This window comes from Syngnathus scovelli, chromosome 3 (genome assembly GCF_024217435.2).
Source record: "Syngnathus scovelli strain Florida chromosome 3, RoL_Ssco_1.2, whole genome shotgun sequence".
NCBI lineage: Eukaryota > Metazoa > Chordata > Actinopteri > Syngnathiformes > Syngnathidae > Syngnathus > Syngnathus scovelli.
In genome coordinates this window covers 13,085,975-13,155,518 of record NC_090849.1, presented here as the reverse complement: position 1 = coordinate 13,155,518, position 69,544 = coordinate 13,085,975, and the positions used below count along the sequence as shown (strand labels likewise).

The 69,544-nt window shown below is 38.8% G+C and overlaps 1 protein-coding gene across 2 annotated transcripts; it reads right to left on the bottom strand.

The window, feature by feature from the left end:
- Positions 1-15,639: 15,639 nt before the first annotated feature.
- galnt9 (polypeptide N-acetylgalactosaminyltransferase 9) lies at positions 15,640-67,861 on the bottom strand. 2 transcript variants are annotated; one of them, XM_049763976.2, is made up of 11 exons: positions 66,870-67,861; positions 59,606-59,786; positions 52,273-52,439; positions 48,296-48,470; positions 40,246-40,443; positions 34,469-34,586; positions 24,186-24,371; positions 23,119-23,256; positions 21,231-21,326; positions 17,877-18,044; positions 15,640-16,478 (listed from the first exon to the last, which is right to left on the bottom strand). In XM_049763976.2, exons 1-11 carry the CDS (start codon positions 67,108-67,110, stop codon positions 16,332-16,334), a joined length of 1,815 nt encoding a protein of 604 aa, XP_049619933.1. In that variant the 5' UTR covers positions 67,111-67,861; the 3' UTR covers positions 15,640-16,331. The 2 variants fall into 2 exon arrangements, with proteins under 2 accessions (XP_049619933.1, XP_049619934.1); XM_049763977.2 differs by lacking the exons at positions 59,606-59,786; positions 66,870-67,861 and adding an exon at positions 52,646-52,798.
- Positions 67,862-69,544: the final 1,683 nt, after the last annotated feature.

Sequence of the window (69,544 nt, the reverse complement as noted above, 5' to 3'; positions counted from 1 at the left end):
GAATTCTGATAAGATCTCTTGCATGACATACTTTGCAACTGGATGGAGATCAGCCTTTTTCCTAACTTTTTTTTTATCTACAAATAGAGAAAAAAAAGGCCTTTGGTAGTTCCACTATATTGTTGTGGAAACACTTTTCACAAAAAAAAAACACTCTCCACTTTACTCAGAACATTTGCAGTTGCTTTCCTCATCAGGTCAAAGAGCAGAGCTTCATCCACAACATTGCTGAGTGCCATTACTGACTCAGTTAGGCCTTCTCCAAAAATGAACTGTAAAAAAAAAGCCATTCAATCTTATTCTCGAGAATGCCTAAGGGGAAGAGGAAAAAAAAGAGCAACAAGGAAAACGCTATATTTTCTGTGAGTCATGAGGCCTTTTGGGATAGCACAGCATCTTTACAGCTGAATAAATTATGAGGTGTCTCTCACCAGAGATAGCGCTTTCAAAAAGAATGACTGGAGTGTGCTTGTTTCAGGTCTCCATCAATCAGATGTACATTCCCTTTTCACAGGATGCTGGGGGATATTTGGTGTATGGGGGTTGGCTTAGACAGGCACATTGCCAAGACAGGATGAAGATGATGGACATCATTCTATCTCTTGCCTCATTTGGCAAGAAGGAGATAGTAGGTTTGCCATAAAAAAACATGACACTTTCCTCATAGATGTGCCCTCATTTGATGCTCTCTTGGCTTTGAAACGCCACTTATGACTTCCACTTGAGTCAATGAAGACACAAAGTGGAACCATTTTAGTAAATGGCAGTTCATTCAGAAAAGAAACACGTTCAAAGTTGTCACCATGACGACAAATGCACTTTTATGAGATGTATCATGGTTATGAAATGTTATTTGATGTTCATTTCACTTTCAGAAATGAGTTGAGAAACTAATTTTGAATCAATGACACATGCTTCATTGTGACTCACCAAGATATTCTTTTAAATAAGTTGGGACATTTTAGTTGATAAATTATCTTACAACACCAACATTTTTTTGGGGTTTGGTCATGTGATGTTTTCAAGCTGACCCGTAATTGGTTCTGTGTCATTCTCAGTAAGTGACACAATGTGATTTTTAAAGGTATGTATTATGTGAAGGAAAAATAATGAACTGGTTACTAGCCAATCGCAAGGCACACATAGACAAACAAACATTCAGACCTATAATCAGACCAAAGGACAATTTAGAGTGTCCAATTAACCTACCATGCAAGCCTTTCAAATCAAACCCCAAACCATGTGAATGGGTGAGACATTGTAGAGCACTTTCGGCACCATTAGGCGTAAAAAAGGACTATATAAGTGCCTTTTACTATTTACTGATTTAAATCTGAAGATCCATCCGCCCCTATATAAGATTTGATGGTAAATAAAGTATTCCTCCATCTATGCATTTTTATGCTGCTTTTCCCGATTAAGGTCAACAGTGAGCTGCAGGCTCTCCAATTGACTTTGGATGGGAGGCAACATACACACTGAACTGGTGAGGCATATACACACAAGTATTCACACTCATATTTACCAATGGGCAATTTGCATCCCACTTAGTAACACGTGTGCAGTTGAAATATGAGAGGACACCGGTATATTGCCCTTGATTGAAAATTGACAAACAATATTAGTAATGTAGAGATGCCTACTTTCCTGCTGCCATGATTCAAATTTAAATTGAACTCTAAGGTTGAGCAAGTGCGTTTTGCCAAGTAGACAAATAAGAGAATCAATTTGAGTCAAGAGCACCTGGCGCCACAATTGTGCGAGCGTATCAAAGGCTAAACTTCTCGCTCTCATGCAAACAAACCATAAATCACTGCTGATGTAGAGAGGCCACCGCTGGCTTTATCACAAAGCTCCTATGAATCAATGCCTTTCACAAAGCCCTTTACCTTTGAATACAAACTTCAGTGTTCTGTTCTATCCATCTATTTAGCACCATATTTTACACTTCTGAGAATGGGTGTTCAAATCCGGGTTGGGTTTTTTTGTTGTTGTAATTTTACAAAACAACCTGCTGGGATACGCTCCAGCATGCCCAAGACACTTGTGAGGATAATAAACTGGATAAACTGGATGAATAGTCGATGACGGACAAATGACGAACCAGCAAAATTAAGTGACGTGCCCACTTCCGCAATCCAGCAACTGATTGTTCAGTTTGTTTTGAAGTGATATGACAAACAATGGTCCCGATCTTAGAAAATTATATTTTATAAACTGCAAGAGGCTTGAAAGTGGACCTTTTCTGTCACTCTTTTATTTGCCCCCACAACACGCACGTACGCAAGCACATGCACACACACCCACACGCACGCACGCACACACACGCGCACACACACACACACGTACACACACACACACACACACACACACACACACACACACACACACACACACACACACACACACACACACACCCACACGCACACACCCACACGCACACACCCACACGCACACACACACACGCACACACACACACACACACACACACACACACACACACACGCACACACACACACACGCACACACACACACACACACACACACACACACACACACACACACAGATATCAAGGGCATCAGCGGCTGCGTGCATTTGAGTAGGCAAGCCTGATTATTTGATAGATAAAAGAACACTCATTTGTATTCATCGTTGTGCGAAGAGGGCCAAGTGAGTCTATCGCTCTCAAGCAGAACAGATATTTGCAAATGACTGCAACTCTTAGGTCAAATCAATATCCTGTCTACAATATTACAGTAGAGTAGTGAGGCAAACGCATTTATAGTCTTAACGATACTTTCCTCTTCAACAACTCAATGAACGACAACAGTGTCAACGCTCCAAACATTGAAGAAAAACTAATTAACTTGCGTAGAGTATTTCCATGACTATTCTGATGTGAGACATCTGTTCACTTTTCATTTTAGTCAACGTACAAATGGTGTCAAACAGACACCGTACGACAAAAAACAGACAACTGGATTGCTATTCCTATATCCTCCATAATGTACATAGTATTTGTAAATTTTGCAATTAAACAATTCCTACAATAGCGCAACTTATTGCCGTTGCCTTTTTGCATATTTGTCATGAAAAATGTCTGTAAAATGCTTTCAACTTTTATTTATTTTTTCTTTTAACAGAAAAAAATGTCAATTGTTTGCTTGTTCAATGTAATGTGGATATTTGATAAATTTGTCTGTGTAGCAAAAACTTCTAAATACAATAGGATTTCATCCAAGGATCTGAATTTCATCTAATATGTGAAAACAATAAATCATATTGCATGGAGTGCCCCGGCCGAGTACTTAAAAGTTCAAGTTTTTTTTTTTTTTTAATAATCTGAAAGTGAATCTGCTTGACTTTTCTACAACATGTCTGTTAAACAACTAAGCGCTATTCCAATTTGTTAACACTATAGCTTCTAATGGCACTTAGTTCTGACCACACTGTATTGATTAAACTACTAATCATGGCAGTAAAGTCTGTGAATCTTCATTGAGTATACTGCAACTCTTGACTTGCCTCATCAAAATGATACAAGATTATTGTTGATATAAAGAGTCAAGAAAGCAAACAAACCAACTTGGAACAGAATGGCAGAAAGAAAGACAGTACGGAGAGGGAAATGACTAGCAGATGATCCAAACCATATAACGTGAAAGTCTCATTTACCATGCTTGTGAATTAGGGAAATCGCGTTACGTCTTGCTGAGCATTCCGGCCGACCGAGGGTATTTTTCATTCCATGCTACCGGCACACCTGATGACGGGAAATACTTACATAAATATGTTATTGCAGGTAAAAGAACATTGTTCAGCAGCACAAGCAACCCACAATACGTACAAAGATAAGTCTTGCCAACAATTTGTGATATTGGTAGAGACGATGAACTGTATAGACTGGCTGCTCACATGAAATAACAGGCAGCACTTATATGAAAGGTATAGGAGACCTTTTGTATACTTGTGTGAATAATGTGTGCAGCTGCAAAGGTCCCTTCATTCAGTCATCTCGCTGAGTCATCAACTGCTCAGCACAGACTGTCGGGACAATTAGAAAAATAGGGCCAAAGTTAGATGTGGCATCCAATTTGCAATGAGTGACGGGACGTGCAGATTTGTATACATATACCGGAACAATGAATAAATGCATGGTCATAAATTTGAAATACTTCTAGAACAAGCTGGATGTTAAATCAGTACTTACGTAACTTTGACGCAATGCAATGTAATGGAGGTGCAGATCAAATGTGTATTTATAGATTCCTGACCAATTAACGTTTTGGATCATCGACTTCCCTTCTTGTCACTTGCTGATTCATCCCAAGTGATGAGAGTCATCAAAGTAATTGTGGAGGTGGTTTGACCTTGAGATGAGTCAATGTTTCTTTGGGACTTCTCCACAGAGACCGGAAGGACTGAAGGGAACATATTCATTACCTCAGATCAAACGAGTGTTCTCAAACTGACCACATTAGTTATATTTGTACAATTGGATCCAATACAAGATATGAATTATCCCATTACAATAATAATAATAATGTCTGTTTTATTTAGATATGTAATAATACAACTTTTTAGTGTTGAACTGTTGTATATTTCATACGGTACTGGTCATCAGTAGTTCGACCGGGGGGGAGAACTGAAAATGTTACAACGATAAACGATTTTTTTTTCTTCATCGAGATTAAAAGATCTTTTGACTTTAGCAATGAGATTTGCCACCATGTATGAGACTCTCAAGGCACTTACATGTGTTGACAAATCAATTTTGACAGCGTCATTGACTCATTGGAGAGCCCATCACCGTATATTGGGCTTCATGAGTGGAAATCTCCTGTCCTTGTAAATCCATATTTCAAGTGGGTCTTTTGGTATTGTCTGTGAAGTGCAACTTTCTTTGTGAAGCGAGGCTGTCCGGGGTACGGAGGTCGGTGGCCAGGGAGCACAGTTAAGCTGAACAAAATCGTTAAGCACAGCAAACACTCCAAGTTATAAATGTTTTTCCAATGACTGCATTCTCACAAATCAGTTTTAAATTCATGAGTTCATTGTTGATCAGCAGCAGGGGCCTATTCCAGTCTGAAACAAGAAAATAACTCACAGCCTGGATACCGGAGCAACTGGACTTGATAAATAAAACAAAACATTCATCCATTTATTCTCAACACTGCTTGGCCTGTTCAGCATCAGCGGGGGTGCTGGAGCCCATCCCAGCTGACAAGGGGCAAACTACATCCTGAACCGGTCGCCAGCCAGCTGCAGGCATCATAAAACAAAACAACAACAATAAAACAACTGCAGAAATATCACAAGGACACCCACATTAGTAGAGAGCAAAGAAACACCACACAGCAGGGCCTGAGCCAAGATATCTGACTGTACGTCAAACGTCCAAACTTACCACTGTCTCCAAAAGCAAAATATTGAAAACAACCACTGAACATAGAGTTTCGAAAGCTCTCTAAGAAAAACGTTTGGGTTCAAATGTACCTTTTAATTTGGCTTGTTTGATAAAATAACACAAATGTCTGGATATCCTATTACGACCTCATGATATGGTTTGATAGATTCCATTCATCCGTGTTATTAAAGGCCTGGAGGGCAGCCAATGAACACGTCGTATTGTATGGTAAAGCAAAGCTTGTCTGAGAATTCAATTAGCCTCCTCCATTTTCTCACCACCTTCACATGACCTGCCTCAGCAGTTTCATGCTGGTGGAACAGTGATGCAAAGACTCTATCTTTATCTCTATCTTTGAGTTGAGCTGCCACTGCAACGTGCACGCTGATTGTTACAAAAAAAATTGTGAATCAGATAGGTAGTGGATGTTACTCCGTTACTTTTACTAGCTCTGCTCAGAGATTGACTTCTATTTAATGGCTGCCCAAAATTAGATTTAATCTCAAGCGAGACAGAAACGCTGTCACATTTGATTTCTCTCTCTCCAAGCATGTGATGGGGATAGCTAGAATTAGACTATTTCGATCGCATCTGCAGTAATGCACTCTCGTTCTCTTTGGCAGTCAGGTTGATGTAACAAAAGTTACAGCTTTATTGTACCAAGTTGCTGATTATTATTATAATATAATTGCATTCCATTTAGCTCATAATGGTAGAGGTGAAAAATAAAATACACTGTACGTTGACAAACATCACTGCATTACACATCATTTACAAAATTAAATTAATTAAATTAAGATTTATGTGACAATGTCACTGACAACTGTTTTTTTGTTTGCAATTCTTTTCTTTGTTTGCTTTGTTTGACAACAGACTTGGATGAGGTTGTATTGCTATGTTACTGTGCTATTATAAATAATAGCCTTCACAAGCCAGTAATAAAAGGTGCTCAGTTTCCTGCCTTTTTACAGCCTGCTGTCGGGCCTGTTTTCTTATTACACCACACACCAAAAATTGGGGACAAACAGTTCTTGCCATCTTTACAACCAAGATAATTGCTCATAGCTTGACTAGGCAGTATATTGGGTTGACATTTGTAGTTTTGACTGAACTGTACGTGAAAACTATTGGCTCGATTGTAATGTGTTCAAATATTCACTCCTAATCTTGTCCTTTAGGTGGTTAAAATGCAAAAAGTGACAGTTCTGCACACATCCAAGAATTCCTAATTGCTTCTAATGTGTTTTTGTTGTATTGAATGTCCTTTGTACTGTAACCGCAGTAAAAAAAATACAGAAACTCTAAAGTCACCACAAGGTCAGCGATGCTGAAAATGATATGATTGCTGTATTTTACCTGAGGTAATCTCATCAAAGCGATTTAGTAATTATCGTCTTCTACAGAGGTTACTTGGATGCTGTTCAATGAATGTTGTCTGGCAAAAGCACAACAGATCGCTCGGCCTCACACAAGGGTCCTTTGACAGTGACGCGAACAGCAAAGCGAATAATCCTTGACACTAAAATTGAACTGCATTTCATTACCGACTCAGGCAGTGCTACTCCTCCCTCATGTGGGAACACTTCACAGCAACTCGTCTGCCCTTAACATGTATTTATGAGCCTGTATCAAACAGTTCATTGTGAGCTTGTCACAGGTTCTGTTTTAGACTTAAAAATTACTCTGTTTTAAATTCAAAGCATGTATATCATTACTGTGTTTATTTTAATGACATTAGCAAGCACTCTGATCATGTATTTTGTAGGGACAGTGTTGTTGCCATGTAGACCTCGGGTGAGATGAAGAAGAGTGCCCTGGTTGAGGGTACATGCAGGTAGCAAATAATCTGAAGCATCGCAATGAGCAATGCATTTCCACAAAATGCTTTCACTAAAGTCAGGGAGCACAAAGAGAATAGAGCAAAGAAATGTTTAGCTTGATGTAACTTACCATCTATGAGCAATGATGGGAATGTGAAACTACAGACAAACCCCAAAGATGCAGGTTTCGATGTTAGGAGCCATGCAAGACAATCTTACGTGATGGGTGATGTTGGGGCCTGGAAGGGAAAAATGGCATTTGAATTCAGATAATTGATTTGAGACAGAAAACAAGTATATTCTGTTGTGAGCTTGGTCACAGAAAAGCTTCTAAGTAAAGCTACAGTTATCCCTTCCTGGGTCAGACCACTGACTAAACATTTAGTATTGAAACTATTGAAGTAATCCACATCAAGTTTTAGAAGACACTATGCTCTATTAGTTGCTTTGAATTATTATATAATGGGATTTATATGATTTAGGTGATTCAACCAATAATAATAATAATAATAAAGATGAAAATAATGCAAATCATCACTGCAATTTTCTAGGTTTCAGGGGCCATATTAGGATAGAAATATTAGGAACACTATCAAAACGTCAATTTTAAGCACAGAAATAGCAATATTAACTTTTATTTGTACCGCGAATAGAATTTTTTTTGTGTAGTACAACTTGGAAATAATATACATTACTGTATATCCGAAAGAAAATCCTCCTCTGGGAAAAAATGAGTACAATAAAAAAAGATCAAAAAGCAACACACACAATATTCGACTCAGTTGAATAATTATTGATGAATTTGTTGAGATCTGAATTGTGATTCTTTGGCTGCATTAATATGTAGTATGTGTCAAAGCTAAGAATAGAGATTGAAACAGATTTCATGTGCAGGGATATGAGCTACAGAACACTTGCGTGTAACTCTCTCTTTTCGCGTTGCTGTTTCCTGATAAACAATACATGCTTTATTCTGTCAATAATACATAGTGATGTTCAAAGGAGTGCACTGATAGCTGTACAAGATGATGGAATGTGAGAGTGAGTAGACTTGATATGTGTCTGAGCAGCTTGTAGATCTTATAATGAGATCTCCAGAGATGTGAGCACACCAGCTCCAAGACACAATTAGCTACAGAGTTGCTTTTATGCCCGATCACACAATACACAGAACCAAGGTGATACTGTACAGTATGTGCGCACGTGGTAGAGTTTTGCTGCATATTTGAGCAAAGTAATTAACTGTCTGTGCTCAACAATCCACTGATTGCTTTTCAGCATGTTATATTTCAGGCTTGATTTTGTATTGTATGACTAAATATATCCATGCCAAAATACTGAAGGCAGTCACAGCTTGTGCAGCTTTGTCTTGGCTCTGTGCACCGTAGCTTGTCAGATCACCTTCTTCTACCACATGGAGCTCCAGGCTGATTTGGAAACTCAGAGGAACCCGCCTCTCAGCAAGGTCTTTGCACCATTTGTTTGGACTGCAGCTGTCCCACATGGTCATTGTAGCCCAAATGAGGAAGAGACAGCTCCGGAGTAGAAAATAACTGCTGTAAAGCAGAGAAGTGTGAATATGCCTTTTGGCTAGGATGAATACAGAATCAGCACTCGTCTGTTCGCTAGGCTCACATAGAAAATGATAGTCGAAAAAGTTTGTCAGAAGAAACAGTGAGCTGTCAACATGATGAATGCCTTCTTATGACTTACTAAATATATAGCACCATTAAGATGGTCTGATGAAAACTTGTACTGAAAAGTGCTGACAAAGTAAAATGGGCATGTGGCCTGTCAGTTGTTCAAATGCAGCTTGTCATGGGTTGCTTTATTTCTTAATAGCCACACAATGTGCATCGACACAGTGGGATAGTATTGACATTTTTTTTCTTGAAGTCAATCATTTTGTCCAAGTCAAGTAGAGGTGCGCGGACAGAATCCAGTGAAAATCATGTTTGCTTTTCCATAGCATATATTTTGGTATCAGATTTCATCAATAGTAATTTATAATAGTAATTTGATATTTCAATTGGCTACCATCGATTTAAGAGAAAAAGGTTATGCAGCTAATTATATTGCAAACTATTTTTTATTGCAAATCTCATGATAAAAGGCACCCCAGAAGCCTCCCCGCTCCCCCTCTAAACCACCTGCACAGAAAATGTTAGAAGACAATGGACGTTTTTTAAAAATACTCGCATGCTTTCAAGGGAAAAATGGTAACTTTTTAGGAGACAGTATAAAATTGTTAGCAATATAATTTAATAAAGATTTTTCCAACCAGATCAGCTCTTCTTAGACAAGTCACACAAGGAAGTGTGACAGCTCTGATGAGGTGCTGAAGTGACAGCTGAAACTGTCAGCATTTTCTCTTCAGTGGGAAAAAAATGTCTGGAAAAAATGTCAAATAATAAAAACTCGCGTGCAAAATAGATTGTTCAAATCCGAGCAGCAACAATCGACTAAATGACATTACACAATCAGGGAGAGGAACACTGTCTACTTTACGTCAAACCAAACATGTGAAAACATTTCAGAAGTGCAAAAGGAATATTTTTTCAAAATGTACTCACAGATAAGCTCGCCATAACAAACTTATATTTATGAGTATTTTGTCTTCTTTTCAGCTTGTGACATTAAATATAAATTATAAAGCATATTTCCACAATGTTGTCAAAGTAATTTGAATTTGTAGCCCATCTGATCCCCATGAAATGTAGAGAAGAGCCCCAGATTCATTTTCATCCGTTTGTCTACCCAAACAATTACGGGGTTACACATTGGAAGAAAAATGTAATTCATAGTTCCATCACGAATGAGGCCTGCAATTTTGACTTGCAATCAGACTTGTAAACACTGTACACTTTCATTGTCAAAGCATTATACTCGAAGGCCAAGGCTGTTAGCATTTGCTTTATGAGAACACAGCGATAGAAAACAGGATTCTATTCAGCATTTTGTATACCTTTGTTTGTCAGCACTACAAAGTGGATGGGCGTGCTGTGGACTGAGGCAAAGGACCCTTCTGGCAGCAAATGGAGAGTTAAACTCAAGGCTATAAAACATGTTTCCTATGGTTCTTTAGCTACTTATTGTTAACAGGGCACTCAGCAGACTGTATTTAAAGTTTAAATCATTACACAGGTGGAGATTCAGTATCTACTGATAGAAATTTATGAAGAATTTACTCGATATTTATTGTATTTACATTATTTTTCCATCGTTATTCAATGTAAAATATCACGCAAATTAACAGTTTCTTTGCATGCTAAATACAAAGCTGATATACTTAATTCATGTAATAGCTATCATTGTAACAGTAATCTCCATCCATACATCCATCTATGCATCTATGCATCCATCTATGCATCTATGCATCCATCTATGCATCTATGCATTTATGCATTTATGCATTTATCCATCCATCCATCCATCCATCCATCCATCCATCCATCCATCCATCCATCCATCCATCCATCCATCCATCCATCCATCCATCCATCCATCCATCCATCCATCCATCCATCCATCCATCCATCCATCCATCCGTAACTCAGTGTACCACCGAACCCTTTTTGCACAGTATACTGAGTGACTAATCCATCAGTCACCTACTTTTCAAACAGACCACTAATCAGTCAGTCTTTGCTCTAATGTGGAAATGTGTACAATATATTTTCAATGTGGTGCAGGGAAGTACGTAGCTTTGGTGTAGCATCACAGTAGATTTGGTCCCTTTTGAAACACTTCACCAGATGCTACCCAGCCAGTCACCCCCAGCAGCGTTCTGAATAATGAAGTCACCTCTAACTCTTGGCAGTGGCCCAGGCGTAAAAAGAGTATTGTCAGCATCACAATGAGCGCTAACGTGGCTCTCTTGCTCATGAGACGGATGCGTTGTCCTTGTCCATGCGACCCTTTCCCCAGCCTCAACACTATTCCCCACCCTCCAGTCCCTTATTTCCGTACCATCCCATCACTCACTGTCACTTTGTCATCCACTCAGAGGGGAATAAAAACTGTTAACGCAAACCACTTCCCTCTTGGGCTCTCAGAGGAATTGTGTGATTCACAAGCTTACGACTGCATATCCTCATACATCTAGTATGAGACACAAGCGTGATACTTGAATTTCCTTTTTGTGTAGCAAGCATACATACACAAAAAATCCTTTGAATTTCCTTAATTCTGACATGTACATCGGTTTCGCATGAGTCTGGGTGTATTATATATTATTTGCATATTTTTGAGGAAAAGCGCAGACAATGACGTTTGTTTACAACTTGTTGATTGATTCACAACTAAAAGTTAAGTTGTTTTTTTCCAGTGTGCTCTCTAGGAATGCAATTGTAGAGGGACTACCACAATTGCATTCCTACGCTTCGCCTGTGCTCACCTTAGAATAGTAAATACATAATGAATGTCAGCATTTCAAGAAAGACCAGCAGATGAGAGAAGCTGACGATGTTGGCATAGCCGTAAGCGGTTGTAAAGTAGGCAATAAATCTTCTAAAAGGCAGCAGCGTCTCAGCGCAAACAAATGTCTTATGTTAAATCAGAGGTTAATATAAAGATATGTACACATTTTCAGGACTTGGGTGTGTGGACTATATAACATTGATGGATTATTTTCTCTATGCATATTATTGCGGGGACTTGAGTAAGGCTCTTTCATATGCAGTCGCCTTTGTGACTTAGTTTCCTAAACTTGGACAGTATGACAAAGTGAAATAGTAGCGTTTAGAGATAGATTGGCGGTCCAAATGTGTGGGTCACACTTCACACTCTGGGGGGACTGACAATGGGCCAAAAATGAAAAAAAAAAGAGACATTAGAAGCAAATGGCCACTTTTTTTTTAGAAAGATATATATGTAATATCAGTCTATCTTAATGTTAGAATAAATCTCAGGAATTTTATGACACACACTATCTAAAGCAAAATCGCAAGCACAATAACTTTCAGTTTTAGAGCAAGATACAAATGTTTGGAGGGACCACACTCACAGTGTTTGTTCTCTAAATGTCTTACTAACATATTAACGTACTCTGGGAAGCCTGCAGCAGTCTATTTAAATGATACAGAGATGATGAATTGCTTAGATGATGTGATTCAAGACAAAGCAACTAAGAGGCTGCACATTAAAATTGCGCATACAAATTGGAAAGCATGACAATCCACAGTGAACGGACGGCATTCTCATTAGAGAGCATTCCTGTGATTGGAGTGGACTGGTGAAATTGATTGAACACAAAGAAAATGTTGTCCTCAAGATAGACAGTCACTGAGGAAAGGCTGCTTTTGGGTATTGGTTTTATACATTTGTAAGAGACAATGCATGCAACTAGTGCAGGTTTTTCATATTTTCTTGTTTGTTAATTCCAAGATTCATTTCAAATGTGTCATTGCTACAGAGAACAAAAATCAAACCTTTTAATTTGAACCAATGAGCCAGTCTGTCATTTGCCAATGCCTGTGTATGTATGTACGTACGTGCATACATATATTACATATATACACCTCTGTCTGTCTGTCTGTCTGTCTGTCTGTCTGTCTGTCTGTCTGTCTGTCTGTCTGTCTGTCTGTCTGTCTGTCTGTCTGTCCGTCTATCTATCTGCCTATCTATCTGTCTATCTTCCAAAATATTGTGTGAATGCATTCGTGGGCTTTTCTCTGTCTCCTGTCTTTTGACATCACTGACACCAATCGTAGATAGCTAATTAATTTTCCATTTCATCCTTAACAAAGGAAAATCACTGGTTTCTCATTGAATATCTTAAAAAACAAATCATGTTTTCATGAATTATGTGGGAAATTTAGGAAAGCAGGGCAAATGCTGGCTAATTAAAGAAGAATGTATGGTATTTTTACTCTATGTCACTGGCGAACAGAGCTGCTGTATTTATGGCTCGTGGACAAAATGGGATAATCATAAAATAAAATGGGGTTGGGGCAAATGTGACAGGCCATGATTGCTGTGACGACTTGCCAAGCTGTTTGAATTGTCCAAAGAATTGCTACAGCAGTAGATGTTGAGCCTAGTCAGCGATACTAAGTAAGTGTGCAACAAAAACTAACAGTATACCCAATAATAGGATGCTACAGAACTTGGAGGCATTCATTAGTGGGACAAGAAGTATATTTCTATGCCGACATCTCACATTAAGCGCCAACAACTCCTTTAAATCCAAGCAATGTGCTTACAATACTTGCCGAGGCGAATACTAAAAGCTCTATTTTCAAGAACACGGGGCATAACTCAATTAAACGCAATGTTTTGCCAGAAGAGCACTTACTTGCCTGGCGGACCTGAGAGTGGGAGGTCTGTGCTGCAGTGGTTGAGCTCAGCCTATCTTAGCCAATCAAAGCAGCTCCTCTCCCTTTTAATTTGGGGACAGAGAGACATGCAATGTAACCTAATGCGCTCATATGTTTTCAGACCAATTGGCTCTTTTTGTGTTTCGGTATAAAAGATAGATTAGCAAAATGTACTGTTTGCATAAAATTTTTGTTATCCATTGCTCTTGCTCTGTTGCAGTGTTTAAATACACTGTAAATGCCATAAAAACATGCCGAGGGTGTATCTAAATACGGTACTTCTATAGTGCGACTTTCCACTTATTATGTGTGTGTTCTGAAATATAAATCCCCCTGATAGAGAGGGGATTACTGTATACGTACATGTGCCCTGTATTCAACGTTACCAGGGGAACAAACATGTTCTAACGCTGCCTGCCTGCTCCAATATTGCTCACATTTTACCTGTAGAAGGCAATTCCATCATAACATGAGGGACACGTACTGGAATTCAATTTAAACTGCAAGTCGCAAGTTAGAGCCCTTTGTGCATTTTTCAGCAGCTTCTTCCCAACTTTCCCATGAAGGACATTGTGGTACATACACTGTGAGAACACCGCAACGACACCACACACTATTTTTTGGGCGTACAGGGCTTCCGTGGCCGCTGTCACATACTGTAAAACAGGGGTCACCAACTCCGGTCCTCCATGTCATCTATCCACAGTAATTTAGATGTTTCCCTCCTACAACACATCAGGATCGTTGTCATGCAGAGCTTGCGGATGAGTTGATCATCTGAATCAGGCGTGTTGGACAAGGGATACATCTCAAACATTACGGATAGGAGCCCTTGAAGACTGGAGTTGCTGACCCCTGCTGTAAACGCAGCATCTCTGAAATGATTGTACTGTTAAAAAAGTATGAGTGAGCAAATGTTTGTTCAAATGGGAGCAAATGGGTTTGTTCAGGTAAAGGTGACCTTTTCTGTGAAGCATTGTATTAAGAGGGTGGCTGTTAAAAAGCCATTCAAGCAGCAAGCAGTTATTTCAAGGGGCTGGCGTCTGGGGAGAATCTTTTTTTCCATGCATTATTTATTTTTTTATTTAAATCCCAAACACTTTAGTATTTTAACCAGCGCTAACCTATCTCACTGGAGACTTTTGTATTGGGCTCAGAAAGGCAGGAAAATACAATTTTAGCATGTCAACTTTGGGAGGTCTGAACAATTCTTTATATTGCTTGCCCTTAGCTTGTCAGCTGTCTCAGCTGACATTTGGTGTGGAGGGGTACACAAACAATTCATAGTCTTCAAGTAATCTGCACTTCTCCGGATCTCAGAGAAATCCTACCTACCTGGAGAAAACCGACATAAACCCCAAGTAATAAGAGCAGATGCAAGATTTCAACCCCGATCATCAGGTTTACATGCATGTAAATTACAGCGTCATTGTTACAAGTTGTCCTTTGGAATGAAATCTCATTAATCAATATACACGCAGCTGAGTGAAGAAAATGTGAATGTGTTAGGAATTAGAGTGTGATTTTGGATATATGTTCAACTTGTACACAGTATATGAACATTTCTACACATATAATAAATGAGGCAGAATTAGTACCTCACAATGCCAAATATTGAGCCTCCTACAGTTCCCGGCCAAGAACAACAAATCTTTGCTGGAGCAAGCGTTCTACTCACCCAACCTGGCTCTGTGTCCCCCTTCTTTCCCAAGCTCAAGAAAAGGGGGAGCAGTTTTAAAGACACGGTCGACTTCAAGATGGCTGTCATAACAGAGCTGGAAGAATCGTTCCAGGAGTCCATGTAGGTGTCAGAGAAGGCTGGAAAATGGTGTTACGCTCCAGGGGGATTACTTTGAAGGAGAAAACTCATCATTTGTAATTGAAATATTTCCTACTCCTTTTTATCAATGTGTATTTGCTGTTTTTGTTGAGAGCTGTTTTATTCCTTTTGATTTTTGCTCTCTATGTGCATAAATGCATGCACACAAACACACACATTCACACACTTAAGACTATAAGTCTACCCCTATATAAATGCAAGAATAAAAAGTAATATTTAAAAGAAAAAATTCTGTTGTGTGAAGTGAGACATAATCATGAAAAATGATTTTAATATCCGATCAGTTTAAATCCTTCACTCTTACAGTATATTACTAGACTTTTTATTGTTTTATACATTGCTTTACATTATTAACTTCCAAATAGTTTTTACATGCTTTAGGGACTCACATTCCCTGGTCAGTTGAAGCAAATAATGATAAAAAAGGCACAATTGCACTTGCCCACAGTGAGCAAAACTATTAGAACAAAACAAGGTATTGTTGTAGTTTGTGCCACTCCAGATGAAAATACTGTCCCCTATTGAGAAAATAACAATCTCCTTTAAAGCCTATTATGTATATAGTAAACAGGCTGGCGCAATCTGGTTGATATAATTTTCAGAAACTCCAAATAATCATTTAATGTGATAAATTACAATTTACAACTCTGATATTATTTAAATGGCTCGGATGCTCTCATCAAAGCAACACACACGATGAAACGGATAGCTTTTTACAATAGAAATAAAATAATTTCGGGTCGCACCCGTGTGTCACTGTACACCTCTTTATACAGGTCAGAAATGAGAACATTCTTATAAGTGTAGTCAGAGAAGTCGAGGAGATGGAAAGCTCTGTGGCTTGAGGGAAGCCCAACAGCGTAGTGGTGTCATACCACATCTTCCAATTCCCGACTGTGACTTGAAAAGTAACCCCTGAAAAGTCTCAGAGGTTTTCCTCATGGCTTCAGTGTCTGGGATGCTTAATCCAGTTTCGTATGATCCACTTCTGACCTGAGCATCTCTGCACCACTAGACGAAGGCCAAAGTTGGCATCTTTAGACATTTCCACTTCTAAGCAACGACCTGTGTCCCTGCTGATGATTGGACCGTTCTGTAGGGGGGAAAAGTCAAATCAGACACGGTGGACTAAAAAACGTTATTAACCAGATTGTCGGTATGTTTTATAGACAAGGTCATTGTGCAAAAAGCCAGCATAGTATATTTGTCAATTGGTATTTTCCATAGGCATTGTGACAACTCAGATATGTACACAACTACCTTTATTCTGTATTTAATGGTTTGTCAAATAGTTTTCTTCAGATATGTTGCGTAAGATCATAACAAATACATTTTACTCTAATGGTGACATTCATGGGAATTTATGGATTCATACATTTCTAGGACATGGGAGCCACATCATGTCAAGATTTGTCAGCCGTGTACTGCTACCGGAATAGACCAAATTACAAAATGGCAACATGGCCTCTCGTTGTTTGTCACAGTGATGCAACCTGGTATTATTAGAGCCGCACACTACATTCATTCACAGTGCAGATACAGACCAACATTCACACTCACACCGAGGGGCATTTTGGAGAGCTCAGTCGTCCTACCATGCATGTTTTTTGGAATGTGGGAGGAAACCGGAGTACCCGGAGAAACCCCACACATGTACTGGGAGAACATGCAAACTCTACACAGGATGGCCGGAGCCGGAATCAAACCCTGAACTTCAGGACTGTGAGGTGAAGGTGCTAACCAGTGCTTCACTGTGCCGCCTGCACAATGTAATATCTCCAAAAAATATAGTCATCGAGATAACAGCCTGTCCAATATGCTCTCAATATGTCACCTGTGAGCGCTGAATCCTGATGCACAAAGAACAAGCGGAATATGATTATAAGTGAAATCTCTCTCCTATCAGACCCAAATGGAACGATGAAATGGAATTGGTAAAATAACTGCTGAGAGCGCAGGGTCATCAACTTCGGGACATATTTTAGTAGCTTTTTGTGGCATCCCAGCTAATAAAATAGGCACCACAGAAAATAATGAGCCTACCCCATGGCCTTATGATTTGGAATATTTGAGCTTTGTGAAAGGCTATTCAATCAGCTTGAGATTGTATGCATGTTTTTAATGAGCCACCTTTGGTCCAATTATACGCTGAACCAGGACCTAATGTGGTTCAAAATAGACCAAAGGCTTTTGCATTAACACAGTTTAAGGGAGGCTTGTTTACAATTTAGTGTAGTTTTTTCCATGTTCACTGTGGGGAAGTGTACTTCCTGGAAGTAAGACCAATTTAAAAAAATACCGTGATTGTGGTTAGGAATTTGTTGGAAACACTATAAATGATGAATACATTATTTACAATTGTTTTGACCTTATTTGCTGATAAAACTGATAAAACATAGTGTTGTCTCCTCCTTCTTGTCTTAGACTTTTTCAGATATCACCAGAAGTCCATCCACTAATCACTAATGGCATTACTTTTTTTGTTTTTTACCTGTGTGAAATCCCAAAGCCGCTGGGAAATCCTGGCAATGGCTTCACATTTTTTCAAACTTGCAATGCGTCCTCTGCCGTCATCAACAAGACATTTTGTGTCAGGCAGGAAGGTGGTCGACCCCAGTGGTCCGAGCTGTAGAACGCCATCAGTTGAGTAGCGAGCAAGCTGGAACCAAAAGGTAAGTGTGTTTCAGTGCAAAGTTTGAGGATGGTTAGGTCTGTCACTGGTGTGACAAAACACATTTGCGAGTATTGAGACATTTTTCTTGGATAAGATAAAGTGAGAAAAACATGAACAGACAGTAAGAAATTAAAGCAGCCGCTGGTGTTCTCAAACATCAGTTCTGTTTATGATGCATTGGTGGTCATAAAATATGTGCTTGTATTTTACATTTGAGAAGAATCCAAATAATTTACTTTACATGCTAATCAATGAGGCTTGCAGCTTCATGGAATGCATGTTGCTGCCCTATTCTCTGAGCTCTGATCTCCAAATACATGCTTTTTACTCTACGTTAACTTGTGGCGAGGAGCAGTTACCCTTTACTGTTGTTGATGTGGTGAAATAATTACGTGGGTATAAAGAACACCATACATTTGTTCTGAGGAATCTATAAGTCTGTATTTTGCAACACCAGTATGCAACTGTAGAGCACTGTGGCTGTGTTGCTGATTCTTGCATCATCAGTTGATCTTATCAAAAGTGCCATTCAAGTGAGGACCAACACCCCTCGGTGTTTTACAATAGTCAGAGACCGTTGGTTTCACTACTATTATATGGAGTATAGTTGAAGGAGCTCAGATAAATGCAAGATAGGATGATATACAGTACCACATGTTGGCGACATCACTGGAAAAAATCATGATCCCTCAGTGTTTAATACATCCTATAAAAGGGTCATTGATAATGCGGTGTTCGTATCATGCAAGGAAACAGTAGACATTGTGTTTATTATTTAGTGGTGTGAGCCCTCATGAAAAATGATATGGCAACAACACAAAGGCAAGCGAGCTCCCTCTCAAACGATAAAATATCAGTTATTGCAACTGTATTACAGGATTCACCTCGTTAATATTTGGAGTCTACTCGAAGAAGGTAGAGATGCAGCAGTGTGTGTAGGTGTTGCAGTATGCGAGGATGACATATTTACTGGCATTCAAACCAATCAAATTTTCTCCCCCGAAGGGTCAAATGGGACAGCTAGGGCATTTGTAAAGAACAACTTTAATGTCACTCCAGATTCATTGGAGGTGGTTATGGGCTATACACAAGGATGATGATGACTCAATAATCTAGGGACACATAATGCTGTGAGCCCGTGTCAATTTATCCGTGGGGGGTAGTCTCAAGGTCTGTCTTACGGATAGCTACAAATTCCTGATGGGATAGTAAATTGTTAGTGCCATGGCCGGGTGTATAAATAATGCCATATAATTCCCTTAATACAGCTTTACATTTCAGTTCGGCAGCCTTTTATACACCACTGCACTCAACACGAGACAATAACAAATAATTAAAGCGTGCCAATTAACCTGTGTCTCTGCAATGTGCGATGCTTCATTGCCTTTCTGAGATCAGAAAAGGTTTCGAGCTGTTTGGGGGTCAACTTAATCCGTTTCTTAATTAGCTCATTAAAAGCACAGCAGTGTTGTTGATGTAAGATAGTGTTGGTACATTATAATCTCCAGAACTGTACATTTTTGGTGTCTTGATGCTTGTGACGTTTGATGCCGTTTGTGAATATGCTCACGGAACCGAGTATTGTAAACATGAGCTAAAAGCGTGGACCTGCATTTGGTGTGTCCATGTGGAACTTTAAGATGAAATCACTGGAAGAGCAACCAAAAAAAAAAGTGCATTTCTGAGTGACTGTTGCTTTGGCAAGGCAGACTTCTGAGAAACATGCACAACTATGTTTCACGGCATCTCACGCTTATGACAACGCTTTCAATGGGAAGAGGCACCCAAGAAAAAGAAAATGCTTGAAAGGGATAATGAAAATTTATGTAGAGCAATTATTGTTTCACGACTAAAGGCAGTAAAGCTCAGGGAAATACAATAGAGAACTAAAAAAACCAGATCACTGTGCTCCTCAAAATTGAATTGTCCCCCACTGCTCATTGTTGTAATCTAATTACACTAAGGCAAGGTATCCCTCTCTACTTGATTATTTCCCCAGGGTTTTTGGGGGGATTGAGACATGAATAACATTTACATGGTTTGCAGGGCTTTGTCTTTTATTTCCTTGCACCAAAGGCGGAAACACATCCAGCATGCAAGTTATAGCAGCATTTCACAAAATGGTTTTGTTTCAATGAAGCATGCATGTTCTTTTTCTACACAATACTACTTTATATTCATGATTCTATTAGTTACATGGAAGTATTATCTCAAATCTTATAAAGCGTTATTACCTCAAACAAGCATTTTCAGTCTATATTTGTGAAAATATGTTAAAAAAAAAAATATATATATATATATATATATATATATACACACGTCCATAACATTAGAATTTCTCCAAAATGAAGCATTTTCAATGCAGAATTTCTGGCATTATTTTGGAGTGGGTCGCTGCAGAGTTTTGCACACTAATGGAACTGGAATATCTACGAATTATTGTGCACTACCCCTGCATGCCAACCTCAGGTATTGGTATATAAAGTGGTGTTTCGGTGTTGAGTCTGGCAGTTGAATGAGACTCTATTCAATGATCCAGAACTGTAGAAAAGACCCATGCATATGCAATTGCTTTACCATTGAAATGCATTTGAAATGCAAAATGTGTGCATTTCAGGTATTTCATTCCATTGCAATTCTTCTGGCAGTAATGTGTCTACACAAAATAGCGGAGCGAATGAAATTATTTTAAAATAAATGAAGGACTTTGAGATTTCAGAAAATGGATGGATGGATAATCATTCTGTGAGTTTAAAGGGGATCTGAGACATGCAATGACTAACTTAAAAAGACTCTGGTCTTTTAGGGTGAACAAAGTGACCTAAAATGTCATCACAAAGACATGTAGAGCAATACCAAAAAAGTTGCTCTTTAACTGCCACAACAAGCTACTGTCAGGAAGTAACTCAAATCTAATTATTTCTGTGAATATTTGTTGCGTGTTTCGGTATGTTCGTGTATTGTTGCGAGTCAAAAAATACAAATACAAATAAATGGACCGTTAAAACAATTCAATAGCGTTTCTATTCACTGAACACCAGTCATTGGAGTGCCAACATTGATGGAAGACTTAGGAAGAAACAATTTTAATGCAACTGTTTCTATCTTGTTGTTCTATTGACACGACAAAACATTGGAAATAAACACAGAATTCCTCGATGTGGTGCTGACCTGTGAGGACATGCCATGGCAAGGATAGAGGATTGCTTTATCATCGTCCTCAGAGCCTTGGTCCAGACAGTAGCCACTTGCTTTGCTGTTCCTTACCTGAGAGACACAATATGAAGTAAAATGGCTCATTCATTTAAAAGTTTAGCGTTACAAGCAAATAGCGTTAAAACCAAATACTAATATCTAGCTCATTCACTGGGTTTCTCTGGCTTCTCTCAGAATGGATGGTGCATTCTACTCAGACACAAAATCTATTTTTTCTGTCCTGGAATACAAGTAGCCTAAATGATCCTAATTCGACATCGTAATAATATGCTTCTTTTTTTTGTTTTTTTTTTTGTTTTTTTAACAGTTCCATACATTACAATAAATCAATACTTCAATTTATATTTCCAGTTAGAGTATGTCTAGAAATGATTATTTGTGAATATTATTGTGGGGGCAAAAGTAGTGGAGCAGATGAATCAAAAAAGTGAACAAGTCCAAATATATATTTGCAAACAATTAGCTAATAATAACTGCATCAAGCATGCAAATTTGTGCTACTTCGACGATTCACCAGAACCTTTTTCGGTTGTTTCTTTCAGTTTGCTTATTAGTAGGTAAACAAGGGTTAAGGGCTGTAGTCCTTAATGTGCAAGCAGAAATTCAATCTGAGGGAGGAACCAGGCTCAGGTAGGAAATGAGCTGTCACACACTCTAACTAACCCCGCCCCCCCCACCAGACCACATCCCATTTTCAGGCTACCATAAAACACACGCACCTACAACTTCCTGCAAACATCCTGTACTTCTGCCTTGCTCCCTGTTTCCGTGTCCTAGACCTGTCCTAGACCTCAACCTAAATCTGTATTCCCGACAGAGAGTACGCTACACCAGGGCTTATCTGTGTAGCCCCTGATGAAGCCCCTCCATTTTTTTCATTTGATAGTCTAAAAAATATTTATAAATTATTGTCACCGCATCCCAATCCATGCATCGCTAAATTCCCTGTACATGTCTGATTAAAATACTCATATACCGTGAAAAATAAATCAAATCAATTGCCTCTGATTATAAAGCAATCATTTTTCTTTGCATGTCCTCCCTATTAAATCCTTTGTGCATCTTTTATCCCCAAGCAATATCTCATTCTTTGTCAGGTCATGATGGGAAATTATCATGCAGTGACCACTCCCCATCTCTGCCTGTTAGCCACGCTCCCAGATGGTGCCGTGCATCAAGCATGAGCTTTTGTTCCGTGTGCTTTGAATGAATATGGTTTCATTTCCTGGTTTTGACACGTTTATCACAGGGAGTAGTCGAAAAGGTTCCGGCTCAATGGTTTGTTAGCATCGCAGAACACTGCACTGACAGATGAGACTCAATTCTATTGCGGCAGCTTTGTGACAACACGAGATTGTGAACATATGTGAAATACAGACAGATATGCGTTTTTTTTTTTCTGGATTGTAATATGCACCGCTTTTAATACACGCCGCACAATTGTGTACTGTGGGTTTGTATCCTGCTTTGTAATGCGAATTTGATTCAAATTAATTATGGGGAAAAAAATACATATAATCCTATACAGTCACTAGTGCCTGTACAAGCTATAATACATGTACTGACTTGGTCTTCTGTATGTAATTTTTAATGAGAGGGGATAGCCTGGAGCTGTCAGAATGTGTTTAACACCTTTCAAATACCAAGATATTAATTATCTCCATGGAGGTTTGCTATGGACAAACATTTATCAGTAATCAGCATCCCACACACAGTTTTCACTGACTAATTTTCCGTTGTATGAGGTAAAGTTAAAGGTCTTTGTGTCTAACACTGCTGTTAGAATTACAAATGATGAAACAGCGGTATTGTTTAATTAGCTGTCTTTAAGAATCTTTCTCACCTCGCCATATGTGATGGTGTTGTTGTAGATCCGCATCTCAGGGTAGACGTGTTCAAGGTACCAGCGAAAACTTCGACATTGCAGCCTTTTCCTCAAGGCCAAACGCTCAGAGACGTCTCCAAAATCAACCCCTGGGTTCTGTCAACACATGTACATAATCAAGGGTGACATTCTTTTCTTTTGGTGGGGTTCTTTATATGGTTTGCAAAGATAAATAAAACCACACTGTACATCCTCGAGTTGTGCAGAATATGAACTAGCCACAGTATATCTATGCTATCTGCTTAGGTTTGTTGAGTAATATAGCATATGTCACAGAATACAAAATCCATAGCAACTGCAATTATACAGTATCGCTTTTTTGGAGCCATGCAGCGACAATCACAAATGCATTCCATTTCAGGAAAGCCACAGTTGTGATTCATAAAGCCCCCCCTACAACTCCACAGTTGTGCTTGCAGTGGGCGACTTAGTCGATAACCACGATGTAAGATTGTGTGAAGAGGAAGGGAAGATGGGATAATCATAGTACTCAGTCTTTGTAGTGCACACTATGGAACAATGAGTAATAATGTTTCATGCCACTGTGTTTGTCATGCCACTGCAGAAGGGAAGTGGCGTCTTTACGTATTGGGCCTTTCTTTGTCTTGCTTAGCTACTATTAGTCTGTTATGAATGACTTTTCCAGCCAGTGCTCAGAGGTATTTGCTTATGTCCTTCACTAACTATCATCCCTCTGTGCAAGGCTAAATGGCACCAATTAGCATTCAATATGAACCTTTTTTAATAATGATAGTAGCAGTTTGTTTTTCCACAGGCAATCTCAAAAGACTATTGAAAGCAATTAAGCTAAATGATGTGTTTGAAAATAGAATGATTGGGCACAAGCTTCCTCTCATTTGTCTGTTTGGAGAGAGAATCTTTGCCTGCCTTCACTCTGGCACCCGTGTGAAGGTCACGTTGAATGAATACAGAACTTTAAAATTGTACTAACTTGCTGGCAGGAACCACCTCTGCATGTCCATGTGCAAGTATAGCAAAAGGTAAATGGAGACAGTAATGCTTACATTCATGGGAATGTTCCAAGCCATGTAGACGTGAGATTTGTATTCGTCCATCCACACTTCAGCTGCTCGCAGCGCATTGCGTTTGGCATAGTAATCAATGTCGTTGTTATAGGGCTTTTTGCTGCGCTCGATGTGGGCCACTCTTGCACACGGCAGGACTTCCATACTGCCACCGCATTGCCACACCTAGACAACAACAACAAATGTGTTTCCTGTAAATGGTGTAATGCATGTGAAAAATCATCAACATATTATTAACTGACTGAGAAAATAGTACTGTGCTAAGGTACAACCGGTCAGCTCTGAACATCAGCAAATATGGCTCCACATGGGCCGATGCCCTTCCTGCTGTCCCTGCACAACCACAAAGCTTAGTCCACTCCCATGCCATATCAGTACTAAGAAAGCAAAATGAAGTGAAACTTTTTGATTCCAATGATGTCAAACTCTTCTGTCATTTGATAGATGGTAACATTTTTACTTCACGCAGAACTGAGTCAACAATTACTCTCAGGGCTTTCTTATTATGCAAGAAAATTCCCATTCTCCTGCGAACTAGAATTCCCTAATATCAGAATACGACGTGCTTGGCACAGGAGCTGATAAAGTGAATAAATCCTGGCAATAATATGTCATCCTGGAACGTACCCGAGAGACTGATGGATAGGAAAATGAAGGATGTTGTGACACCCAGATCAACACACACAAGGTGAGAACACCGAGGTGGGCGGCCATCAGGGTAAACAACAATCATCTCTTAGGAGTACAGCACAAGATAAGAATTGTAAAAGGACGAAAGCAAATTAATGAACCAGATGGAAATCTGCCACGCTGTGGGAGAGTTTCTTGGTTGTCCTCATTACAATCCACTCACACTGTGCTGTCAGAATGTGAAACATGTTTTACGTTATGTTTGCACTGTACGTGAAATGAACTGTGGCATTACGTGCCTTGTGCGAGTTTGATTGCGGGTGTCCATTCGCATCACTTGCACCACATCTACCAGAGAAGATGTGGGGTTTTTTTTAAATTAAAATTGGAAATAAGAGATAAGACACCTCCTCTGTTTTATCAGCAGATATAGGCAACATATAGTACGCCTGTTGCCTGTGCCCAGTTGACCATCTTAAGCCTAAATGTGTCACAAATGTGATTTTAGGAGCCTGAGTGCACATTCATGCCTTATGGTTTATTCATACTCTGAACCTCTTTCTAGTCATTAGTTGACATGTGACACTGAATTTGGATAGTTTTCAGTGATGGTGTATTAACCTGACTTCTATGCAGGTCAAGGACATGCAACAACTATAACAAATGCACCAACACAAGTATGAGCAGAACCAATTATGGCACGTTCTTTGCACTGTGACAATTTTTTTTTTTGCAGCATGATAAGAAGTGTAGTGTTAATAGGCTTGTACCTACTGCAGATGTGCACATGCGCATGTGTGTGTGTGTCTTTGCGCTGTGTATGCGCAACTGTTAATGATTGAAAAAAAAGTGTGATTGTTGTTTTAAGCATTTTACCTGCCATCGGGAAAAAGAAACCAATATTTCTATTGTGCATTTCCAGAAATCATTCAAATAATAGCTAAACAGCCTTGTGAAACAACTAGTGATTTCCTTTGCTAAAAATTACTCTTCATGAAATGTGGTTGGATTGTGGCAATACTGATTAATACTGAAAAAAAAAAGTATTTTATTTCTTTTGAACACGCATGATAGATTTGATTGTGCACAAATTAACCACATTGACATGGCCTGCCATAAATCCGATCATCCGGTCTCATTAGGGTCATGGATGAGCGGGATTTTTGGGCAAGATGCGAGCCCATCCTGGTCTGGGTGGCAGCCAAGTTAGTGAATTCATTACCTTTGGTCAACTTTTTATTTTGACATTTTATACTGTAGAATAGGTGATTGTTAGGGCCAAAGAGTTAACAATATGTCACATTGAAATATGCGATGGTTTGCTTCTGGTTCTGGTGAGGAGCGGTAATAAAACCCTGAAAGTCAAAGTAGCATATCATTTGATCTGAAGGGCTATTAAATGAACCAAATGTTGCATAGCATTACATAATACAACAATAATTGTGTTAACACAGTGCCCTGATGGATAATATATTATTTGCTTGCCACCAGAGCCGGAAGGTAATAAAGTCATCTTTAAAAAGTGAAAATAACTCATATTCAAATAGTTGCAAGAAGTTTAACTCGATATTTATTCACTGATATGCTCAACAGGTTCACCATACACGTTTCAAATGTTTGGTTTAACGTTGCCTCCAAAATCTGTTCTGGTTACTAAAATGATGAGTAAACATTATTCTTCACGCTTTGATTTCAGGTATGATTTGATTTCTCTATAAAATAGAGAAAAAAATCTCTCTATTTTTAGAGCTTCTTTTTTTTTTGACAAATTGCTGAAAATCCAGAGATGGTGAAAACAGGAAAAGTCCTCTGCCGGGGACGTGTGAAACCTTAAATTGGTCTGAATTTTAGAAAGATGAAAAAGATATATTTTCCTGCCTCTTCTGACATCCCGCACACAGGTTGTCCTTTGGACTGCATCTTTGAAGTCCATTCTGTTTTGACCCCTCATAAAATCCCAAACTGTGTCATTAAATCTAAACGCCTAACACATGGGATTTTTATGTAGTGTAATGTAATTGCTGATTTAATTTAATCATCACTGCACTTGTGGTTGGTTGATTGAATTGAGGCTGTTTGAGTGATCAGTTCCTTGGGGCTACAGAAGCTATAAAAAGCAGCAATGCCATTAAAAGCAGTAAACACATTTCCACCTGGTCCATTCGTAGGACAGGAAATAGGAGGGCAGCACTGACCCACAGTTACAACCTAACTTCTAATATGTGTTTGAATGTATTGCCAACAATCTAGTCTCTTCATTTCTTGGCATTTCTTTTGGCTGAATTGTGTCCAGTACAGTCGACCCACACATACCTGTGGATTTGAACATTCGTAGATTGCAATAATAAATAACCCCCTTGGTATGATCAATCCTTTTTGATTCTGATATTGCCTTAAGAAATGCAGTAGCTCATTTCTAATCCAGATCATCGACGAGGCATGTTGATGGTTAATATGCTAAATCTTTTCACAGCGGTCCTGTACTTGCTGGAAGATAGTAATTGCATTCAGTTGCTGCCCTTGTCTTTTATATGATTGTTAATTTGCTGCAGGAGCAAAATCAGTGTCTACAAGTACCCTTCACATACCCTCTGCCTGCTGAGGTCATTGTACATTTTCAGCCACAGTCAAAGACATCTGACAGTGGTAATTATATGATCTAATCAAGCAATGCTTGGAGGGAGTACATTGAGTAATAAGAGACAGTATGGGGTGGATCGCTATAGCTGGGCTTCCTAAAAGTGACTCTATTGATGGTGATGATAATGCTTGCAGAGAGGACGTCTACTTGCACAGCACATTTAAGTGGGGGTATCTTGGCAGGGTTATAATGAATATTATATTAGTAAAAGGCGAGCTGACAAGGTCTCTCTAATTACTGCTGACCTGGGAGCTTTATCAGTGACAGTGATATATGGGAACATCAAACTACATGCATCGTCAGTGGTCTTAACCTGTAAATAAGAGATACTAGATAAATAAAAGACAAACAGATCATTCAAGATGTAAGTACTGAATATCCAGAGACTGGATCCGCAAGGAAATTGTCCAGTTCCAGTTTTATTGGTCCATGGAAAAGAAAATATTTGGGTTATTAAGACCAAATGATACGACTTTAGACTTTGAGACTGAGAACAGTCAAAGGAGAGTATTATAACTTTCATCATTCCCTTCAGGATATCAACTCCCTTAATCCACACATTTTCAACACTGTATGAGTTTCCTATTATACAATAAAACAATTTGTGAATATTTACACTGACCCTTTTACATTCAAGTTGGGAATTTATTTTTTAATATTTAATAACTTTTTATCTGGTTTGAAGAGAATTTGTTTTGTTATTTTGAAGTGTCCATTTCCTAATTAATGTTAAAAAAATATTCATTATATAAATAAGCTTTTCTCTGATTGGGTCTTAGTTCACCTTAATTTATGAAAAACCAGAATGTTGGCATATCTGATATGTAGGCATCTTGTGGCTCTTCATTGTGTTTGCTCTTTTGTAATTCAGCAGGCCGTTGGCAGAAATTAAGGCTGGCCAAAATGCATTCTGAGGCATTCACAGAGGGATAGCCCAGAGGATACATTTTCCACCTTCATGTAGTAATACCCAACAACTTTGCAGCTAGCCCCTTTTATTGTTTGTTTTTGAATTCAGGCTTGGGATCAGCAGCGGCTGGTTATAGGGGCACTTGTTGCGAATCGAACCTTCACTATCCGCATGAGTTAATTGTATGTACCATTACACAACCAACACTTTACATTAAACAATCCAGAAACATATCTCTGTACAATAATAGCTCAATATACAAATAGACCAGTTCGGTAGGACAGACACATTCCAAAATTCTAACTTAACATTGTTGATCTCACTGTCATAATCTCTGCACCGCTTTTTGTTACGTTTTCATACAACAATTATTTTCTGTCTGACTATCTAATTAGGTGCTCGATGATTGTTGAAATTAAGCCGGTCATTAAATACTGAAGAAACACTATCAAGTGATTCTAGCATGGGCAGCTTTTACAGGTTTATTACTGGCATTACCTTTCTGATACAAATGTGAGCTCAAACATACAATAACGAACATTGGTGTAACTAAAACTGAGTCCATTAAGCTTGAGAAGATTGATCTGGCCTCTAAATAATGCAGGATTTGAAAAAGACAAAGGCTGGATCAATATCTAATGTTACCGCCCCCACATCAGTGGAGGGCAGATGGTTCAACCAATGTTGCTGCTCAAACTGCATGGTGAGAAAAAGAATCAATTGAGGATCATGAATAAGATACTTGAAAGATGATCTGAAACCTCAACTGGATATAATTAAGGCCTCTGTCCACATAAAGCTTGAAATAATAAAACCATTAACTGGTCTTTCATTCTCAATGTCTTGAGACCATATTCAATAAGAGACTTGACAATTGGGGGGACAGTATTGCAGCAACTTACCGTAATTTCCGGACTATAAGTCGCGGTTTTTTTCATAGTTTGGATGGGGGGGCGACTTATACTCAGGAGCGACTTATATATGTTTTTTTTTCACAAATTTTTACTTGATCATTAAGACATCACTTACAAGTATAGTTGACCACTTCCCATGTTATTTTTAGTATAGTTGATCACTTCACATGCTTTTATTTCTTTATCTTGAACATATTCAAAACATAAAAAATAGAGAAAACATCAAATAAAGCAATTAACACTTTAAAGCACCATATCCAAGTCCACTGTCTGCTGTATGTACACTTGCTCCATTTTTGCTCCTCTTATATTTATTATTATTATTTATTATTATTTGTTTATTTATCATTTATTCAATACTCTTATTTATTCATTGTTAGTGCCTTCTTGGTTTTTTTTGTGTTGCTTGTATGCATATGTGTACTATCTCACCGAGGGATAGAGGAAATGTAATTTCAATCTCTTTGTGTGTCTTAGTATATAAAAAAAATATATCGACGATAAAGCAGACTTTGACTTTGATAAAACAACCAAAAAAAATTATATTTTCAGACGAAACTGGATGAGGGCGCTCTAAATTTTACCGTTGGCCGTGACTCATCAACTGGGTGGGCTTAAGAAAAATGGCACCAAAAAGAAACTCATATTTTGCAGGTTACAAACTTCAAGTTGTAAAATATGCAGCTGAAAACAGTAATCGAGCAGCAGAAAGAAAGTTTGGAGAACCGTGATGTACCAATGGATTACTATTTCAAGTGACGTCAGTAGCGCGGCGCGCCGGTTGTTTACATACAAACGTGCCCACACAAGGACTACCGGCATCATTAGCGGTGATCATTTCTAAGTGACACGGAGGACAAAGAGTTTGAAGGAATTAAGGATTTGGAGTGACATAGAAGGTTTGAAAAACTATTATGGCTTTTACGCACGCCCGGTCTCTACTGAGTCGGGGGCCGACGATCGGCCGAGTGGCTGTCCGCGAACGGTGCGCGGGGCTCGGACATGGCCATTACGCACGCCCGGTCAGTCTGGAAGTCCACGCCGCCACACGCTTGGAAGTTTGTTTTGTTTAATAAAGAGCCGTTTACCAAACCTACGTCTATCCTTGTACTTTGTTAACGCTACAATATAGTTATATAGTAGATCTGTGGAATAAAGACGAGGCTGACGTCAGGGCGCACGCGCGGCGATGTTGACAAAGGACGAGGAATTTGATCGATGGATTTAATGGAATTAAAGTGCACGGATGGTTTGATAATATTATTGGCTTGTATTATAGTTATTTAAAATATAGTTTATCTATCGTTATATGAGCCTGTGGAATATTTTGAAGCGCAAGCGCCCTCAGCCGTGCGCACCCATTGTTGACAAAGAACGATCGATGGATTTAATGAATTGGAGTGACACCGATGGTTTTATAAACATGTTATTCATGTAATAGTTGTCCTTAATCACTCTATATGTTACGTCAGGCCCGTTCTCAGCTCTTTGTTTGTGTTTGTCACGTTAGCATACCTATCGTTTAGCCTGTTGTTGCTATTTAATGAATTGGAGTGACACCGATGGTTTTATAAACATGTTATTCATGTAATAGTTGTCCTTAATCACTCTATATGTTACGTCAGGCCCGTTCTCAGCTCTTTGTTTGTGTTTGTCACGTTAGCATACCTATCGTTTAGCCTGTTGTTGCTATTTAATGAATTGGAGTGACACCGATGGTTTTATAAACATGTTATTCATGTAATAGTTGTCCTTAATCACTCTATATGTTACGTCAGGCCCGTTCTCAGCTCTTTGTTTGAGTTTGTCACGTTAGCATACCTATCGTTTAGCCTGTTGTTGCTATTTAATGAATTGGAGTGACACTGATGGTTTTATAAACATGTTATTCATGTAATAGTTGTCCTTAATCACTCTATATGTTACGTCAGGCCCGTTCTCAGCTCTTTGTTTGTGTTTGTCACGTTAACATACCTATCGTTTAGCCTGTTGTTGCTATCGTTTAGCCTGTTGTTGCTCGTTCATGACTGTTTTTGGTGTGGGATTTTGTCGAATAAATTGCCCCCAAAATGCGACTTATACTCCGGAGCGACTTATATATGTTTTTTTTCACTTTTTGGGGCATTTTATGGCTGGTGCGACTTATACTCCGGAGCGACTTATAGTCCGGAAAATACGGTATGTATAAAAAGGTCAAATGTACTCAGCTTGCTCATACAATTACAGGATAAATGTATGGCATGCATCCAATTATTTGTCTCAGAGTTGCTTGCTTCTTGATGAAATGTAATTGACAAATTTGTTCACAGTCAAAGATTTGTTATCATCTTTTTTTAATTTGCCCCCTGGTGGAAGTGACTCACATATGGTCAGTGCCCGCTATCATTTGCTTCTTGATGTGCTCAGGCATGCTGGTGATTTAGAAGCTGCCAAAGTGGGTGGTGTCCACAGATGGCCGGGGTTTATTGCTACCTCAGAGCGACACTCTTGTCCTTCACAAGGTCACTGCTCTTGCTGCAGGAAGCTACAAATGGTACGAGTTCAAGGCCAGAGCTACTGTATATAGTCAGCAGTTCTGACTGAGCACGACTAAAACATTGAATTTCATTATTCAAACATGAATAAACCTTATATTGTTCTTTAAAAGATAAATCTTACAACACAATGATCTATCTATCCAATGCCCGTCTATCTATCTATCTATCTATCTATCTATCTATCTATCTATCTATCTATCTATCTATCTATCTATCTATCTATCTATCTATCTATCTATCTATCTATCTATCTATCTATCTATCTATCTATCTATCTATCTATCTATCCACAAAGAGGACAGTGCTGTCTCTCAGCCTTTTTTTTTTTTTTTTTTTTTTTTAAAGGGCAAGCAACAAAGCTGCATCTCACAATGAATTACGAATACCTTGTAACATTGATGTATAGACCCTGTCTTTCATCACCCCCCCTGTCATCACAGTGTTTGTGCAGACTTGGTTATTGTGAGCTACTCCGGCTAATTGCTTAACTTGTTGTTGTCAATCAAACCTACCCCAAATGGCACCTCTTCTCAGTTGTCACCGCAATGACTTTCCGGAGACATCCTGGTTCTTGAGACAAAGCCATGTTTATTCTATGAGCTGCCATTTGAACGGCTGAATCAAATTGTTGCCTGTAGCGGTATTCAAGCGTGCACATGTGCCTATATACAGTACATGCATAATTTCAGGAATGGATGTTTCATTTTCTCACAGGACACACAAGAGGAAGAGGTAATTGCATTTGGTTGGCTACATCAATCAAAAGTGGCCAACAAATGTGCAAATTCATAGTTTGTGTTTGAAAAAAAAAACACAGTGGCATATCAGACCGTTCAATAAGATTAGTCTAACTTAATTTAGCAGGTGTAGCTGAATTGATCGCCCTTCTAATTTATATGCATAGTTAGTCAGGTACATAAAAGTGCCTCTACTGAATGAGAAATATGGTCACTGTAAGGGTTGCTGGTGGTTAGCAAATCATGCACCACATTGAGTTATAACTGTGATAATAGCACACTACCAATTAAACATGTGAAGCTGGTAGATTATGCTGTCAGTTGTTGATGGTATTGATGTAAAGGAACCTCCACTCTATTTGGAATAGTGATGAGCTCTGTAATGGTAATCAGCCACCATAAACATCACTGGGTTCACTGGAGCTGACTAAAGAGAGGACTAATCAGCAAAGCATACACCAGCTCAATTTTTTTATTTTTTTTTCAAAGACGACTGCTGCATAAGAGGCCATGTGGATGACACCTTAAGATCTGAATGCAAGGGATGTAAAAGGTAAGAGTATTATCGCTTCCATATGACACGCTTAGGTGAGCATTAAGAACCATAGTGGCTTGAGAGAATTTTTATGATTTTAATCATCAAACCAGCGAAATAATTCTTCAAGTCCTTAAATTCAACTCTAAGCAGCAGCAAAAGAGCCTTTGGGGTGGCTGTAAATTTGCATAAAATTTATTTCCCATGTGCACTTCAAGTTCAGAAATTTTAACTCTACATATTTTAATCATGGTCTCTGTTGATGCCTTTGGGTTTTTCTATCTTATGCCGTAGCCCACAGCTGAGATGCCAGGGAAATTGCTTTAGAAAGTTGAGGTAAATATATGTAGATTTTATAGCCATAATTAATTATATAAATATACAATGTAAACTATTATATTTGTAGTCAGGGATTAAAAGAAACATTTTTTATCTTTGATTCTGTCAAAATCTGCCTCATATATTCTTTTTATTTACGTATTTAGGTTTGTTCAACGTCCTTGCTACAGTTTTTGATTTATTAAAATCCTTCTATATGATGATGATTATTGTTGTGATCATAAAAACATTTGAGAAAACAGATAAAGTTGTAAGCTAATGTTGCTAATTTTCTGTTGAAGTTTATCTGATCACTTTTCTACGTCTATGCACTGCAGAGGTGCTTTTCTGATTTGATGTGTTGATATTCTTGTGACGACCCCAATTTCAATCCAGTTAGGACATTAAGTAAAAAATTAAAAACAGATTATAATTATTTTCAACTGATTTTCAGTTCACACAACAAAGAAAACACATGTATTGATTTTTGCAAGTATTCACAATTTTTTAATTTAATGCCTGCAGCACATCACAGGAGCATGTTTCCTCTTCACTCGAGTGTTTGGGAAATTAGGACGCTAATTGCTGAAGCTCTTTTCCATTCCTGCTTGATGTCCCTGAAAAAGGCATTGCTTGGATGGCAACATTTGTTGCCATAAAACCTGTAACTACCTTTAAGCATCGGTGCAATTGTAAGCTGAGAAATGTTGTTCTTAAATGGTTGGACTATTTGCTCAAACATTTGTACACAAAGTGGCTAACCATGCTCGATCATTGCTTGTGAAGAACTGAACATATCCACATATTCACATATATAAAAAGGATTCAAATTCAATGTGCACATCCCAGCTTTACTGGTGCATGTATGCAGGTCTGCCCTCACTCTCCACTTTTATTCAAAATTAAACAATCATTACCTCGCAACCTATGTTTTTGTTTTAGACCTTGTATTTATTTCAAATGATTGTCTTGTTTTTCTTCAAAACCTCCTCCACAATTGAATGAATTAACAGTCGGTTTTGGTGCGAATCGGACATTACCCTCATGCCAAGCTCGATATTTTCTCCTCCATAGACCTCCATGCCAGGATCTAGCAGTCCGATCTCTCCAAAGTATTCACGATTTACCACAAAAGAGCAGCCAATCATTGCTGGGGTTCTGAAAGACAGAGACAATATAATTATACTAAAATGATCAGACAGGGTGTCCTAGTTCCCGATGCACTTCCCTTCAAAAGAACTGGAACAGCGATGTTGATTTTTTTGGGGCTTTTACAGTCATCTTTAAAATAGATGACCATTTAATTTGAATCAAACAGTTTGCAATTACAGCATGTGACTAATAGGTGTGTTTCCTTACCCAGAGGCACCCTTTGCAATACATTATTCAATCAATAAATACCACTAAATATGCAAGATCAGTTTCAGTTCAAAAAAGAGCTGACTAGAGGGTAAAACAAGCAATTGTGAAGTTATACAACTTGAAGTAAGATTGAACAGGGGTTACCAACCTTTTGAATATGAGAGCTACTTCTTGAGTACTGATCAATGCGATTAGGTTTTTTACACAATTCCGAAATAACAGATGCGCCTAAATTACCTTGAATAATGCCATTATACTGCAAGTTAATATTAATAAATGATATTCATGTACATCACAACGCAGTTTGTTAATTATTTCTCATTTTAAGTAAAAAGTTATATCAATATACAACTATGAAACATTGTAAAAAAAAAAAAAAATATATATATATATATATATATATATATATATAGTTTTAAACGTACTAGCACAACCTGACCAACCATGTTCATCATGTATAGCAAATGTATTCTTCACAAAAGTGGGGTAACCCACTCAGCAACAGTCCCTAGGCGAATTTTATACCACTATTATCTGCCAGCTCCCATCTTAAGTGCTTTGGGACAAGGACCCATAAAAAACACTCTTTTCATACAAGATACTCAACAGTTATGATTTTTTTTTTCTCCAAAGAGGGCTTGCTATAGTCTTCTTTCTGGAAAGATGGCCTGAATAGGTTCATCGTATTCTAAGTGCACACACGGATACACGCACGCACGCATGCACGCACGCATGCACACATTTAGAGGACTATGATGTGGCATTTCTGCTCAGTGCAAGACTTCAAATATTATCAATAAACCACTTCTGTATACGTGGAAAAGAGTTGAGAGGGTCCCTTCAACCTTCCTGTGCTGCATCTAAATCGAGTTGTGACACACAGCCACTCATTCACTGTTTATAGCTCAAAGTACAAATATACTCAAATAGCCAAAAATGTGTTTCTAATTGTTCTTTTACTTTTATTTCTTCAACAGTTGGCTGCAGTTTGAAATTCCCATATAAGCCATCAAATCATTGGTCCATCCAATAACAATTTATGTTTAGTTTATTTAATTATCTATTTTATACTTCTTTTCAATTATTTATTTAATTTCTACAAATGATAGTCACAGCACAGCTCATCTCAGTGGCTATCTGTCGCTCGCACAGTTCTCTTCAGCTCGATAGAGTGACTATGGATTCGAGAACTTTTGGGACTGCTCTTGGAGGGGCTGTGCTTGTTACAGGGATGCATGTGTCAGCTAGACAAGAATAATTTGATGTGATGGGCACACTTGATAGCGTATTTAGGTTGCAGCCAATTTACTAGCCACATGTATTACCCATCACCCCTACATGACCTGCTGATACCAAAGAGCCTGTTAAGATGGATAACAGATTCACTATTGTAGCGAGTCCAACCTCAGCTCAGTCTTCACTCACGATATTAATCTGAACATTTTTAACCACAGTAATGTGATTACCTGGGCACCCAATATTGGAGTGAAACTTGGAGAGCTGACGAACAACAGAGTTGGACACCAAGGACAAGGTTAAAACACTTGCTACTCTGGTATAGTTACACAAATTGGCTCTAACAAAATGAGAAAGACAAAATTTGTGGTTTCGAAGAACAACACAGCTATAACTTGTGCTCTATGGGTCCTTTCAAATAAACAAGAGCAAATACCATGTTTCAATATATCCCCATTTTTGTTTTTATTGAAAACCACTTATTTTTTTTTAGCAAGGTGTGAGCTCTTTAACATTGTGCACTGTGCAGGCCCCTTCAAGAAAGAAGTGGATTTATTGATATTATTCACTTGAATGGACCCGGGAACATGCGTACGTCTCGCACAAACCTTTACCACAGGCTTAACGTCTTTCATTCACTGGCACTGGAAACTATAAATCTGATTTAGTATTCTAGTAAAACGCAATATATGTCCTGTATATATTGTATTTTTTTACTTGCCCCATCGCTTAAAGAAATGCTACATCTGTTAGCCAATCAGTTGACAACAATAGCCCTCCTTGGCCTGTGGTCCATAACCATTTTGGAGAAGGTTATGAGAAACAGCTTGATTGTAACTGCATGGCTTTGAAAAAGTGCAACATAAAAGCAACCTCACTGGGTGGAACAAGACTAATTTGAACCGGTACAGTGGAAAAATGGCCATATGAAATACTTATTAAAAGAAATTATGCTTTGGACCATGTATAATGGCGTTTTAACTTTTTTTTTTCTGTAATTAAAGTGCTTTTAACTTACATATAGTAGTGTATCTATTGAACTTAAAATATACATCTAGAAAATACTGCAATGTCTCTCAGCTGACTTTAGTTGTTTGTCTCACATTTTATTATTACGATCAGAGCTACTGAGACGTAACCGATGCCCAAACAGCGCAACAGTATTTACACAGTGCACGGATGAAAAATCTTTAATGTCTGTTCTCCAGCTGTTCCGGTGCTCCCTCTCCCATCCTATGATCACATGATACATTCTAAAAAATTCTGAAATAATATTGCTCAGCAAAAACAACAAATGTTACCAACAACAACACATGTAAGCCAACTGTGGATTTGCATTTATTCACCTACAGAAAGAAAGTAAATTTCTGGCTGCCTGTTCACATATATACATTGTGAACATCTGCGTGTTAATTAATATACATAAAATAATTCAGACTCACACAATAACCCATGATTAATAGAAGGAAATAAATTAAGAGGTCTGAACCTCTGGGACCTCCTAGTCTGCTCCAGTCATGGTAGGGGCCAAATGTCTTACACATAATCAACAGAATAAGTGCAAGCCTGCAGTTTTTGTACTTTTGTGTAACCACTTTCTGTCTGTGGTGTTACTAACAGCCAGAAATGACACTGAGAATGAGCTTTTACTGGCCACCCAGCTTCTTTTTTTGATGGGAAGAACCTTACAGAATAAGAGGGTGAATGATTTCCAATAAGAATCCACAGAGCTTTACCCTCGGGGCAATCTGTCCTCAAGCAGCAAACTGCCAATTGAGAAACATGGACCACCTTTGTCACGCCCACAGCTTGTGTCTTATATGACTCGGGTACAAATATTGAAGTAAAACAACATTGTAATAACATCCCCAGATGTCCTCACGGTGGGCCAACTGTGCCTACAAGATTCTTCTGCCTCCCCACTTGAGGATCTCAAAAACTAAACAATTTTGCTATTTAACTTTTATTTTATTTTACGATAGTAGCATTTTTTTGTGTTGGGAAAGTTCATAGTTGTGAGGAATGTTTATCACTAATAGTTTGAAATTATAAATAAGCAAGGGTGTGATTTTGTTTGATTGATTGCCAGTCTTATCTGCAACAGCCGATCTCTGCCTCTCTGAAAATAAACGCGCAGGATTGTAGCTATGCGCCGAATACCCCGATGGCATGCATGAGTTTTACACAGTTTTCAAAGTGAATCTATGATTTTGTTTTGTATAGCATTTTGTAATGTGATGCAATGTAACATGTCTGTCACAGGAGCCATTACATCTTCCATTTGGGTCACCTCCAGGATTTGTTTATTTAGGAACACTTCTTGTTGAATTTGGGGCACTTGCGAGGCTCGTATTTATAATTAATTTATTAGGTAATTGATTGTCAGCTTCCATTACAAATGTAATTATTCAATATATTGATTTAATCTGCTCTAGGTTTGACTCTTTCATTACTTAGGTTTCTTAAATTAACAGGTTCACTCGTTTTCCTTTTTTTTTGCATTTCTGTTGTGTTATCTTACAGATTGAACACTTTGATTAATTAACTGCAGTATTTTCTTCCTCAGACATATTTTACTAAGTGAAGTGTGCTTTAGTAACATACAATTCATCGGAACTGCTTGTTCAACAGCTTACCCTAAAAAGATTAACATTAATATTGTATGAACTTTAACACGGTTGAAGTAACACTGATTGCTGTTAAATAGTTAATTTGTGGAAATAATAGCAATAATATAAAGAGAATGATGATCTGCTTCATACAGAAAGATGCTCACAAATAACTGTATTTGCATTATTAACAGTGCCACTGTTTAATAACAGAACTTAGATACTTGTATAATGTATCTGAAAAACAGCATGTTCCATTTGTTTACATGCCTATTAATGATTGAAAACATCCAGCATCTCTGGGTTCGAGGATGCATACACCTCTGCTGAGGCTCCATGTGGTTAATGGTTCTGTCATGCTGCCATGGAAACCAAGTCATGCCATATTGTTATGGAAGGGAGTTGGATGCATGTCTATAAATCACAAGGTTGACCTAGATATTTTCATACTCTTCATAAGAATTAAATGAAGATCACAACACTTTAAACAAGAATGAATGTAGTATATATGAAAAATCAATGATGAGGCCACCGTTTTCATTCTTTAACACTCCCTTGAGGTTTTATTGTCACATTTACCTTTGATCGTGACACAATTATGGTGGTAATGATTTTTTGAAAAGTGATTTTTTTTAAAAAGTGAACTTCTCACATTTAATTTGCAGTATCCTTGGTTTCAACACTTGTATTTTAGTTACAACAGCCACTGCTGCTTACACAATTTAAAGAAGAAAAAACATGTGCTCTTATTTTTTTATCTAAAAGATGTTCTTTAAAACTACAAATATTCACTTCTGAAAGGAAGGTTTTCCTCAAACATTCTTTCCAAGCAAGAAGAAACAGAAGCTACTGATTTTCAGAAGACGTGCAGGAGTCGGCATAGGCCAAGAAAAAACAAAACAAACAAACAAACAAACAAACAAACAAACAAACAAACAAACAAACAAAGTGGTGCATGCAGCAAATTCAAACATAGTCATAGTGCGTGTGCACTTGCCATAAAAACTGGCGTATCTTGATTTTTGTGCCAGAACAAGTCAAGTTTACTGTGTTTTGGAATTTGGGTACACCTTTCTAGGTGCTCTGGTGGACTGAGAGCATTTTCCATTACACACGCTGGATAAAAGCAGGTCTAAGTTGCCGCGCAAGTGGTGTAATGCGATTTTGATGGATTTGATTGAGCTGCAGGCAGACTGAAAATCATAATTTTTTTTAAAGTAACTATTTTCGCAGATTTTATTGTATTGCAATTTTAAAAAATGACATAGATGCTGTTTTTCTCTCTTTTTTTTTTTTTTACAAAGACCACATGCTCAATTAAAGGATTATACTGCAATGTGATCCAAGCTGATTCTTGGATGCCACCCAAACACATTAATGATGAAGAATTGCTGTGGCCTTGAGATTGTCCATACAACTAAATGTGTTTATCATGGTAATGAGACAGCTTTCAATGAGGTTATTTATTTGTGTGTTTGGGTGGCACATCAGTCAAAAGAGGACCCAAGTTTGATGGCTACCCATATGAATAAGTCCCAACCTCCAGTTATCCATATTTTATCAAACATCCTCATCTATTATGGATGTTGTTCACTTGCTGACGTGCTCACCTGATAGGGGCCGTCTCATCGCCCTTGTCCAGCCACTCCTGCGGAGGGATGATGTACATACACCACAACCCCCAGTTGTAGCCGTGAGCGGCATTGGCATACTGCTGCACCTCGAAGGTGTTGTATTTAATGTTGTCTATAGCAGGCAGAATGATCCGAGTGTGATCCTCTTTCATTCGGGTTAAAATAGGTTCAGCCCTATAGAAGGAAAAGGGGAAAGAAAAGAATCACAGATCAATTCCTAAATCAACATCGCTTTTTTCAAGACACTTCAGAATTAGAGGTTCATTCAAACACAGAACTTTTTTTACGTCAGAAGAATGGGAAGGTTTTTCCAAACATTTGATCTTGATTGCATGTATTCTAATTAGTTAGGCTACATATCATTTCTGATGGGAATTTATTCAGCACTCCCAAACAAAACAAAAAAAAGATACATTATCATTTGGGCTATAATTTGCCTTTGTTTTAAAAGTTTTAGTAATATTATGGTTGTTTCTATTATTTTTTTGTCAATAGCATCCGTTATGTTACTCAAATTTTCTTTGTTCTTTGATTTTTTTATTGATAAAAATGAGGAAGAAGAGGTGTGCCCATTTTATTCTTGTACATCTGTGAGTGAAATAACTGATATCTGTGATAAATTACAGTCTATATCAACAAGTCATCAGCAGTAATGCTGAATCCACAAAATGATGCTAAGAGCATTTACACAGGCAGTTGCAGATGTCATCTCATATTTCATTCTCTGCTGACATTAATTCTGCTCAGTTCACAGCAATGATACACACTGCCAAAACAGTGTTATTTTACATCCCAAACAACTGTCAAATTCATTCCCCCTGACTGTTGTTAATGCAAATGTCTAGTAAAATGAATTTTCGACAGGTCAACAAATAAAACTAGATTTTGACTAGCCTGGCCATGAAAAAAAATGACAAAATTATTCCACCTTGAGACTTCATAAGAGGTAAGAGGATGGTCTATTGAAGCAAAATATAAAGAGTAAAGAGAAGCTGAGTTTGCTTCTCGCAAAACAAATTGCTCTTTTTTTCCCAAATATGGCCTTACTTAAAACCCCATTACACAATTCATCCGAGTTTTTTTTTTTTTCTTCCGCTTAACACAATTATTGTGAAAGAAGAAAAAAAGATTAAAAAAAAAAAAGATAAAATAAATGAAGGCTCTTCACAGGTCAACTTTGGGCACATTTCAAATTTCAACTTCAATAGACTTTGTAGAACATTTTAAACACCGAGTCCTAAATTACAAAGAGTAGCAAAATAGCACTCCTGAAAGTCACAAATAAAGCTGAAATGTGGGCAGATATACATTTAAGTGAATCAATTTGTTTGCTTCCCAAGCCTTGAATGAGATAATGACGTTCATCCATATTGCAGATGTTACCCTCATTGATGCATATTTTGCAGCACTGAAGGTAATGAATGAAGCCGCTTATACATTTCAGTAAGAATTCATATAATGTTGACAGATTATATTTGATGAGGCTCCGGGCTCATCATTTTGGGTAATTTGTGCTTGAGCCTTGGCTGAAAAACACTAGTCTTTCTTTACGTTATAGAGTAACAGAGAAATCACTGCGTGGTACATTAGTACACTTTGATGCTCAGCGACAATACCCGCCATATCTTCAAAGCTAGTCTTAATGCACTCAGCTTGTCATGTGATATACTTCTAAATTTATAAAAGAAGGCTGCAATTATACCGTGATAAATGTGTCTCCGTAGGATACTCCCACACTTGTGGTTTCTCTGCATCTTTCCGCCCACTGCCTCAGTTCACCCTGGTTCTTGTGCTCTCTCGCCTCATCTACTTCTCTTCAGTGGGACCCATTTGTCTTGCCAAAGCAAAACTGCTACATGACGGTGAGGCTTACAGTACTGATGGGGCAGAGCGGTAGAATGCATAATTACATATGCTGGGATGATACGAAAAAACTACTTTAAATACAAAACTTGGTAGTAGTTGAAAACACCGCCAGCTATTGAAACCGGCTCAACTCCCCCTTTACAAATGATGGGCATTTATTATCATTCATCCACCACTCCATTCTATTCCCTGGTTTTTGCGAAGCTGTGTGCTCCCTGAGTCGGAAAAACCTGTGGGAGAGAGCGATGTGAAGATATAAAAAGTTGCAAGGAGTGGAGAACAAGCCAGAGAAGATGGTTCAAGAACTGTAGTGTGTATTATTCTCTATCATCAGAACAGATATAAAAACAATTGTTGATGTATGGCTTTGGAATACATGCAATTATGACAAATGGTAACAAATATGTTATTTATTTCGTCTTACCAACAATTGCCACATATAATAAACTGAATACTAAAATACCTTCCACTAAGTAGAAACTGACTGGATTAAATAAAATTATTGGAGACCGTTATGTCAAGAACTTTGAAACTTTGTAGGAGGGAATGGATAAACCTACTAAAACAAGGAATTCAGCAAAGATTAAGACCATTTTGGACAACATTTGGTGCACCACAGTCTACACACATATACATGACAAGTAATCAAAGTTACAATTGTAATTATGTTTATTGTTGACAGATTTTTCTCCTTCTTCTCAAAAACAGAAAGAGGCCCTGTGCCAATTTGAGAATGCAGCAACCGTTTAAAATAATCTAAATCACGTTACTGACTTGTTGTTACGGGCTTAGAAGTGCACGTCTATTCATTTTCTCGTGTGCTTGTGAACCTAAAACAGCCCCTGAGCAAAGAAGCAATTTCCCCACCACAAGAAGCCATGAAGATGGAACGTAAGATAGGCTCTGGAAATGAGGACGCGCAGTTTGAACAGATGAGTATGCATGTGTTATTCCCTTCCCTTTATCTACTGTCCCATCTGTTCAACAATGAGAGGCTTATTCATCCACATCAGGAAAAATCACACAGAGACCCATAATACAAAAAGCGAATGTGATGACGAGCCAGAGATTGTGAAAATACGCCACCTGTGGTTATTTTTCTTCTAACCATTCAATTCCATTTCATACGGCACATCATACTGATGTACTAGACCTACCTACTGTCTCTTCAAGGCAAATTATATTACAAGGATAAGCATGCTAATATCTTGTCAGCAAAGATCTACGGCCCACCGACCTTTTCCATACATTAATGTGAAAACCCGGCTGTCCATTTTATTTCAAACCTATATTATTCATTCTCTCAGATATTTTCCATCATTTATTCTTATCAGGATCATGGAGGAGCTCGAAACCTATCCTTGCTCACTGGGCAAGAGGCCTTGTGAATTCTGGGCTGGTCACTCGTCAATAGACAAACAGTCACACTCACATTCATGCCTATGTGTAAGTAATATGGTCTTAAATGAATATGCGTTTACAATGGAACACACAAATGAATTTGTACAGAGAGAAAACGCAAGCTCTACACGGGGGGAGTCGAGTCAGCCGACATCCAAATGCAGAACCTCTTGAGTCTGACGCAAATGCGCTAACCATACAATGCAACATATTGACTCATTCTGAAATCGGGAAATATCAGAAATTAATGTGGTTCGAATTATTCCTTGAGATTTATAGGGCCCTTAGTGCCTAGTACAAGAACCCTTTGAAATTCTAACGTGGGCTAAATGCATCAGAACATGTAACCAGCCTTGCAAGAAGAGATCCAATTTCATCATTTGGGTCTTTCGCTCATGACCTAAATAATTTATTTGATTGGTATTCGAGAATAATCCACACGGTATACTGTACATACAGCAGACAAATGCATGTGCTACGAACATGCAAGTACCCCAAAGTGGCCAGGGTTGCGACTTGCGAGGGCCCTTTATAGCTGCTCGCAGCTCTAGTTTATTATTCTCATTATTGTGGGTTGATGACACGTGAAAGGCTTTCAGCAGTGTTACATTTAATTTCATTTTTTTCCTAATCTTGCTGAAGTTGCGGCTGATATAATAATCAAGAATCACAATTTTTGCCATTTTTGCATCTTCACAAAATAAATATGGATGTCTGTATTTTATACAATACTATAGCACTGCCTTGCTAGTGGAGAGGGACATGCACCAGTCTTTTGTGCAGAAAGATAAGAAATACATTACAGTCACCACACAATAGCATTCACCCAGCAGGGAACAAATGCCACATAGCTAATGATTAATCATTAATAACATGATGTCTGACCTGTGCAGAGGTTTGAATAAATGATAAATAATTTCAGTGTGTCTCTTCTGCAGTAATGGGGTTCAGGAGTGACAAACACAAGGTCCAAATTACAACACACTCCTGTTTCCTGCCATTAATCCAGTTTATTTGTCAAATGAAGTTTGAAGTATGTGTGGCTCAGTCGTGTCAAGGGGCCGGATTGATAAAATGTCGGTGTTTACTTTAATAATTATTTTTTTATTCCCTTTTGATTTAACAAATGTGAAAAGTGTCATAAAGAGTTCTCATATTACAGTTGGCGCCTTGTCAAAATAGCATAATTTTCGTAGAGATTTTAGTCTATAAAGTCTATTTGGTCCTATTCTGAAAACAAAGTAATAACAACACATTATTAGCTTGTTTATTTTGTATTTTTAAAGCAGTCACTCAAGCTTTGAGGAACAAACCCATGACCTTCAGGTTGGGAGGTGGCTGCTATGCAACTCCTGCTGTGAAGTAGTAAATTGCAGGTGTATCTGAAAAGAGACCTCAAATCATTTGGGCCTGGGGGGCACGAGTATTCCGCCTGACACCAGCAATTTAGCAACACAAAATAGGAGCAGAACTGCTCAGCTGGTCATTTGGCGGTCTCCCCATCTAAAGGTTTGTTCCGCAACCCTCTTTAAAAACAAACTAATAGTCAAATTCTCCTTGTGAAATGTAGTTATAATTACTGGTTAAAAATATTTAACTCTAAAAAAATATATATATATATGTAAAAAATCTTTCTAAACACCACCCCACATTTGTTTCAGTGTAAAATGTACTTTATTTAGTCTCTTCCAAGTGTTAGTTTATTACAGTGTTAGTGTATTACAGTGTTAAGAGTGGGACTACAAAATTCACAGTGTACATGATGCTACATTCCTTTTAGTTAACGATTGCACGTTATTTACAGCAATATAAACAATTATTATCCCTGTAAAGTATGTAGTGCTTATAAAAGATATAACAACCTGGTCAAACTTTCTACTTCTCATTGACCATAAAGGTTACATTATACACTCAATACAGTCATGTCATCTGAAACACAAATGTCAATGGGCAGCATTTCTACTGCAAATATCCAGAAAACCACAGGGAATGCCATGCTAATGAATCCAAACACTGGAACTGCATGTTGGCAGCATTTTTGTTGGCTCGCTATGCACAGGCAACACGCACAAGGTCATTGATGGAGACTCACAACATAGAGGAAGCATCCATCTTACTAATCACTGGATGTGTCATGGTGAATAATCATATTATGATAAATAGCTGACGCCTTCCATTGTAACAAATAGGTTGTGTAGATAGAGGGCGAATCTTTGGGAATAAAGGAGGTGCAAAAAGTGCTTGCACAAAGACAGTAGATTATGTAAATTCACATATTTACATGCACACACAAAGTGGCACGAGCCTATTTCATGAAAAAAAACATCAGGTTTGGTGAATCCTCTCAACCACTACCCAGCTACTTCTGTTTTTTTTTAAAAAAAAGAAAAAAAAAAGAAAAAAATCACAGGATTTCTTTTTTCATACACTTTCTTAAAAGAAAATTGTAATTGAGATTTATGCACGTGCCCAGCATGAGATTACAAGTCGACGTAGTGGTAAAAAAGGCAAATCTATCTTAGAAACAAGAGCAGATGCAAAACAGATGAAGATAACCAGGCTATTATTTAAATAAGCATTTTTTACACAGGGTCATGTTTTTGTTGGTTGCTTTAAATCGTACTGAAGCTATAGAACTGTAGTGCTGCAGTTCCATCATGTAAAGCAGAGGTTTTCAAATGGTTTTGTCCAAGGGACCACCATTATAACCAAGAAGCAACTCTGGGACCACTGCTTTAGCGTAATATTATTTTATTTTCCACCGGAGAATAGACATAAAGGGTGTCAGAAAGACACTGTCCTTGTTGGTAAATGCTTACATTGATTCTGTTGATTATGCTCAGCATCAAGAGTCAAAGAAGACATTTCTATCAGATACCACAAAGCTTAGCACTGTAATAGGACACATGCCTTTACAAACATCAGTTTAGTAAATAAAAGAATGGATACATGTGCTGAGGTGTGTGAAATCCACCACGATCTGCTGATTTAATTTACGTAATCGTAACCTTCTCTAGAATGAACATCAACATTTCATCTGGAGCTTCATGGTACCTTCTGTTTGCACCCTCTACGAAAATACTAAAAGAAAGAAAACTCTACCCATGCACACAGTTAAGACTGAATTTAAGATGGGTGCAGAAATAGGGCCCAGGGTGATCAGTGTCAAATTCAATCCCAATTTCCCTGTTTCTTGTGTTAAAAGCGCCATCACTGTCAGTGGCTTGTGAAGCATACTTGCTGCCTAGAGTCTGATGGCCCTTAAAAAGTTAGTTGACGAGGGAGCCGAGATCCACATGGAATTTTTTTTCACAGGTATTTTCAGTACATAGTTGCTATCTGTTAGACTTTATGCCCTCTTCTGTCATATGAATGTCCAGGGAGGATGGTGGTTAATATAACCTCTGGTCACTGTCCAACAAGTATTTTAAACATTGCATAAAATGAGAATTTTGTGAATGAAGGGACTCAGAGTTCAGTTCCCACTGCGGATAAAAATACAGCCGCTGTTAGTTGAAATAGGCTCCACCTGACAGGCAGCCGGAGTTGCTATTTTCAGCATAGCAAGTATACGGAGTTATATTAATTTACCTTGACAATCTAATACAGATTGATTCAGTATTTTAAATATGTTGTGTGTGTTGTATGTTTAAAAAGGTACAAATCATCATCGAGCGTTACATTAAAGTGGGATTAATTAAGATATAAAACACTGCCAGTTTCTCATGATCGGTCAGGCCAGCCGAAGTTCCATAGTGAATGAACCACTTTGATTTGACAACCCTAGCACACTTACGTATGTATGTCAAAGCCAAAAGGTAAGCTGAGCTGCTGTGTAAGAATATATTGGTGCGTGTTACCAGCATTGGCTTTTGATTACATTTATTCGTGTTATACTAATGTTTGGCTAGATTGTTGACGAGAGGTTGGGTGATAATTATGTTTTGCAATTCATGTGCCGCTCTTCTACTCGAGGTGTATTTTGGCATCTCGGCAGCCTGGCATCTTGGCAAATGAACTTTTTCCAGGCTCGAGTCTGAGCTAATTCTCGTCATGTACAGCCCTTTCACACAAGTGCAAGTATATTCATCCTCAAGAGGAGGAATTATTGATGTTGATTATTGAAATGTCATTGTTGTGGAACACGAGAATGTTTCAGAACTAGACAGTGAATGAAGATTGTGACTGATATAATTTCATATCACTTCTATACAAAACACTTTTTTAGCATAGGCAAGAAGCTAGGATCACTGAACACATCATATTGTGAAACTACAAAATACAAAATGATATGCACTAAGTGCAGTGCATCTTTTATGAGTCGTTTGATGGAAAAGAAAAGATGTAAATTCAGAGGCAAATTGTGTCTGTCTGGCTTTAAGAGGTTGGCCACTGGGGGTATTGTAGATAATGAAAGGACATCCTAACAAATAGAACGCATCAATTTACAATACCTGTATTAAATTGAGGTTGTACATTCAATAAATAGAGTTTTCCAGGTCCATTTAGTCTATCTACAATATGCCAAGTATATCGAAAGGCATCACCATACTCCGCAGAGTGTATTGTAGACTATTTGGTATATCTTCCGTTCTTATCATTCCATGATGCGTTTCATTCAAAGTGCCTTTTTTAGCCAATTCTAACCAAAACTCACTGGAGAATTGAAAACCTATACTGCTATACTGTACACGAGTGAGAATAGGATGTAAGAGTCAGGCAGACCTTTGACCCGCTTGTGTTGATCATGACCTCTTACCAGCCAATGTTGAACTCGACGTGGGCATCAAAGAAGCCAACAACAGGAGCCGTGGCTGCGTTCCAGCCGTGTATTCTGGCTCGGATCAGACCTTCCCGTTTGTTGTTCCTCACTATCTTGACCAGGCCAGGGTAACGTTTGTTCACATACTGATCCAAGTTGAATTTCAGCTCCACTGTAAAAGGGCAAATTAGACAGTTCATTAAAATGAAATGTAAGAAGAAGAAAAAAAAAATCTACAACATAGGGTTGTTGAACATTTAAAACACCAACCATTCTCAGGTAGCTTTATTGGCAAGCTCGAGTCAAGAATTATTGTTGAACTGAACTATTGAACTACAGTAATCCCTCGCTACATCATGGTTCACCTTTCATAGCCTCGCCGCTTCACATGTTTTTTCACAGTGTATTGTGTTATGGCTTCAGAAGAAAGAGAGAAAATAGAGCAGAGTCAGGCTGCAGCAGCACAGTCAGAGACGCAATGAAATACGCGTGATTTGTCCTACTATATAGTACGTACTTCGTCTTGATGATTTAAATTATTTCACTGTAGCTATTTGTAAGAAAGCGTTTATTTTGTTAAACAAATGCTTGGGCCTCAAAACAAGTTTTGTTGTTTAGTTTCAATTTATGCCTGTATAATAATGGTGAAAGAAACTACTACTTCAGGGAATTTGCCTATCATGAGTTCTTTTCGGAACGTCACCCCAGCGAAAAATGAGGGATTACGCTATTGTTGAATTGAATTATTGTCCTTCTTTTCTGTTTTTACCTTTCTTTATAAAAAAAGAAAGAATGAAAGATGTAAATGCATTTCTTCTTTAAACATTTGTTCACATTGCATGTCTTGTTGAAAGTATGTAGTGAAACAACCACGTAAAAAAACAATCATACATTTTCTGAACCGCTTCTCTTCACTAGGGTTGCAGAAATGCTGGAGCCTATCTCAGCTGTCTTTGCCAGGTAAACATTCAGCGGTTTAGAAAATATTCATTGTGTTCTCTTATTGCTGAGTGTCCCACTTTAAGTGAGACAAATTAACAATGCATGATGCGCACAAAATCCGACTATCATTTACGGCTAGCAGACTCCCATCCATCCAATTTGATAAAGATTGTCTTCATTAGGGTAAATATCTCAGCTGCCATATATATATATATATATATATATATATATATATATATATATATATATATATATATATATATATATATATATATATACATATATATATATATAAATGGAACAATCGAGGGACGCATATTTCCCCCAGAAGGAGGAAACTGATCATGGTAGATTACAAAGAATATAGAAAAATTATAACTGCAAAAAGTAACCGTAAATAAAGCAAGAGAAGAATGCTGGCAGAAACTCGCTGACCATGGCAATGCGTAGGATAAAACTTGATCTAATTTCTTACTGCTGAACATGGCTGAAGTCTAACATTAAATAGATTAAAAATATATATACTGCAAACGAGCATTTAGTCCGCGAGTTGTTTGTCCAATAATGAGAGATTAGTTCAAATGAATTCGATTTTCTGATGTTCTTGCTCAGAATTTGAGTTGACTAATGCCAGCGCTGACTAAATGCATGTAGGTCCCATGGGAAACAAATGTAATGCCACAGCAGCCACACACCACGAACGCAACTCCTCATTGTGACATCAATATTTGGCGCAATCAGCACACAGATGTATCTTGGTGCCACAGTTGAGAATCTATTCCACGAATAAAGAAGTTGATCAGGAAAGGCCAGCGGCTCAGTGCAATCACAGAAGACTCTTTCCCTCTGTATTAATCCTCTTATGGTCAACCGGAGTGTCCACAAACAGTGACACCACTTTGATTGAGATTTAGAGGGGTTTAAAAGTGAGAGCGTAGCTTTTATTGTCAATTTGATCTGGATCTCAGAACATAACCTGCTCCCAACCAAGTTATGAATTTAGCATGTTATCATGGTGATCATGTCAGGTTAAAAAAGAGCTACCTTCAGAACACTGACAATCCCGTTTTTAGAGACAACACAGCTCAGTAAGCCATTAATCTCGCCTTGTAGGACACCCCTTTGGCCTGAACTGGCACAAAAACAAACAAAATTGGCCCTGGCAGTCCGCATGACTCTTGACTGCCAGGTCGCTCCACAGCTGATGTTGACTGGTTCTGTTTGCCGTCTGCATTGTACATGATTAATGGGCTGCTTCCTTCAAATTTGGGGCCACTCTCTTGGGTTAAGGAAGAATATAAGTATTAAATACCACCGTATCGGCCCCAAAAGATGATTATTTCCTGTCTGCCAGATGGTTAGTCCAGCCTTGCACAAAACTAAACCATTGCGTTTTTATGGACCTCTCCAACAGGGCATTCGGGAGGATTTTCTGTCGGGGAAGAAATATCCGGTACATGCTTAACTAACATCCAAATTTAGCAAAATAGGTGAAAACACTTTCTTCCAGCACAAATAAATGATTTAAATTTTGTTCACAGATAAGTATAAAGAATAAAGCAGAATACGTTTGATTTCAAACCATCATGTTCTCAATCGTTATTGTAGCGGAGACAGAAAGCTTGCTAACCTATTTATTGCATTTGGTCACGAGGTTCCACATACAGTGGATAAAGAAATAAGATCCATTTGCTGTGGAAATTGTGTTAATTGAAAAAGACAAACAAGAAGTCTGTTTTAGGTTTTGATAAAGTAAATGCATTAAGTAAAGTAGACTTAACAATACGTATAATGAAAATAATGAGTCGAGTTTGGACTATTAAAAAAAAATCTTTAGTTACATATTGCAAGTGAAAACAACAGCAACGATCAATATGTATTGCAAGGTTTTTGTTCTGAATTCTGTTGCGGTTTTTTGCTTTTGTGCTTTGTTTGAGTCCCACTAGTGAAGATGGAGGATGTTCTGTGTGTGTGCCTTTTCATTGAACTTGTGTTTTTAGAATTCTTTATACTCTGCCAACCTGAAGGAGACCGAGTGTGTTGAGTGAAGAGGGCCAAGTGTATTCTGGTGCATTGTTCTTCCTACACCAAACACTAAACCCTTTGTGATGTGGAGTAGAGCATCATGACCTGATGCGAGCATCGCACAGCATAAGGCTTTGTTCTCATCACCATGGAGACAGCACTATTAAATAGATTGGAACGGGATGAGAGTCGTCCCATCAACTTTGATTTTTTTTCTTTCTTCTAGCACTTGTATACAGACTGAATCCATTCCCTGGGGTTCTCCATTATGTTTCTCTGGAATGGTATAAATATTGATAGCACAAACTGTACATTGTCAGATCTCAATTCGTACATTTTCTACACTGCTCGTGTGTTCACGGACAAAGGGAAGATGATCAGCTGCTTTTTTTTTTTTATTTCCCATTTGGTTAATTATTGCAGGCAGACATTCTTAGATCCAAAGCAGTCCTCAATAACGTGCTTATTGTTTTTCTCCCCCATCCACAATAGCTTCTACAGTTGGTAACCTCTTCTCTTTCTGTGTCACAGTTGGGTGTGGTGGAGTCAGGGCCAAGTGCTGGGACAAAGCTTTAAACACAGGTTTTTCTTTGCAAACAAACAAAACAACAAGGAAGCCAAAATAGCAGAAACATTCCAAAAGTCAAAAATAAAATGAAAACTTGAGAGGGCAAGAAAACAAGCACATGGGGACTGATGCACTACAATAGACAATGACCAGAGAAAGACTCAGACCTAAAGAAACTGAATACTCAGATTAAGATAACAAAAATGTAGGTTGAATATTAACTGAGCAGATAAGAGGTGACAAACGTGAAAAATGAAATAACGTTTTTACCAAGATTGAACCCTGTATTCCAACTTTATCTTTTTGAGTCACATATTCCACAGTCTCCCAAATCGTTCTAGTCATCTTAGTTCACATTTAAAAAGAGAACAAGAAAAAAAAAAAAAAAACATGAAACAGAGTTTGACCCGTATTAGTCTGTTGCCATTCTACTGCTTACCGCTGTCGCTGTTGTCATCCACTAAGATGATTTCCTTGAGTAGGTGAGCTGGCGTGTGGTTGACCACACTGTGAACGGAGCGTAGTATGACTGACAGAGCCTCGTTCACAAAGATAAACACCACAGAGATCTGAGGAAGGTCCTCTGGATACGTCAGCTGCTTGCACCTGTAATGATAATTTCAACATTATTACAAATTGTATTCTGCAAGTGGTTTAATGTTTGTAGGGTGGCATGTGGAAGAGTGGCAAGGAGTGCACAAATCTCAAAATGTGTTTAGAAAAAAAAAAAAGATGAGACATCTTGAAATAATCAGAATTAATAAATAAAAAACAAACTGAATGTCACCAACCACTAATGGAAATAAACTCACCATGAAAGGAAACAAAACATGACTCAAAGAAATGTGACTCAGGATGACAACAACAGAAACAATCAAATGACCGAGACAGAGAGAAACGAGGGAACTAAATACAAGCAGACAGATGTGAATTTGAGGAACACCTGGGCAAGACACAAGTGGTAGAGGGAGCCGATTGGTGGACTCGGGTCTGAGCTCATAAGAGCAGCTGGAAATAAAAACCTGATGAGGAAGGCGAGGCTGAAAAAAAGGCCCTCAAGGAAAACATGAGAAAACTAAATCCACTCAAACCAATGTCAACAAAAACACAGGTAATCTCAGCAAATTAATTGAAGACTAAAGCTATGAAGGCAACGCGAGACAATTTCATTTATAAAGCACATTTCATTTGCAAGTCAACTCAATCAAGCAGAGACATCTACAAGTGTAGCAGTTATATGCAGATATTCAAAAGCAAAGCAGAAAACAGTAGCGCACAAAAATTATTATCTGAATCTAAATCTGAATGTTTCTGTAATGGCCATAACAGTGTGTCTATAAATAAATACAATGATTAAAATAAGGAGATTATGATAAATAATTCAGTAATTTACTATTGGTCATAAAATGTTATAAATGTGCTAATTGAACAGACATTTGTAGAAGAGTAAGTGGTCAATACTGTGCATGTGAATTACTTCTTTTGGAATGACACAGATATTGTATTGGACATCATTAGATGTAAAATACCTCATTTTTGGCCACATTTTATGGTAGCCCTTGCCATTATCACAGCAGTCTCATTGCTTGTGTTTAGTTCTGTACAGGCAATTAGTCCTACTTTTATAGTCATCTGGAGTTTTGAGCCGATTTGGACCAATTATTAAAATTAATTGAATATTTTACCATCCAACCCTTCAAACAACAAAGACAAGTATTTTATTCAAGTTAAAGCTACCAAATCATTTCTAGCTGAGTACAATTTATTCAGGTATGCACTTAGACTTTGAAGTCTGATATAAAAGTGTTGACATGCCATAAGCCTTTTGATGAGTTTCTTACATACTGTGAACTGACACCAACAGCGCAACAAAGCCGGCATCTTTCCACACTGCTCCAATTAGGCCCCTCTCACAACAGTTTTATTTGCTGCAGACTACACTTTTTCCTTTACCGAATCATTATGCAAAGATAATCAAGTTGTTATTGCAAGTGGTGTGGCAGAGTGTTATTAAAAAAAAAAAAACAAAAAAAAAAAACACTTGTACTCGACTTTAGAACATTTAGAGGAATAAAGTAAAGTGTAAACAAACCTATGAGTGGAACACTCGGAGCTCTAGAATCATTTTCATCAACTTCAAGGTAGATTATATGCTGAAGTGACATTTTGCATTTAGCAATTGAAACCATTCATGCAAGAGCATCTAACATATTGTTTTGTCAGAATTGATCAGTCTCATACCTCAGTGTCGTTATCATCATGAATTAGATGTGACAGTAAGTTTTAAGTGGAATCTTAAAAATAATGACTTGGCAGGTAATATGAATCACAAACTTGAGTCACAAATTGTTACAGACAAGAATGTTTAACGTTTTATCTCCTGAGACAAAATAGACACTTGCTGCTTAAATTAAATTGGCTGTGATGGATAGTATTTGTGTAATCATACTAGTTCAGCATGTAAAAGTTGACTGTCTAAATTTAGTTCCTTCACCACTGCTGTGATTGTGTTCTCTTCGTAGACAGCATGTTTGCCATCGTAACTCTGCAGGTGCTCTGTTGAACTGGGACACGAGTGTGACGACAAGCAACTGAAGGACGGGAGAGGAAAGGCAACCCGCCAGGTGGATCCCAGCATGGTTCTGAGTCTACAGCCTTCTCCTCTTTGCCAGTGTGTGTCTGTTGTCAACATATAATGATGCAAACATTTATATTTGATACCTGACACCAAACCACTGATTCGAGGTCATGGAAATCACAAGAGTTTGCTTTCTCTCCCTTGCCAACGGCTTAAGTAGGGTGCTTCCTTGTCGCCAAGTCAGCAAAGCTCATTTCTCAGATGTCTGTGGAAGATTATCCTGACCATTTATCATGTGGTGTGTTGAGAGAGATGTTTCTTCCCCAATCTGCTTGGAAAATGCCCAGGGCTAACAATCGTAAATATACTGAGACATGAAACGGAACGAGAAAAAATTGAACGAACTGCATTATTATTCTACTACTTCTATCAGATCTTTTTTTTTTTTTTTTTTTGTCATGTTATATATGCTGCCTCTCACAAGCCAGCCCCACATCGTTAGTACAGACACCTGATTTGTGTGATGTACTGTGGTGATCGATTGAAGTACACCGCAGATTATAAGAGCAGAAAAAAATGAGGCTTGCATTCTAAAAATCTGTTAAAACCCTGCTTTTATGAATGCGATAAAATGCAATATTTTTGCTAAAATACCACTTCCACCTCACTCCATATCAAGCATGTCAAGATCCGGTCCATATATCCCTTTCGCAACACACCGCTTTCAAATACTCAGCGGATCATATGAGCTGGGCATGCTTGCCGTGCCTATCAACAGAGATGGCAAATCCAGGTCCAGAAAGTAAAAACCGGGTCACAGTTTGGCTTTAGCCACAGGTGCTTCTAGTCAACCGACAGGTAAACAAGCTCATTTGAGGAGAAGCATCTGTTAACCCATTGTAGTGTTAAAGAGCATGTACATCTTATTGAAAAAGATACACTTAGATTTAGGAGCAAAATGAAGAATTCTGTTTCGGACTACTGCTCACGAGGTATGTGCCCTGCAAATATGCAGGCAATACTAGATATTTCCAGCTTCCAGGAATCATGTACATGTTACAACATAGGCCTACGTATAGTGTTGTAAAAACAAGGTCGTTAAATGAACAATGGATCATTTAAATTGGCACAAATAGCATGCAACTGTGTTGTCTGTGGCTTTTGCCTGCTCACACCATCATTACTCCAATCATTAACATGTGATGCATGAAAAAAATATATTTTGGAGTGGCCATTTATTGTTATCACTCTGAGACCAGTGAAATAATTTCATTAAAATACATTCATTACATTGGTACAAAATCAAGGGGGTTATTTTTTGTTGCGTTTACGCGTCCAGCCATCAAAGAAGCTACGTTGAAAATATTCTGGATTGCAGCATTTGGCTCCACTTGGAGCAATGCCTTCAACTTCTCTTCTTAAGAAACATGCTCCTAATGTTTTTTTTCAGTCATGTTTTCATGCATATATGTTCTACAGTAGCAATTCTACCTGTCCCCTCTCACAGATTTCTCTATGGTCTGCCTTAATCAACCCTGCCAAGTATCTATATAAATACAATGACAAATCTGGCAGTGTGTTTGTATTGGGATCTTTTCGCATCACATTTTGACTTTCGAGAGCCTGGTGCCACATTGCAGACGTGCAAGCAGCAAGCCAAAAAAATATACACACACATTTCCCTTCTGTTCACTGACCTGTTGAGAGGCATTGGTTTAAGAATGCATGTAAATGTCAGACTTTCCCACAGATTCATCTTTTCTGGTTGACATGAAGAGGTGAAGCTCGATTTCATTCGTGAAACCATATGATGACATTGATCCATTTCCTTAGTTATTGGATCCAACTGTAGGACATCGGTCAACCTTTTCATTTGTACCTGTCTGCATTGGTAGGGAAGTCTTGTAAAGCAGCAAGAGTGAGTGATTGAAGCATCTATTTGAAATGGGCCTTAGCTCAATGGCCAGCACTCATAATTTGACCAAGAACAAGCTTTGACAGAAACAGAACGCCAGATTAAGATGTATTTCCAACATACCGCCCTCGTCTCCACCTGCGCCAGCTTGCAGTCCCAGCTGCTGGCTTTGGCTTTTCCCCCAAGGCTAGTTGTACATGCTGTGGATTTCAACATTGAACTAAATCATTGCTCTACCATGATGGTGGCATTCCAATCCATAAATATCGCCTCAGAGTAAAACAGATTAGTTTACTTCACCCTCTATTAAATCCTCTCAGAAGATATTCACTATCACTGGAAAGAGTAAAGGCTGGATGACAGGAGATTCAAATACGAATCAATTCCAGATCTTTATACAGGATTCGCTTCGCCTGTTTCCTTAGTATCGGCCATTTCCTTGAATGGTTATCAGCCTCCCACACAAAGACAACTTCATGTCCAAGAATTGTGTGGGTGGCCGACCAAATGTGTATTAGAATTATTGAATGTTTTCAATATGTATCAAATCAAGTCAGATATGTAAAGATGTAACAGTAATATATATATATATATATACATACATATATATATATATATATATATATATATATATATATATATATATATATATATATAATTTTTTTTATTTTTATTTTTTATTTTTTTTTTAAATAACAGAAATGTATGTTTCTCTCTGTAACTCCATCATTATTTTTGTTCCATTAACGGTAGTAATGCTACCATCATGTCAGCTTTTATTGTTTTTCTTCCAACGGACCAAAAAGCCATTATCAGACCAAGGCCACGGCCCAAGGACAGCAAACAGAACTTTACTCCCTGTTGGTGTCTCGTCCAGAGGGTGAAGAACAAAATGAGAAAAAGAGGCACATGGTCCGTCATTTGGGCATTAGATCATTTTCTGAAAGTAAATCACAATTTTTATTCAGCCAGGGATCCATCAACTCTATTAAAAAAATAAGACTAATTTAACATGGTCACCTCTCACCCATGTCTATCCATCCAATGTCTATACTGCTTGTCCATATTGGGGCTAACTCAGACAACAGGCAAGGTGCAGCTCAGACTCCTCATCAAATAAACACATGGATAGAAAAATCCATTTGCGCTTATATTGTCACCCTTGGACAATTTGGAGTCTTTAATGAGCATGTTTTTGAAATGTGGGAAGAAGCTCGAGTACCCAGATAAAACTCACACACGCACATGAAGAACATGCAACCTCCATACAAAGCAGCAAGCAGCAGACCTGCTGACTTGCTGTACACTGTGCTGCCACAGAATGACTGAGTTCTAAAGAACAAAATTCGCCACCACACACACACAAAAGATAATTACCATCATTTGTAGAATTTATCTAGAGAATGGTTGTGAAAGAAAGAAATCTATTAACAATCAAGAAATCAGAGTTTTGTTTTTATCAGAGAATGAGCCATGTACCTATTATAACATGTAACTACACAAAAGCATGAGTTGTTCAGACCCGCTTTTAGTCTGCTTGTTTCTGAAATATCATCATTTGAAAATTCAGTTTAATGGCTCGAATAGAAAGCAGCATAAAAGGAAGAGCAGCTTGCAGAATGTAATCCCAGCAACACAACTACCATTAAAGTGAACAAAGTAGGCACCATTTAATAGCGGAAGCAGCCACTTAAAAAAATCGCAAACCCCCTCTCTTCCCCTGTGTCAGAAAACCCTTTCCTTGTTGGTTTTTTGTTGTTGTTTTTTTTTTTTTTTTGGGGGGGGGGGGGGGGGGTAAAGTCAATTAAAAATAATTTCCTAAAAGCTCTTCTACTCCACAGATACCCTCTGCTGACTTTATTAATTACCAAGCCCCTCCCTACCCTTTTCCTGCTTTTAGTCTTGACACATTTCCCCTTTAAATAAAGCAGTGTGATTGAAATACATTGTTGCCAATGCTACTGTCCTCAGAAGACTCTTGTGGCTGTCAGATTCCCAACCAGTGTCACATCCCCCACTCACATTGTTCTGACACCGAGTGATACTAATCCCATTCAGTTTGTAATACTGTATGCATCAAGATCGCACCCAAACCATCTTGAGCTGTACAAATCATTCAATGGCTCTCTTATATGAGAAATGCAATTGTCTGGTTGTTTTAGATATGATAGGATGTGTGCTTAAGCCCCTGGAAAGAAATATGCTGTGTATATTCAGTATTTCTGTTCAGTCCTTGTTAGTCTGTCCTGCCATTTGTATTTTTCTTTTTTTTGATTCCTTCTATTTTTTTTTTTTTTTTTTTTTTGATTTCTACAGTTTGTGATTGCTTGAGTGCATCTCTTGACTTCAGTGACTTTGTATGATTGTTTGGGTAATGAAGCTGTTTGACGCCTATAGTACAGAAGCGTGCAGCTGCAAATTTTTGTTTGAACGTATTCATAAGTACGTTGGGACATACTTGCGAATACGTTTGAGCACAATTGTAGCTGAAAAACGTAGCATTTTTTTCCCCAAAGTGCCATGGGGTATTGGCAACCAAAAAAATATATATTTTGTTTTAAGCTTTGGCCTACATGATACAAATATGGTCAAAATTTAAGTAAATGTGTTTATGCATGTTTTGTTTTTATCGTGCTAAAGTACAAACTAATCAGTCCACCGAGCGTGTTCATGATGGTGTCCTATCATTAGCCATGCTTGACGCTTGACTTAACAAAACTGCTGAGCAATGTAGAATCAAACTATTTCTGGAGTAAACAACTGAGTTCCAGCATAATTTGCAATTCCGGCAGGTTTGTAACACACACAGTTCCACTGAGAAGCTGAGGGCAGTCTGCACGTAATTATCGCCATAAACCACCCGCTGTGCAAGATTGTCCCGAAGGACCCGTTTTACATTTTACATTTACAAGGGTCAATTTGAATTTTTGTGTTTTATTCATGCAGCATTGCAAACATTCATTCTGCAACTCTCCCGGAGGATGAGTGGACATCTTGTGCATGAGATCTTTTTAATGGAACAAAACACAATTTTAACTTCATAGTTTACTTTGTGCTACAGAGGGGTTGCAAAACTAAATAATAATCATAAAGAAATGGAGGGAGAGAACTGTACTTTGTAGAGACTTGTATGTGTTTTCACAGTAATGGAGCCCATTAACTGGTGCTGGAGTCGTGCTGGTCTCCAATTAAAAACCTATCGTACCAGCAGTTGTTGATGTATCGATGTAGAGACAACACACATTCCAGAAAACGAGAACAAATTGAAAATGAGCATACTTTTTAGGCCTGTAGTCTGGGATCGTCCTGTCCAGGGAGATCCTGTCACTGAGTTGAGCATTGTAGCCATACTCTTCATACTTCCCCTCCATATCACGGCTGTCTTCCCCAAGTGAGGCGGCAGCTCCCCCCTGACCGAGTCCTCCGGGACCCTCCACCAACCCTATGGGTTTTGCTAAACCTGCCAAAAAAATGACATAGAACATCAGAGGTGGACGCAAACAGAGTGGGCAGATTTAGGTGAGCAGAGGGAGCATGTAGAATGGCAGCTGATTGACATTTGATGGCAGCATGCAGAGACCACAGGAGCAGCTACGATACAGCAAGGCCCCATCCTGAGGGCATCATTATACTGTCTGTCAATGACAGAGCTGCAAAACACTCAGTTGGACAAGGACATGACTGAGCTCCACAGCAGAGAAGCTGAGAGAGACAATGATAGTAAAGCCACCACAGATAGTGGAAAGAAAAACGGATGAATGAATGACGACTGGTTGTCACATGAACACTGAACTATCACTTTGTGACAAATGGATTACTATTCTGATTATCACTGTTTGCCTTGGATATTTACATACAAAGAGGATGACACAAAAAGACATCATGTATATTATTGGGGTGTCATATAATATACAAAGGAGGACAATCTTTGTATTGTATAGTTCTCTGAAATCACTATGAGTCTTTAGGTTGTTTTTTTTTCCCTGTTTCCTTATGATCCTGAGCCCTTGGTCATTCACTGCCCACAACACATTATGCTTCCTCAATCTGTTGGAATTAATAATAGGATTTTACTTGTCAGACTTAAAATATGCTACAATGATTAAGGTGACTCATCACGACAGCAACTTTAAACGCACTGTGACGCTGTGACATTGTTCAAAGGGGATAGGAAATAATATATTTCCTCCTACAAGCAACTACGTCCTTCTCTTTTCATTCAATTTTATGAGCAACAACATTCTGACCACCTGCAATATATAAAAACTAATACAAGTGCTGCAGTACAATTGCCATATTAGGATAGTGTTGGAATACGGAGTACCAGTGAAAATTTCCAATTCAACTAAACGGGCTTCTCCCATGAGAGGGATTCAACATGGCCCGATCTAGTCAAAGTGGTGGCATTTTGACAATTATGGGTGGGGCTCACGTCACTGTGCAGCCATCTGGCATCACAGCCGTGTCACAAAACAACACTGATACCCTCCAGAGGGGAAGGCCTCTCTGTCTCTGCATGACACTTGGAAGCAGAGCATTGCATGCCAGCTTTGTTTGTTTGTGTCCATGGTGTTATTTGGCTGACCCTCGTCTTCTTCTTCCGCTATATGACTTTGTATATTATTTATGATACCTTGTGGAGTGTGAGATGAGGGAGGTGTTACGCCACATAGTACCTCACTTTTAATTTTTACTTAGCTCAATCTCAGCTTTTTTTACACAATGGTGATCCCTTCCCACATAGCTTTATATGGATGTATACAGTACCATTAACCTGACTAAGCTTTATTTCTTGAAGTTCTAATGTCCGAATATGTTTGACACAATACATACATACTGTACGTTCTAAATGAAGCTGTGTATTATTTCACCTTTTTAAAATTAAGACTCAAATTCAACAATGACCTTGGCATACTTAATGACAAGATTGATGTTTTTGTGAGTTAGTGTAGATGGAGCTGAACATACAATATCAATAGTCCACTTTGTCAAACAGGCCTATGTCCATCCTCCCGTCCGTCCATCCACCCACCCACCCGTCCGTCCGTCCGTCCGTCCGTCCGTCCGTCCGTCCGTCCGTCCGTCCGTCCGTCCGTCCGTCCGTCCATCCATCCATCCATCCATCCATCCATCCATCCATCCATCCATCCATCGGACCATTTACAAGCCTACCCCAGCAGTATTTGGGTGGTAGGTGGGGTACACCTGATCGCCAACCAGTCGCAGGGCACATACAGACAAAAAACAAATTCACACTCACAATTACACCCACAGACAATTTGGAGTGGTAAAACAGCCTACCAAGCAAGTTTTTGCAATGTGGGAAGAAATCCACACAGACACAAGGGGAACATGCAAACTCCACACTGGAAGGCCGGAGCCGAAATCGAACCCTGCACCTCTGAGCTAAGAGCTGTCATGATGAAAAAAGTTTGCACGACTTAAGGGAAACAGTCTCTACGTACTATAAGGGCAGCACTCTCTCCTTTTGAACATATTCCATTACTGTGAGTGGCTGAGCCGCTGACTGCTGATTTTCAGGTGAGCTGCTGAATACATTATCCCTATTTTTCAAGGGTGAAAATTGATTCTTATCTGCTTGGGACAACGGTTTGTCAAGTAGAGTCTCATCTACATATCTTTATTGTATATATATATATATATATATATATATATATATATATATATATATATATATATATATATATATATATATATATATATATATATATATATAATATATATAATGGATATATCAAGCTCCCAGGCCTCTGGTAGAGGACCCGAGCTTGAAGGGAAAAAGAGACCACCCACGGGGGGTGAGGAAAATGTTTGTTTTTATATATATATATATATATATATATATATATATATATATATATATATATCCTAACTTCCTCCTGCACTCGTGAGCTATACATACTTGCGCTGATGCACACAGCGATATTGATCATTAAGATACAATATGAGCTTTGAGTGTGCATCGTTGTGGAGGAGATGGAAGTGTGACATTTTTCCTCATGCTTCTTGGAATAGAACAGCATGGGTTTCTTTGCTATAATTGGGCATTATAGATAAGAAGCGTATCGGGTTCTGCAGCTGGGCTCATCCTATCGGCACCTTCAGACGGGAAGACGGCCATCGAGTGACTTCCATGGCTGACGAAAAGAGTCTTAGTGTAAGTCTTGGCTCACATAATTAAACGTCTAGTGCCAGTCTGAGGTAGAAACAGAATAGAGGCATGTTAACTGGCTGATAGCCATTATCTGTTTACAAAATACTTTGAGTTTTGTTGTTGAGGTATAGTAGATGTTTAGAGTTTGTGCTTTCTACCCATGTTTGTGTGGGTTTTGTACAAATACTTTATCTTCATCCTCCATTCCAAAGACTTGTAATTGTTCGAATATATGATTGTTTGTCCATATTGCCTCTATGATTGGGTAGCCACCAATTCACGGTGCACCCCACTTCTCACCCCAGGTCAGCTGGGACAGTCTCCAGCTTACAAAGTGAGAACAAGCCATACAAAAAAAATTGGCTTAATGTAGAGCTTCTACCTCTCTGCGTTGAGAGGGGCCGGATGAGGTGGCTCAGACATATTGCCTCCAGGACCCTTCCCTGGTGTAAGGAGGAGGCCTCGGGAGCAACCCAAGACACGCTGGAGTGACTGTGTCTGTCTCTTGGTTGGCCTGGGAACACTTCAGAATTCCCCCAGAATACTTGGTAGCTTGTGGGGGGCACGTGGGGCAGTGGGTGGAGGTGGTTGTTGGTCTTGTGGTGGGCTGTTCTGTGCTGCTTTGGTTGGGTGGGTGGTGTGCACTGGGTCACTTGGTTGGTGTCCTGTCAGTTCTGGGGTGGGGTTCTCCCCCCCCGCCCCCTCTCGCCATTGGCTGGGTAGGATGAGGTCCTCCGTCTCCATCATGCCAGCCAACACAGCAATTCAAGAAAAGGAATAAAAGGAAAAAACAACTAACTCTCATGACCTTCCTTGGCTGTTTCGGTTGCACTCTGCAGCTCCAGGTGTTTAGAATTTTCAAAGGCACTCCCAACACACCTGCTCCTGCGACACAGCAGTATTCAGCCAATATTCAAATCATGTTTTATTTTGCTTTTCTTTTTTGTGTCGCTCCTCTCTTAAACATTGTTCTGGATGACTGCACTTTTCAATAAATATCCATCATAATGAAAAGGGCGTTGTGGCAGAAATGAAAGTCCATGGGCCACAGAAAAACCGTCCTGGCATGACAAGGATGCAAATTCTCAATTCTGTATCACCTAGCAACTGAACAGGACAGATTAAAAGGTAACTTTTTTCCCCTTTTGTTCACTTTAATTATACCTCAACACACGACAGAGTTAACATGGCATGCGTATACTTTAAAAGTCGCACAATGCTACGGTTCTGTTCTCTAAGAAGCAAATGAAGGAAACATCTTCACAAATCACATCACTTTGCCAAGTCCAATATGGCTGCAATGTTGACGTCCACTATGACGTAAATGTTGACGTATGTTACGTTAATATTTTCTATGGTAAGTGTTGCCAAGGGCTTGACAAGTCAGGCCGAGTCAAGACTATTGACTTCTGTGTGTTGCAGTGATGTGTGAACAGAGTACAGTATAGAATCACAATGTTCAAAAACAACTCTAAGTTTTTCAAATGTGCGTACGATAACAATGAGCCTCAACAAGTACAGATGAGGAGATACAGTATCTGTTGAGCTTAATGCACTACTTAAGGTCAAAACACAGCTTTATAAGCTGGCTAACAAGCTTAAAATGTTTTCATCTGATTAGCGAAAGAAGGTGGCATTCACAGCTAAGCTTGGCCGCAGATAACCCTCAAGTCGATGCTTTGTGCAGCAGCTAACAATCGTTGACTGTTGTTTTCTTGTTGGTAGTCTGGTTGCCCACCATCAGGAAACGATCAAAAGTACAATTCCAAGACTTGTTTATGTCCTTCAAATCTAATTGACCCTTGGTGTAACTACCGTGACATGACATCAGGAGGCAATAAACAACAGAGAGAATGGGTGATTACTTCATATCGCTGCAGGACATGGTAATTGTCTCTGGCTCTCTGAGTCCCCCTTCTCACAATGGCAATTTCACAAATATGAGGAGTCACAATTTACAAAGGGGTTTGACCTGTGGATACTCAATGTTATGATGTTTGCTATTAATAAGATGAAGAAAAATCATGCAGGATTTGGAGCAGAATGTTTTCAGACAGAGATTGTTCATTCACCCATCCATCAATTCTCTCTACTATTTAGCCTCATAAGAAGAGGCGAAGTCGGCTCGGTGTCTCACTGGGTAGAACGTCCGCCTCACAGTTAGGAGGGTGCGGGTTCGATTCCACCTCTGCCCTTCCCTGTGTGGAGTTTGCATGTTCTTCCCGGGCCCGCGTGGGTTTTCTCTGGGCACTCCGGTTTCCTCCCACATCCCAAAAAACATGCTTGGTAGGCCGATTGAAGACTCCAAAATTGTCCCTAGGTTTGAGTGCGAGTGCGAATGGTTGTTGGTCTCTGTGTGCTCTGCGATTGGCTGGCAACCGGTTCAGGGTGTCCCCCGCCTACTGCCCGATGACGGCTGGGATAGGCTCCAGCACGCCCGCGACCCCCGTGGGGACTAAGCGGTTCAGAAAATGGATGGATGGATGGATGGATGGATGGATGGATGGATGGATGGATGGATGGATGGATGGATGGATGGATGGATGGATGGATGGATGGATGGATGGATGGATGGATGGATGGATGGATGGATGGATGGATGGATGGATGGATGGATGGATGGATGGATGGATGGAAGAAGAGGCGAGGTAAAATGTATGGGGGACTAGCAAGGGCAGATCACAGAGATGAACACGCGTTCGCAACATGAGGATGATATTCTTCAGTTAGAAAGAAAACACTCATATTACTCCATGTGCTGAATTCAGTTCCCTTATACACTTAAATCTCGATTTCACTCGCTTCGGTCCTACGCGACTTTCTGTCTTACACGGTTTGGTCATGGACCCCAATTTTTTTTGGTGATAAATACATTTTCAAGACATTTTAAATAGATGAAATAAAGACCGTACGAAGCTAAATGACTTGCGCTGTTTTTGAAAGGAGGAGGTTCATTCTCATCCATACATTCACTCACATGTCAAAGAGCGTGGCCAGTAGTAGAATAAGTTGCTGCTTTATTCTCGCTTCCATCCAATTCACATAGCATCAAAATGATGCCTGATATTGTCATCTGCATATTGTTTCTCTTTTACTAAATTGTCAACAGACTTCAATGAGTGTGGAGCAAACGGACCCCTTCGGCTGCCTCGTAACATGACTGACCTAAATGAACATAAATTATCCCTTCGGTTGCCTAAAAACACGTCTATCTAAAAAAAATAAGACTTTTGATACAACGCGCTTTCGGGGTTAATACGATTCCCAAACTCTGGGCCACAAAGCCCGCGTAAATTCGAGATTTAGGTGGATTTGTTTTCTGTGCAAGGTAGAAAACAACAGTGTAGCTTTAGAATCGCTTTGGCCACATGCTCTCTTCAGCCATGTATCAACTCCACGACAACACAATAATTGTGAGGTTAGATGCTTATTTCTTTTGCCGTTGTCATCACAAGGGAGCTGAGGTTATCGCAAGTGTATTTGGGTGAGTGGCGTGCTACACAGTGTGAAGAATTGTGGTTATTAAAATTCCACACAAACACAGTGGTGAACATGCAGACCGTGCCAACTATGATTCAAAAACAGAATATTTCATTTGGATGCAGACAGCAACATACACTATTGCACTGCCCTATTTGTATTTCGGGTTCGGGTTCGGGAAAAGAGCCACTAATTAAAGGGCTTTTGATATATTTGTGCTCTCTACTGGTGGCCAGTATGAACTACATCAACCCAATGGCATTCAGGTTTGAATAATACAGGAATTCACACAAATGATTTGATTATGAAATGATGAATTGAAAAGGTATGATTAAGTAGAGACCAGCAAGCTAGAATTTATTTTTTACTGCATGTCATTTTCTTTGTGATCTTTACACTACGTCACTTGACTTTTCCAAAATGTACATGATTTACAGTAGAGCTTGTGCACAATAATTAATTTTACAAAAGAACTAATAGTACAAATGAATGCAATTTAGTTAATGCTTATTGGTAAAACATTGTAGCGATTAAAGACTTATAAATCAGTTTGAATGAAGATGACTGGATGTCAAATGACAGCATCTGAGAGGTTTACAGTAGCTACATTAATATTATGTAGTCGAATAACATGAAGTATATGAATCAAGTCTAGCTGCTACTGTATATTGTACTCGAATGCATTATGCTGCTTTAGTATCTTACAAAAAAAAAAAAAAAAGATGTGCTTGCAGAAGTCATAATGAGGAAAGCAATTGTTTTACATTGTTGAGTTTTCAACCAAGGACACGAGACTTTGTAACAGCAAATGGATGATTATCAAAATATTATTATTATGTGATTCTTAATATTATCAGATTATTATGATGCGATTCTTAATTCCCCTACCGTTTAGTTGATTGTAGACGACATCCTCCAGCCTCTCCAGCCGCTGGAGAATAGATTGCCTGTCCACCAAGTTGGTAACTTTACCATGTCTAGCGCGCAACCTCTGATCAGAAGCCCGTCCAATTTGGACGAACTCCTCGGATCGGTCCTGGATCCTGCAGTAAACCGAGAACAGGATGATTCCCACAAACACAAGGATGTTGACGGTCAGTAAAGTTTTGATTTTGCGTGCCACGGCCATGAAAGTGACTTGCGTGTGGCCACCGAGTCCCAAGTGTTCATGTGTGTCTTTGGCCAGCTACCGAGGTCTTTTTCATTAAATATCGCTCGGGTGTGCAGGTGGGGGTCAGTGGGGTGCTCCGTTCAGGACCACGGACAGCCTCACTCGGGACCTCGCGAAAGGAGCAACGAGGACTTGAAGGTGCGGTGCTCGGCGATGCTTCTCGTTGCGGGCGGTTTGCGTTTTACAGCAGAGATTGGATTCCATGGGACGCGTTTATCATCTCAAACAGCCAACGGCAGTTCCGAAGCATCTCCCTCCGTAACCTGGAACGTCACTATTCGGTTAGCCCCAATATGTCTCGTCCATCTTCCGGGAGAAACACAATAACATCCTCTTGCTTTTACTAGAGCTGTCCGTTTCTGAAAATTTGAAGCCGAGCAGCTTAACACCGCTATGTGCACACATGCTTCAAAATAAAATATACAATATACATAGGCGTATCTTCCTTTTCCTTGTGCAGTCCTTTGTTGTGGTCCTCCGACCGGAGGCGGAATCCAGAGCCGCTTCGTCCTAATAAAGCAACGATGTTTCGTGTCGGTGGGAGAGATACAGTCAGCCAATGTGGCATGCTGTCTCTCTCTCCTCCACGCAGCTTCACAGCTCGATTTGCTGCGTCCTGACGTCCACGGGAGCTCGAGCATGAATAGTCATGAGCGGGAATGGGTTTAAAGCACACAATAAGCTTCACAACGTCCTTCCGCTTGACAGAGCAAATGTCTACTCTTGTTAACTGCTCACGTGTGAATAAAATGTCACTTGTTTCATTTCATCCGCCTTGAGTGGATTTTTTTTGCGTCGCCTCACCTTTTTCCAACCTATCTTTGGATCCTGCACGTGCACAAACATTTTGGGGGTCGGGCGCACGAATCCTCCAAACTATTTAAACAGTGAAGCAGAAAACACAGGAATATGTATTCAGCTTGTGTTGTTATGTCTGTTTACAAAATTAGCAGACTAGAATGAATAAATTAAAACTTCAGTCTCTCTCTCTCTCTCTCTCTCTCTCTCTCTCTCTCTCTCTCTCTCTCTCTCTCTCTCTCTCTCTCTCTCTCTCTCTAGGCCAGGGGTGTCAAACTCATTTTTTTGGCGGTCCACATTGTTGTCATAGCTTCTTTCGGAGGGCCATTATGACTGTCAACCCAAATAAATGTATGAGCACCTCATCTTATATACAGTAAAAGCTACAAAACAAACTGACAAATAACTCGAGTAAAAACTGGTCAAATATTCAAAAAAAAACCCATATGATTAAAAGTGAAGACAATTTGCAATTCTAGTAATGACACACGAATTTGATGCAGAATTTGTCTTCGCGGGCCACATAAAGTGATGTGGCGGGCCGTACCTGGCCCCCGGGCCTTGAGTTTGACACCTGTGCTCTAGGCTATACCACCCATTTGAGATATGTGCAATATCCACTTCTATGTGCACATATTTCCTGCCCCAGTAACCCCACCTGCTCAACACACAAATGTCAAAAACAAAACGTTATTGGAGAGCTAGTCTGACAAAAAGGAATAGCACGCTCAGTGACTGAAAATGTAAGCATTTAAAGGTACTGCCACATTTAATGCAGAATTTGAACCCAGAAGCAGACAGCAGACTTGAGTGCGAAAAGTCTTTATGTAAAAAGAATTCAAAGTAACAACAGAGAGCAGAGTTGGACAAAATCTTGCGGACAGTGTAAGCGGGGTGACCGTCAATAACCAGTGGTGGTGGTGGGGGGCTCAGAAGGAGGACTGAAGGGGCTCGAGGGGACGGCTTCAGGAGAGAGACAGGAAAAGTGGGGGGTGGACTCGAAGTGTAAAAGTTTTTGTTGAGTTGTTCACCTCTGTGAAAACAGTTTTGATTGTCATGTCACCACCAAGTGGCTATTGTGTAGTTTTGTTCAAACTAAAGATTTCCAGCCCCCCACAAACAACATGTTTAGGGACAATTTTTAAACAGCCAGCTGTACGTTAATGTTTTGATATCTCAAGCTGAACATTGTCAAAACCACCACATCTGCATAGTACTGGCTCTTCGCAGCTAATTTCTTATCTCATTTCCATGTTTGTTTGGCTTTTAATAGTCCATGAAGGTAAACATGTAGAATGGAATGTATGTTATGGTAAAATGTAGAAAATTAGAAAGTGTATATAGTGCAGAATTACACACAATCATACATTCTGAATTTTGGATATTAAATAATATATGACATGTGTTATTGTATTATGTTTTATTATGTATTATGAATTTACCCGTCCCACACACACACAAACACTCGCACAAACACACTTTAGTTGCTTGCAGAAAGTTTGGCTGCTCTAAACAGAATTATTGAAAGAAAAAGTTGCAGTATGCATAATGCAGTTTGGATGGGAAATGTCAGCACACAATTCAAATTCCCTTC

Excerpts from the sequence above, each read along its gene's own strand:
- galnt9 (XM_049763976.2), bottom strand. The coding sequence starts at position 67,110 with ATGGCCGTGGCACGCAAAATCAAAACTTTACTGACCGTCAACATCCTT. Across the intron at positions 59,787-66,869 it reads CGTCTACAATCAACTAAACG|GTTTAGCAAAACCCATAGGG; the intron begins GTAGGGGAATTA and ends TTTTTTTGGCAG. Across the intron at positions 21,327-23,118 it reads ACACCATCACATATGGCGAG|GTAAGGAACAGCAAAGCAAG; the intron begins GTGAGAAAGATT and ends TGTGTCTCTCAG.